The following is a 72,089-nucleotide window of genomic DNA, read 5'->3' as shown; positions in this document are numbered from 1 at the left end:
CCATCTATTGAGATAATCATGATTTTCACCCTTCATCTTGTTAATGTGTTATATCACATTAAGTTGCAACCATCCTTGCCTCCTTGGAATAAATACCACTTGATAATAGTATATGGTCCCTTTAATATATTATGAAATGGGATTGCTAACATTTTGTTAAGGATTTTTGCATCTACGTTCATCAGAGATGTTGGCCTATGATTTTTTTTCTTTTCTTTTCTTTCTTTTTCCTTCCTTCCCTTCTTCTTTCTTTTATAGTGTTTTGTCTGGTTTTGATTATTAGGGTCATGCTGGCCTTGTGAAATGAATTTGGGAATGTTCCTTCCTCTTTTTTCTTCTTTCTTTCTTTTTTCTTTTTTTTTTTTTTTGGTAACAGCCAAGAAGGATAAGTATTGACTCTTCTTTAAATGTTTGGTAGAATTTACGTGTGAAGCCATCTACTCCTGAACTCTTGTTGGAAGTTTTTTGGATTTCTGATTAAATTTCATCACCAGTAATTGGTCTGTTCAGACTTTGTTTCTTCCTAGTTCAGTCCTGGAAGAATTGTACGTTTTTAAGAATCCATCCATTTCTTCTAAGTTGTCCAATTTGTTGGCATTGTTTGTTCCAGTAGTCTCTTATGATCCCTGTATTTTTCTGGTGTCAGTTCTAACTTCTTTTTCATTTCTGATTTTATTTATTTGGGCCTACTTTTTTTTCTTGATGAGTCTGGCTAACAGTTTACAAACTTTATCTTTGCAGAGAATAGCTCTTATTTTCACTGATCTTTTCTTTGTGTGGGTGTATGTATGTATCATGTAACAATTTCATTTACATCCTTTCTGATCTTACTACTTTCTTCCTTCTACTAACTGGGTTTTGTTTGTTCTTCTTTTTCTAGTTCCATTAGGTGTAAGTTTTGATTGTTTACTTGAACTTTTTCCTGTTTCTTGTGTGGGTCTGTATTGTTACCAACTTCCTTCTTAGAGCTGCTTTTGCTGCATTCTATAAATTTTGGAGCATAGTGTCTTCATTCTTATTTGTTTCAATATGTTTTTTATTTCATTTTTTATTTTTTCAATGACCCAGTGGTTGTTGAGCAAGCACATGGTACAGCCTCCCCATCTGTGTTTTTTTCCAGTTTTCTTCTTAAAATTTATTTCTAATTTCGTATCATTATGGTTGGGAAAAATGCTGGATACAATTTCAATCTTCTTAAGTTTATTTAGATTATCTTGTAGCCTAACATTATCTATCCTGGAAAATGATCCATGCGCCCTTGAGAAGAAAGTATATTCTGCTTTTTTTAGTTGGAATGTTCTGTATATATCTGGTTAAATCCATCTGGTCTAATGTGCCATTTAAGGCCAATGTTTCTTTATTACTCTTCTGGCTTATATATCCATTGATACGGATAGTGGGGTGTTAAGGTACCCTACTATTATCGTTTTACTGTGAATTCCCCATGTCTGTTAATACTTGCTTTACATATTTAGGTGCCTCTGTGTTGTGTGCATAAATATGTACTAGTGTTATATCTTCTTGTTCAATTGATTCTCTTATCATTATGTAATGCTTTTGTCTCTTTACAGCCTTTGTTTTGGAGTTCTATTTTGTATGATGTATTGCTACCCCAGCTTTCTTTTCACTTCCATTTACATGGAATATCTTTTTCTATTCCTTCACTCTTAGTCTGTGTGTCTTTAGAGCTGAAATGAGTCTCTTTTAGACAGCATATAGATGGGTCTAGCTATTTTATCCATTCAGCCATCCTATATCTTTTGATTGGAGATTTTAGTCCATTTATATTTAAAGTAATTGCTGATGCGTATGTTTTTATTGCCATTTTGTTCATTTCTTTTTTCCTGGTTGCTTTTGTAGTTCTTCTCTGTTCTCTTGCTCACTTCCCTTGTGATTTGAGATATTCTTTAGTATTATGTTTCAATTCCTTTCTATTTTTTTGTATATCTATTATAGGGTTTTGTTTGTTTACCATGAGGTTCATCTATATCTAGCTAGGTATGCAGTCTGTTTTAAGTTGGTGGTTGCTGAAGTTGAATGCTTTCTAAAAACACTACCTTTTTACTCAACTCCTGTTTTATGTTTTGGATGTCATATTTTACATCTTTTGTGCATCCCTTAACTAATTATTGCAAATATAGTTGATCTTACTTTTTATCTTTTAACTTTCATACCAGATTAATAAGTGATTGACCCACTACTTTTACTACATTACTTTACCAGTGAGATTTCTTTCTTTCTTTCTTTTTCTTCCTCCTAGTATTGGTCTTTTCTTTATGTTTAAAGGAATTCGTTTAATATTCTTAGTAAGCTGGTTTAGTGGTATTGAACACTTATCTTTTGCTTATCTGGCAAATTCTTTATCTCCCCTTCAATACTGAATGATAACCTTATCAGGTATTCTTGGTTGCCATTTTTTCCTTTTAGCACCTTGCATGTATCATGCCACTCCCTTCCGGTCTATAAAGTTTATGCTGAACAATCATAATCTTATGGGAGCTTCCATTACAAATAGCTAATTGCTTGTGGCTTGTCGCTTTTAAGATGTTCTCTTTAGTTTTTGACATTTTAATTACGATGTACCTTAGTTTGGATACTTTTGGGTTCATCTTCTTTAGGAGTGTCTATACTTCCTCAGCCTGGATGTGTCTGTTTTCTTCCCCAGGTAGAAAAGTTTTCAGCTATTATTTCTTCAAATAAGTTTTCTTCCCCATTCGCTCTCTTTTTTCCTTCTGGAACCCCTGCAATGCCAATGTTGGTATGCTGGATGTTGTCCTGGAGATCTTTTAAACTAGCTATTTTTTCTTTTACATTTATAACTATTTCATTCCATGCTGAAATATATATGACATAAGCTTGATGAAAAACAAATTTCACTATAAGCATTTTTATGTGGAGATGAGTATGTATACTTACTTTAAGTTCCACCTTCTATTTCCTGAAATTCCAATATATAACACTCATGCAAGCACAGTGAGATAAAGAATAAATATCTGAAGACTGAAGTTTTTTACTTACAGAAATATGATGAATCAGATTCATACTTCCATTTGCCACTAGAATATTTAGAGATTTACTAACCAACTATCCTCATTTTCTTTTCTTTTTTTTTTTTTTTTTTTTTTAAATATTTTTTATTTATTTGACAGAAATCACAACTAGGCAGAGAGGCAGGAGGAAGCAGGCTCCCTGCGGAGCAGAGAGCCCGATGTGGGGCTCGATCCCAGGACCCTGGGATCATGACCTGAGCCGAAGGCAGAGGCTTTAACCCACTGAGCCACCCAGGCGTCCCTCTTTTCTTTTTTTAAAGGACTTTATTTGAGAGAGAGAGTGAGTGAGAGTGAAAGCATGAGCTGGGGGAGGGGCAGAAGGAGAGAGAGAAGCAGACTCCCCACTGAGCAGAGAGCCCGACCTGGGTCTCAATTCCAGGATTATGGGATCATGACCTGAGCAGAAGGTAGATACTTAACCAACTAAGCCACCCAAGCACCCTCATCCTCATTTTCTTAAACTCTTTTTTTTTTTTCTATTTAGTGTGGGTAATTTCCACTATTTTCACATATGGTCTGTATCCTCTAATCTACTGTTTATTCTCTCATGTATTTTTCATTTCTGTTATTGTATGCTTCAGTTCTGATTGGTACTTTTTTATACTTTCTCTTTATTGAAGTTTCTTAGTGTGTTTATATATTCTTCTCTTGAATTTGGTAAGCATATTTATGACCATTACTTTAAAGATTTTATTGGGTAGACTGCTTATTTCCCTTTCATTCAGCTCTTTTTCTGTGGGTTTTGTTCTTCTGTTATTCCTCTATTTCTTCATTTTGCCTGGCTCTCTGTGTTTCTTTGTATGTATTAGATAGTTACATCTTTGGTACATCTTCCAGTCTTAATGGAGTGACCTTATGTAGGAGATGTCCACTGGTACTCAGAAGCACGATTCCCTCTGGCAACCAGAGCCAGGTGTTCAGAGATGTCCCCTCTGGGGGCTGCATGCTCCCTCCTATTGGGTCAGGGATGTGACTACTGCTATCATGCTGCTGTATGGGCTGGTTTGCAGCCCAGCCGGCCGCAAGGCCTGACCATTAGAGCTGTTGGCCCATTGGTAGGTGGGTTTATCATCATGATGCCTATGATGCCCAGTCAAGGTGCAGGGCTGTACAGGGCTCTTGGTGGGGAATGCATCCTGGCACAGGCAGTTTAGAGGGAGCATTCCAAAAGAGCACCAACAAACACCAGGATCAGCTACTGAATGAGATAGTAGAAATGGCTACTATGAATGTCTCAGTCCCTGTGGAGAGGCCTGGATGACTTTTGCCTTTTTTGCAGGTGTTCCAAGATTAGCAAGTGGGTTCCTTTACTAGGTGCTTTTTGATCTGGTGTTTTTGTTATGGTTACCAAATTAAGTGAGTCTGTGCCTGAGACCTTTAAAAGAAGATTTACCTTTCCCTACAGTTCCGTAGTTTTTCTGGATGTATTCCCTGTTACTTTTCAAAGTCAGGTGTTTTGAGGGCTCATCGTTCCTGTGCAGAATCTAAGGGTTCAGATCCTGAAGTTTGAACCTCTTGCTCTTCAGAAAAAAGTTCTGTACCATTGTGATTCCTTCTGACCATAAAAGGCCACCCTTGTGTTGTGGTTTTTTCCTTATCGAGAATATATCTGCTTCTTCTACCCATCTCAGTGCTATTCTTGGTTATAGAGGCTCTGTTCATCCAGTTTTTAGGTCCCCTGCTGAGGGAATTATTCCATATACATTTGTAGATTTGGTGTGTCTGTGAGAAGTGAGCTCAGGATCTTCTTTTTTTCTTTTTTCTTTTAAAGATGTTATTTATTTGACAGAAAGTGACACAGCAAGAGAGGGAACACAAGACGGGTAAGTGGGAGAGGGAGAAGCAGGCTTCCCACTGAGCAGGGAGAGCCAAGTGGGGCTTGATCCCAGAACCCTGGGATCATCACCTGAGCCAAAGGCAGACACTTAATGACTGAGCCATCCAGGCACCCTGAGCTCAGGATCTTCTTATACCACCATCTCACACTGGTGTTTGGCTTATTTCATTTATTTTGCTCAGGAAAAGTTTTGTGAATTATAAACAGCCAGTTCATATGTGACATTGCCATATTAAAAATATTAACTCTAATTTTAAACTTGAGTCAGTTTACATGTTTTAGTACACATATTGAGGTAGGTAAATAATTCACAAAAAATTCTGAAGCAAAAATTTTCGTGACATAAACACAGCTCATGAACAAGATGCTTTTCATAGGCTTCTTCAGCTTTCCTTCCTGAGAAACTGAACCAAGGGGAGATCATGTTTATGAAAGGAAGTGTTGGAATCTCTGCCATCCTCCTATCGTCCAACAGACCTGCTGGACCAAAAAGAAAACACATCTGCCCCTTTCTGGCTGGCAAGTGGTATTGTATAGTTCCAGAGGAAATAAGGTGGGGCAGTAATGGATACAGCCTGCTGTTGCTAAAAGAACTTTGTGAGAGAACAGGGAGAGAATTAGCAGTGGCAAAAGTGAGTTTAAGTAAGTTCACAAGAGTAAACATTTTTGTAAAGTCAAGAGTCTTAAAAAATGATTACATTTTGGTATAAGCACATATCTTACTCTACTTGGGCTAATCTAAAAAAATACCATAGACTGGGTAGCTTATAAACAACAGAAATTTATTTCTCAAAATCTGGAATCTGGGAAATGCCAGATCAAGTTTTCTGTCTGGTGAAAGCCTACCTCCTGGTTCATAGATAACTCTTTTCACCGCATCCTCAAATGGTGGAGGAGGTAAGGGATTTCTTTGCATTTATATAAGTAATTATGACCTAGGGAAATGATCCCAAGAACCCAATACATGATCAAGTTTACAAATTACTTTGTGCAAAACTTGTAACTTTTTGAAAAACTTACAACTATATAGACCTTTGACATTAAAATAATACAAAAATATTTGAGAATAAAATTGAAATACAAATTACAGACTTCTACAGCAAAATTTAAAAGGGGAATTTGGTTGTGATTTTTATATTAGATCAAGCTGCTGAAATTTTTTTTAGTAAGTATATATTCTTAAATTATAACATTATTTTTAAAACTTTAGTTAAAATACTCTTCTGGGGTATCTGAAATAGTAGATATTTTAAAAATGGATGATTAATAGGATATACAATGTTCCTACAAACGACTGGCTTTCTCCCAAACTTTTTATCAATTTAGTGAAAATATCTCAAAAGTGTTTGTTTTCCTACCTTTTCAAGCATTTAAATATTACCCAAAATGTTTCAGAAAAAAGAATTAGCTAAACATATTTGCAAGTAGTTATAGTTGAATCCTGTGACACTATAAACACTGTGTAGTTTTCATCATATTGAAACAAGAAAAATAATGCAAATATTTCACATGGTTCAGTAAAAACATAATAACAAAACTTCCTGACAATCTTACTGACACCTTTAAGAGGTATGGTTACAAGTACTTTTGTAAAAAATAATAAAATGTTTATAATATGAATAAGTATAATGTGGATAACTTTGTTTTTAAGAAGTCTGAAAAACCGGGGCGCCTGAGTGGCTCAGTGGGTTAAGCCGCTGCCTTCAGCTCAGGTCATGATCTCAGAGTCCTGGGATCGAGTCCCACATCGGGAATCTCTGCTCAGCAGGGAGCCTGCTTCCCTCTCTCTCTCTCTCTCTCTCTCTCACTGCCTACTTGTGATCTCTCTCTCGCTGTCAAATAAATAAATAAAATCTTTAAAAAAAAAAAAGTCTGAAAAACCTAGAGGAAATACTGAAATGTAAGCAGTATTTCCTCTTCAACTTTTCTATAATAAATATAAAATAGACTTTAATAACCTGAATAAGTTGAAAAAAATAATAAAAATAGAACTGCCACTGCACTATACACTTAAAAATGGTTAAAATGATGAATTTTACATTATATTTTATAACAGAAAAGAAAAAAAAGAAGCCAAGAATCACTATAACTTGAAGGTATCTATAGTAACAACAAATTTCCCTATTTACACTTAAAACTCCCAATACCACTAAATCAAAAACATAAAATAGTGTGTATTTGTTATGATGACCTTGCAAAATTGAATGAAAATTAATCTATGGAAAAAAAAACCCAGAACTAATAGTACTCTTGTAGTGAATCTGTAAGTAAAAAGACCTTCTGAGTTCATCTGATGGATAGTTTATGCACACTCTTCCAAGTTCAGTTCTCTTAATAGGTTTTAATTACTGGCTCTTGTGGTATATTGTATTGACTAGTTCCATGAGTTTCTTGGTTACTTAGGATCTGGAGAGTTGTGTGGGCACAATACAAACTCAAATCCAATGACTATGAAGGAATCAGTCATTCCTATTCAGCACCTTGACATCTTTATAATTTGCTATCACATGTGCTGAGATTAGAAAAACTATCCTCAAAGTCAATATACAGGTTTTCCACTAACAAGATAAACAAAGATCTATTACAATGGGATAACATAAATATACAGATATCTATAGTTTCACAGTATCTTTTATTATTAGAACTGTATATGTAATGTATACATTTTAAAAAATATTTTATTTATTTTAGAGAGAGAGAAAGAGACAGAGCATGAGCAGTGGGGGAGGAGGCAGAGAGAGAGGGAGAAGCAGACTCCCTGCTGAGTGGGGAGCCCGACTTGAGGCTTGATTCCAAGACCCTGGGATCATAACATGAACCAAAGGCAGATGCTTAATTAACTGAGCCCTATAATGTATACATTAGGTGCCCTATAATGTATACATTTAATTATATATTAACATGGAATCAAGGTGCCCTATAATGTATACATTTAATTATATATTAACATGCAATCAATCATACAAAAAATTGAGAAGTGAAGGCTTTTCACCATGAGCAAATGATATTTTGGCAAAATCTATCTGATTTTATATTATCCTTTCTGTAATCTACATGAATATATTTCTTATTTTATGCATGCTAGAACCTTCCAAATGATATACGAAGGAATCTTTTATTCCTTTCAACAAATGCTAGGGACTGTAAAGGTCAGCTTTTGGTTTTATTTTAAAATAAAAGCATGAGACCGAAAGGAAGCAAGCTGATAACTACAGTCTATAGATAAATTTTATTAAATACATTTAAGTTAGGTTAAGTGGTTTAGAGAGATTATCAGGTCTCTCTCAATTTTAGCTTTCAGGAAAGTTGTTTCTGTCATTTTGGAGTATAAAAGTATTGGAAGAATAATTATTCTCATGAGGTTTATAAAATTCATTAGGGTAAACATTACCATGTAAATTTTATCTGGACTGTTAACAGAAAATGTCTTATCTTACTGTATCATTATCTGCCTAGTTTTCTGGTATTGAAAATTATAATAAAGCAGGAGATCATGTGGCCTACATTTTGACAATAAATCTTACATTTTGACAAGTATCATTTTGACAAGAAATCTTTTATTTACAAAGACAGACTTCCTTTGACTTGGTGTTACCTGCAAACACACACAGTAACAAAAAATTCAAGTAGTCAGGGAATACTCATATCATGAAAAGTAAGGATTCCTTCTGCCCCAAACCCCATTTTTTCATCTCTAAAGGTACCACTGATAACAGATTTTTTTGTCTTCCAGGAGACATTCTAAGAACGAAACTAATACGTACACCTTGTGTCTTAGTCCATCTGTGCTGCTATAACAAAAATACCATAAACTGGATGACTTAAAAACAACAAGCATTTATTTTTCACAGTTCTGGAGGGTGGAAGTCCAAGATCAAGGTGCCAGCTTGATGTGGCGAGTGCTCTCTTCCCCGATGCAGACTTACTGTAACCTCACATAGTGGAAGGGGCAAGGGATCATTCTCTGCCCTCTGCTGTAAGGGCAGTAATCCCATTCATGAGGGTACCATCCTCATGAACTCAGCACCTCCCAAAGGTCACATCACCCAACACTATCACTCTGGGCATTAGGACTCAATATACCAATTCTGAAAGGACACAAACATTATCTATAGCATCTTATAATACAAGTGACAGTCTTCCATGAGTTTGTGTACCTATTTTCTTTTTTAAAGATTTTATTTATTTATTTGACAGAGAGAGACACAGAGAGGGAATATAACAGGGGGTGTGGGAGAGGGAAATGCAGGCTTCTCTCTGAGTAGGAAGCCTGATGCCTGGCTCCACCCCAGGACCCTGGGATCATGACTTGAGCCCAGGGCAGACACTTAACAACTGAGCCACCCAGGCGCCCCTGATGTATCTGTTTTTAAACTTACTAAAGTCTTCTTATATCATTTCAATTGATATAAACCTTTTTTTCTTTTTATGACTGCAACACATTTTCTTTTCTTTAACGGGCCAGTTAATGGAAATTTAAATTCTTTCAAAATTTCAGCTATTTCAAAAAAATGTGCAAATAAATACATATCTATTTATTTTTGTGGGATATACTCCTAGAAGTAGAAGAGCTGCATGGAAGTCTCATGCTATTTGTTTTGATAGCTATAGTTGAATTACATAACAAAAAAGAAAAATCAGTTTTGATAGCTACAGTCGAGTTTGCACTCCTGGCAATAATGTATACACTTTCCAACAGAGTTTCTATCAAAATTTTGTCACTATTAAGTCTCATAGTCAAAGAATAATAATTTCTCGTTGAGGAGGTTGAGTAATTTTTTGTTTGAAGATCATTTGAATCTCCTTTGTTACAAACTTCCATATGTCCACTCTTATCTATTAGTTTTTCTTCTTTTCGACTTGAGTTCTTTATTGAAGTTTAGTAGAACCTTATTATATTTGAAGTATTTTTGAAATGTGTCATTGGCCCTTACTTATTGGAATTCGCCATGCAATATTTTATTTCGTGTAGTCAAATTTTAGCTACTTTTGTTTCTGTCACCTCTCCTTAATCCTGAAGAATAAGAACTATGAAGTTAAACGTTCATTATGACATGCAAGAGGAGTCTGGCCTGGTAGAAATCCTCCTTCGGGACAGAGACTAGGAGGTGGCTCAGAGCAGCCCCCAAGCTCCTTCTTCCCACAGGAGGCGCTAGAAAGCCGGGCAGGGAGGGTCGGGAAGCACAGCCAGTTCTCCCAGAACGCACACCTCCCTCCAGGTCCTACTGAGTCTCCCGGCCAACGTGCGCCTGGAGCCCCGAAACTCCCGCACTACCTGAGGACGCAGCGCACAGGGGCGGGCGAGTGCCAGCCCAGCACGCCGCGCGCCCCTGCGTCCGCCAGCTCCGGTCTCCCCCCCACCACGCAGGCGGCGCTCGAGCCTCCCGGACCCCGTTCCTCGCCCGCCCCCGGCTCCACTCACCGTGGGCCCGATGTCCTCTCCGCACCCGCGACGCCAGGCCCGGGGTCTAACTTTCCCGGTGGAGTGGAGTAGAGAGGAGGGGCGGGGGAAGAGAGAAGGAAGAGGAGGACTTTTCAAATGAAAAACAAACGAGAGCCCCGAGGGGAGGGGGCGGTGCGGGGCTCAGGGGCGTGGTCCCGGCTCGCCCGGACCCACCCCCGGGGCGAGACGCCGCGCGGGCCTCGGACCCCGCCCCCCGCGCTTGGCCCTCGGCCGTCCGGGCTCGGTAGTCCGGGAGGTGCGGGGAGCTACCGCTGTGGGCGTCCAAATGAGAAAGGATGGAGAGCGGGACACGGAGAGAAAAGTTGTCAGAGCTCTAGTGTGTGGTGCAGACAGAGGTAAGGGCCTATCGACGGTCGCCTCTAATTGGAGACGCAGGTTTTTGAGGAGTTTTGCTGACAGGATTACTGTGCGCGGAAAGGAAGCGCAAAAGCCACTGTTTCACAAGAGCCTGGTTAATTTGCATCTGCTCCCACCCCTCAGACCCTGGGCTTGGAGAATTGGCCTTGGCGATGCAATGTTCCTGAAACACTCAGGCGCGGGCCCAGGCATTTTGGTTTTTTTTTTTCCCCCTCACAGGATTGGAAGAGGCCAGTTTGATTTTGGAGGCAGGAAGGCGGGGACTCCGGAGCGGGGGAGGGGAGCCTGAGTTTTCGGACACTGGGGGAGAAATGCCTTTTGTTAATTACCATTGCTGAGAACAAATGCTCCCCCCCAGCCCCCCCCCCCCCCCGCAACCCCAGACTCCAGGGATTCAGCTCTTGGGTGGCCCATGGGGAGAAGCACAATTTATTGACTTGAGCTGGGGGAGTCTAAAAAAGTCCCTGACGTTATTAAAAAACAAACAAAAAAAATCCCCCGAAAACCCAGAGCTGAGTAGAGATAGATTAAGCTCTAAAGAGTACTTGGCGGTGCTCCACTGTGGGAGGAGTTTGGATGGGGAAGGCATATAGGAGTGGAGTTCTGGAATTTTCCATTTTTCTTTGCATGCCAGTTTTAGTATGTATGTGAAAATACATTTTAAAAATCGTATTGTATATATCATTAGCACAAGACATTTCTCAACTGTAGAAATAACATGTTAAAGCATAAAACTAAGAAATAACCACCAAAGCTATGGTGATCGACATTCAAGTCTTAAAGACACGATGCAATGATGTTCCAACTTGAATAAGTTATGTGATAACACCTGCAGTGCTTTAAAAAAAGAAATTTACTTGATGCTTTTTAGCTACATCTTTTCCTATTTATTATTATTTTTAACTGATTGCTTTTATGTTGCCACAAAGCACTTGAAATTAATATTATATCAGTACAAAATTAAGAAATTTGCAACAGTACACTGCAGTTTTTCAGTCCTTCGTGTCAGTATTCACAAGTTTGTAAGATATAATCTCCTTATACATTGTTAAAAATTTGTCTTACACATTTGACAAAACACAGCATCCTCTTTTGATTAAAACGCTCCACAGTGTAGGGAAAGAGGGAACATACCTCAGTATCATAAAAGTCCAGTGAACTTCATTCTCAATGGGAGAAAAACTGATAACTTTTTTCCCTAAGGTAAGGAACATGACAGGGATGCCCACTCTCACCACTTTTGTTCAACATTGTGCTAGAACTCCTAGCCTCAGCAATCAGACAACAAAAAGAAATAAAAGGCATTCAAATTGGCCAAGAAGAAGTCAAAGTCTCCCTCTTTGCTGAAGGCATGATACTTTATATGGGAAACTCAAAAGACTACACCCCAAAATTACTAGAACTGGTACAGGAAATAAGGAATGTGGCAGAATACAAAATCAATGCACAGAAATCAGTTGCATTTCTATACATTAACAATGTAACTGAAGAAAGAGAAATTAAGGAATTGATTCCATTCACAATTGCACCAAAACCCATTAAAATACCTAGGAATAAACCTAACCAAAGAGGTAAAGGATGAGTACTCTAAAAACTAAGGAACACTTCTGAAAGAAATGGCAGAAGACACAAAAAAATGGAAAAACATTCCATGCTCATTGATTGGCAGAACATGTATTGTTAAAATGTCTATGCTGCCCGGAGCAATCAACACATTCAATGCAACCCCTATTAAAATACCTATTAAATTATTGACATTTTTCACAGAGCTGGAACAAATAATTTTGAAATTTGTAGGAAACTGGAGAAGACTGAATAGCCAAAGGAATGTTGAAAAAGAAAACCAAAGCTGGTGGCATCACAATCCCAGACTTAAGCTCTATTACAAAGCTGTGATTATCAACACAATATGGTGCTGGCACAAAAACAGACACATAGATCAATGGAACAGAATAGAGAACCCAGAAATGGACCCTCAATTCTATGGTCAACTAATCTTTAACAAAGCAGGAAAAGAATATCCAATGGAAGAAGAACAGTCTCTTCAATAAGTGGTGCTAGGAATATTGGACAACCACATGCAGAAGACTGAAACTGGGCCATTCTTTTATACCATACACAAAATGACTCAAAATGAATGAATGATCTAAATGTGAGACAAGAATCCATCAAAATCCTAGAGGAGAATATAGGCAGCAACCTTTTTGATCTTGGCCACAGCAACTTCCTGATATACACATCTCCAAAGGTGAGAGAAATAAAAGCAATAATGAACTATTGGGATTTCATCAAGATAAAAACTTCTGCACTTCAAAGGAAACAGTTGACAAAACCAAAAGACAACCTACAGAATGGGAGAAGATATTTGCTAGTGACATATCAGATAAAGGGCCAGTATCCAAAATCTCTAAAGAACTTATCAAACTTGGGATCCCTGGGTGGCTCAGTCGGCTAAGCTGCTGCCCAGCTTCGGCTCAGGTCATGATCCCAAGGTCCTGGGATTGAGTCCTGCATCGGGCTCCTTGCTCAGCAGGGAGCCTGTTTCTCTCTCCGCCTCTGCCTGCCTCTCTGCCTGCTTGTGCGCATGCTCTCTGTCTCTCTGACAATAAATAAATAAAATCTTTAAAAAAAGAGAGAGAGAGAGAGAGAACTTATCAAACTCAACACCCAAAGAACAAATAATCCAATCAAGAAATGGGCAGAAGTCGGGGCGCCTGGGTGGCTCAGTGGGTTAAGCCTCTGCTTCGGCTCAGGTCATGATCCTGGGATCGAACCCGGTGTCGGGCTCTCTGCTCAGCCTTCCTCTCTCTGCCTGCCTCTCTGCCTACTTGTCATCTCTGTCTGTCTGTCAAATAAGTAAAATCTTTAAAAAAGAAATAGGCAGAAGACATGAATGGACATTTCTGCAATGATACAACTGGCCAAAAGACACATTGAAAATGCTCATCATTACTTGTCATCAGGGAGCTACAAATCAAAACCACAGTGAGCTAGCACTTTACACCAATCAGAATGGCTAAAATTAACAAGTCGGGAAAAGATAGGTATTGGCAAAGATTTGAAGAAAGGGTAACTCTCTTACACTGTTGGTGGGAATAGAGACTGGTACATCCACTCCGGAAACAGTATGGAGGTTTCTCAAAAAGTTGAAAATAGAGCTACCCTATGACCTAGCAATTGCACTACTGGGTATTTAGCCTAAATACACAGATGTGAAATGAAGGGGCATGTGCACCCCAATGTTCATAGCAGCAATGTCCATAATAACCAGACTGGAAGCAGCCGAGATGTCCTTTGACAGATGAATGGATAAAGAAGATGTGGTATGTATATATATATATACACACATACATACACACACACACAGAAAGGATGAATATTTACCATTTACATACATGTGGATGGAACTGGAGGGTATTATGCTAAGTGAAATAAGTCAATCAGAGAAAGACAATTATATGGTTTCACTCATAAGTGGAGTATAAGAAACTGTAGAGGATCATAATGGGAGGGAAAAGTCATGAATGGGAAGTAATCAGAGAGGGAGAGAAACCATGAAATACTCTTAACTATGGGGAAAAAAATGAGGGTTGGTGAAGGGAAAGTGGGTAGGGTGATGGGGTAACTGGGTGATGGGCATTAAGGAGGACACGTGGTATTATGAGCACTGGGTGTTATTGGCAACTGATGGATTGTTTAACACTACATCTGAAACTAATGATGTATTATTTTTTGGCTAATTGAATTTAAGTAAAATAAAAGTTTGGCTTACAGAGTTAGTTGTCTTTTACAGATATTAAGACAAAGGGAAAAAAGATAACTTTTATATTTACCCCTATGTTCACGATTCCATGTGACTTCATTCTTTCTTGGACATTTGAGTTTTATATAGTGTCACCTCCCATCAGGGTGAAGAGTTTCCTTTTGGATTTCTTAAAGTGCAGATTTGCTGGCAATAAATTCTTTCAGCTTCTATTAATCTGAAAATATTTATTTTGCCTTCATTTTTAAAGGTCATCTTACTGAATATAGAATTGTGGGTTGGCAATATTTTGTTTCAATTCCTAAAACGTTAAAGACATCATACCTTTTATCTCCCTTTTTGTCTGATGATAGTAAGCTATGATGATACCTTTTTATCTTTGGTTTTCTGCTCTTAGTCTATTCTACTCGGTTTTCTTTGTATTTTTCTATCTTGAGGTTCTCTGAGTTTCATGGATATGTCAGTCCACATTTCCCCCAAAATTTGGTTATATTTCAGCCACTTTTCTTTAAAATTTCTTCCCTTCTCTGTTTCCCTCCCTAATATCTAGGAATCCAACTGAATATATGCTGGAACTCTATCTAGTATTACCCAACAGATCACTGAGCTTTGTTTGTGTTTCCATTCTTTTACTCTTTTCTTAGAATTGGATAAATTCTATGGATCTCTCTTCAAGTTGTTGACTTTTAAGTTAATCTGCTATTAAGTCTGTCCAGTGATTTTTTCCATTTTTAGGTATTACATTTTCAGTTCTAATATTTCTATTTGGTCCTCCCCTTGTTCACCCTCCCCCCCAAATTTATAATTCAATATGATAGACTATAGTTACCATGCTTTATATTACATATGCAGGACTTATTTTATAACTAGGAGTTTGTACTTCTTGATCCCTTTCACCCATTTGTCCCACTTTCCAAACCCTCACCTCTGGCAAACACCAGTCTGTTTTTTATATCTATGTTTTTCTTTTTTGTTTGTTCATTTGTTTTCTACTTTTAGATTCCACATATAAATTATATGATATGGTGTTTGCCTTTCTCTGACTTATTTCACTTAACAATACCCACTAGATCTATCCATGTTTTCACAAATGGAAGAATTCATTTTTTATATGGCTGAATAATTTTCCATTGTATATATATACTGCATCTTCTTTATCCATTCATCTATCAATGGACACAGGTTGTTTCTGTATATTGCATATTGTAAGTAATGGTGCAATGAACATGGGGTGCATATATATTTTCAAAGTACTGTTTTGGTTTTCTTCAGATAGGTGCTCAGAAGTGGAATTGTTGGATTCTATGGTAGTTCTACTTTTAATTTTTTGAGGAACCTCCTCACTGTTTTTCATTGTGGCTGTACCAATGTACATTCCCATCAACAGTACACAAGGGTTCGCTTTTCTCCACATCCTTGCCAACACTTGTTATTTCTTTTTTTTTTTTTTTTTTTGATAATGGCCACTCTGACAGGTGTGAGGTGATATCACAGTGTGGTGTTGAATTGCATTTCTGTCATGATTAGTGATGAGCATCTTTCCATGTACCTGTTGGCTATTTGTATGTCTTTGGTGGGAAAATGTCAATATAGATCCTCTGTTCATTTTGTAATTGGAGTTGTTATTGTTATTGAGTAGTATAAGTTCTTCATATATTTTGGATATTAACCCCTTAACAGTTATATGATTTATAAATATCTTCTCTCATTCAGTAAGTTGCCTTTTTAATTCATTAATCATTTCCTTTTTGTGCAGAAGCTTTTTAGTTTGTTGTAGTCCCATTTGTTTATTTTGCTTCTGTTGCCATTGCCTTTGGTGTCAGATCCTACACACACACACACACACACATTCCACCAAGAGAGATGTTAAGAGATGTTTTCTTCCAGGAATTTTATGGTTTCTGCTTTTATATCCTTCTATCCATTCTGAGTTAATTTTTGTGTATGGTATGAGATAGTGATCTAGTTTCATCCTTTCCATGTGAATGTCCGGTTTTCCCTACACCATTTGTTGAAGAGACTGTCTCTTCCCCATAGTATATTCTTGCCTCTTTGTCATAAATTAATTGACCATATATGTTTGGGTTAGTTTCTGGACTTTCTATTCTGTTTTATTGATCAGTATGTCTGTTTTTATGCTAATACCACACTGTTTTGAATACTATATCTTTGTAATGTAGTTTAAATCAGGGAACGTGATGCTTCCAGCTTTGTTCTTCTTTCTCAATATTGTTTTGGTTATTTGAAAATTTTTGGTTCCAAACACATTTTAGAATGCTTGTTCTATTTCTGTGAAAAATGCCACTGGCATTCTGATAGGATTTGCATTGAATTTGTATATTACTTAGGGTGGTATGGACATTTTAATGATATTAAAAGTTTCTATCCACGAGCACAATATATGCTTTCATTTATTTGAGTCTTCAATTTCTTTCACCAATGTCTTATAGTTTTCAGAATATATGCCTCTGACAGTCTTGGTTAAATTTATAACAACTATAATTTTTTCATGCTACTATAATTGGGATTGTTTTCTTAACTTCTTTCTTATAGTTTGTTGTTAATCTATAAAAATGCAATGGATTTTTGCATATTGATTTTGTACCCTGAAACTTTTCTAAATCTGTTTTTTTTTTTTTTAAGCTCTACCAGGTTTTATTTGGTGAGGTTTTAAGCATTCTCTTTCTATATGATCATGTCATCCATAAATAGTAATAATTTGCTTCTTCCTTCCAATATGGAGACATTGATTTCTTTTTCTGTTTAATTGCTCTGGCAAGGATTCCACTACTCTTTTAATAAAAGTGACAAGAGTGGACATCCTTGTCTTGTTCCTGATTGTAAGGGAAAAGCTTTTAGGTTTTTGCCATTGAGTTTGATGTTAGCTGTGGATTAGTCATATATGACCTTTCTTATGTTGGGGTATGTTCCATCTATACCCACTTTTTTGAAGAATTTTTATCATAAATGTATGTCAGATTTCATTAAATGCTTTCTATGCATCTATTGAGATGATCATACGATTTTTATTCTCCATTTTGCTAATGTGACATTGATATGCAGATGTTGAGCCATCCAGGCATCCCTGGAATAAATCCCACTTGATCATGGTGTATAATCCTTTAAATGTATTATTGAATTTGGTTTGCTAATATTTTGTTGAAGACTTTTACATTTATGTTCATCAGGGATATTGGCCGGTAATTTTTGTGTATATGTGTGTTGTCCTTGACTGGTTTTGTATCAAGTTAATGCTGACTTCAGAAGATGAGTTTGGGAGTGTTCCCTTACCTTCAATTTTTGGACGAGTTGAAAAAGATTGACATTAATTCTTAGATGTTTGGTAGAGTTTACCAGTGACCTATTTGGTCCTGGGCTTTTCTGTGTTGGAAGGGTTTGATTACTAATTCAGTCTCTTTATTCTTTACTGATTAATTTAGATTTTTTGTTTCTTCATGATTCAGTGTTGGTAGGTTGGATGTTTTAAGAAATGTAACCATTTCTTCCAGGTTATATAATTTGTTGGCTTATAACTGTTCATAGCTGTCTCTTATGATTCTTTGTATTTCTATGACATTGGTTCTAACTTCTCAGTTTTCATTTTGACTTTATTCACTTAGGCTCTTTATTTTTCTCTTGATCTATCTAGCTAAATATTTACCAATTTTGTCTATCTTTTCAAATAAATAGTCTTATTTTATTGATCTTCTCTATTGTCTTTTAAATGAATTTCATTTATTTCTTCTCTAATATTTATTATTTCCTTCCTTCTACTGACTTTGGGCTTTGCCTTTTTTATTCCTTTTCTAGTTCCTTTAGGTATAAATATAGATTTTTTGAGATTTGTCTTGTTTCTTGAGAGAGACCTTTGTTGCTATAAACGTCACTCTTGGTACTGACTTGCTGCACCCCATACATTTTGGTATGTTCTCTCTGTCTCAGGGTATTTTTTGGTTTCTTTTTTGACCCATTGGTTTGCAGTAGTATGTTGTTTTATCTCCTCACATTTGTGATTTTTCATTTTCTTCTTATAATTGATTTGTAAATGTATACTATTGTGGTTGAAATGATTCTTGATTGATTTCAGTCTTCTCAGGCTTACTGAGGCTTGTTTTGTGGCCTAATGTATGATCTATCCTAGAGAATGTTCCATGTATTCTTGAGAAATATATGTAGTCTGCTACTTTTGGATGGAATAGTCTGTATACATCTATTATGTCTATCTGGTCTAACGTGTCATTTAAGACCCATAACTCATATCTTTTTAAAAAATATTTATTTGAGAGAAAGAGAATGAGAGAGGGAGAACATAAGAGGAGGGAGGGTCAGAGGGAGAAGCAGACTAACTGTTGAGCAGGGAGCCTGATGCCGGACTCAATCCAGAGACTCTGGGATCATGACCCAAGCCCAAGGCAGTCACCTAACCAACTGAGCCACCCAGGCACCCTAAGACCCGTAACTCTTAATTGATTTTCTGTGTGGATGAACTATCCATTGAAGTAAATGTTGTATTGAAGACCCCTAATATTATTGTATTGCCATCAGTTTATTTCTTTTATTTCTATTAATATCTGCTTTTATATTTAGGTGTCTATGTTGGGTACATAAATATTTACAAATGTTATGTTTTCTTATTGGATTGACTCCTATATGATTCTATAATGCCCATCTTTGTCTTTTATTACAGTCTTTGCTTTAAAGTCTATTTTTTTCTAAGTTTCTCTACCCCAGCTTTCTTTTCATTTCCATTTGCATGAATTGTTTTTTTTTTCTTTCCGTCTCTTTCAATAAGTATTGTCCTTACATCTGAAGTGACTCTTGTAGGCAACATATTGATGGGTCTTGTTTTTATAAATTTAGCCACACTGCATCTTTTGGTTGTAAAGTTTTATCTGTTCACACGTAATTATTTTTAGGTAGATACTTATTGACATTTTGTTGTTTTCTGGATGTTTTGTACTTTCTCCCTGTTCTTTTATTCTTCTCTTGCTTTTTACCCTTGTGGTTTGATATCTCTAGTATTATGCTTAGATTCTTTTTCTCACTGTCCTTTTGGTATTTTTTTTTTCTTTTTGTACTTTTTATAGGTGTTTGTTTTATGGCTACATATGGTTTTGATGTCACATTTTACCTCTTTATTATGTGTATCCCTTAGAAAATTATTGTAGGTATAGTTATTTCCACTATTTTTGTCTTTTTAGCCTTCCTACTAGCTTTAAAAATGATTAATCTACTTCCTTTATTATATATTTACCTTTACCAGTGAATTTTTTGCTTACATTATATTTTCTTGTTGCTAATTATTACCTTGTCTTTTCAGCTTAAAGTAGTCCCTTTAACATGTTTTTGTAGGGCTGTTTTTTTTATGGTGAACTCCTTTAGTTTGTATTTTTCTGAAAAACTATTTTTTCCCCAGCTATGTAATGATAATCTTGCTAGGCAGAGTATTCTTGTTTGGAAAGGTGTTTTTTTTTTTTTCTTTTTCTTTCTTTTTTTTTTTTTTTTTCCTTTTAGTATTTTGAATATCATGCCACTTTCTCTAACCTGCAAAATTTCTACTTAGAAATCAGCTGATAGTCTTATGGGGGTTCCCTTATATGTAACAAGTAATTTTTTTTTCTTATTGCTTTTAAGATTCTCTTTTTATCTTTAACTTTTTTAAAACCGCATTTTATTTAAGTTGAAATAAACTGTACAAAATTGATTTTTTCACCAAAAATAACAATAATATTTTCTATGTTATTCCTAGATAAATCACAAAATACTTATTTTTGTAAGCTTTCCAGATTGTGTTTATAAATCAAGATGAGGCAGTAGATATAGTCATGGAAAAAGACAGAGGAAAACAGACAAATCAGTTGTTAGTATCCAGATATGTTAGTATCTGATCCTGTCTTGACCATGAACAGAGGTGTTCAATATATACTGGCTAAAACGCTTATGAAGGTGTAGGTATTCAGTGTATATTTGCTAAAGAACTTATGAAGATGTAGACTCAACAAAGGAATATAAACAGCAACAACCCAATGTGGAGCAACAATGGCAGGCTCTCCATTCAAACTTTAACTGTAGCTTGTTATTTTAAGTTCATTTGACAAAGACAAAAATCTACATGCAATCCTTGCTTTGCAGGCTCACACATTTCTCCTCCCTCTGTCTGGGGACTCCCTTAACTGTCCATTATAGATTTTTAACATACTAGCACTCCTACTATTCAAAGGTCATTCGTGAGCTTCATTGTAACATTTTATAAAATGTATTCTTTCCTCCCACACTCTTCAAAATCTATATCTTCAAGAACTGATCAAGAACTGATAATTCAACACCTGACAATCGGATTCAGTGATAATAAATGTTGTGTCTAAAATGACTTAACAATAACAATTCCCAAGTGCCATTAGCAGAGATCTCATAGAAGTGTAATGTGGCACTTCCAATGCTATCTTCTGGAAGAACAGATGTCTCCAAAGCATGAGAGTTTAAACAAGGGCCATTTATCAAAGGCTAATGTGCTCAACGAGAGGTCAATAGGTCAAGATAGTGATTAAGTGGCCTACATAAACATGATGGCTTTTCTGTAAGATGTTTTCAAATTTCTTGCAGATTTTTCCTTATATCAAACACATGAGAAAGACTACTTTAAAAGTCTCTTAGGTACTTTCAGTGTTTTCTGAGTTATCTGTAAGAAGCTCGGACTTAGTTGTATAGAGTTTGACATATATTCTACCATTAAATGCAGATCATGTTTTATATCAAATGTTAAGCAAATGTTAAGCAAAGCCAAGTTACTTGACCTTTGGTGTGTCAAAGTGTTCCTCAGGTATGCTTTGAAATGCTTTTGCCCATTTTCATAGCATTCATTCTCAAACCTTCATTACAGGAAGAATACATAGAACTTTCAAGCAATGCATAAACATCAGGGAAAAACTTGATGTTTGGTGGATCCAGGGTTTCATAAATGGTGGATGGAAGCTCTTTATCTTTCCCTCCATTTTCCGCCTTGATTCTCTAGCAATGCAGCTCAGGTGAGAGTGTGTTGGGATGGGGCAAGTCACTTCTGTACATGTCAGTATGGTGCTCCTCTGATGTGTTAAATTTGAGCTGTCCCATGACAGAGGGTACAGGAGATAGGCATTTAAGAGCTTTGAGGTGCTGTTCTGATATTATATCTTTGAGTTCCTGAATAATGTGTTTCACTGTTGGAACTCTTAGTTTCTTTATAGTAACTCCCAGAGGTGAGCTGAGATTCCAGATTACCTTGCTGAGCTCTGTGGAATTTCCCAGGGAGTTTCATCTGAATATCAAGTTTACTTGCCAATTTTGTGGCTTGTTCAAACCAAAATTCACGAGAAACTTCAGTATTTCCTACCACTTCATTTAGTGAATGCAGCACTGCAGTCAAGCTCCTGGCTGCTAAGAAGACATTTGAGGTTTTCCCTTGGAGATTTTTCCAAAAGGCTCGTGTGAAAGGTAGAACATTTTCAAGATCAGCAATGGTAATGATGAAATCAAAATCTGTTACTGCACTACAGAGCATAAAAGTTCAACCATCTGTATAGTCATTCCATCTAATATTTGTGTCACTGTTTATACCATCCAAACATAAAACAAAATGCTTGTTGGTGCACTAAAATTTCAAAAGCATCATGCTTGCCTGTCCACTGAAAATGGCATATTTCCTTCAGTTCTTTACCCTTTTCCTCATTGTTCTGAAAGAGACAGCAATTACACTGTCAAGCTCCAAAAGCAGTTGTGGAGATGGACGGAAGAAAGAAGAAGCTTCCTCAATCATTCCTAATGCAACAGGTACTCCCACAACAGGCACTGATTTTGCCAACCTCATATTTAAGGCACAGGAAGAGCAAAATGTATAGACAGCTTGGGCTCATTTCATTCATAATAGATTCATTTTTTAAAATTCTCTTTTTCTTTTGCTGCTTTGTTTGGGTAAGTTCTACCGTCCTGTGTTCCAGACCACTGATTTGTTCTTCTGCTTCAGCTAGTCTGCTGTTGGATCCCCTTAGTGTATTTTTCAGTTTAGTTATTAATCTTCAGCTCTGTTATTCCTGTTTGGTACTTTCTTATATTTTTGTTCTCTTTGTTGAAGTTCTTGCTGTGTTCATACAATCTCTCCCTGAGTTTGGTGAGCATTCTTAGGACAATTACTTTGAACTCATTTCATTTTTTTTCCCTCCCTAGGCTTTTATCTTGTACTGTCATTTTCGACATAGTTCTGTTTCTTTATTTTGCTTGTCCCTCTACCTTTGTTTCTATGTGTTAAGCAAAACAGCTATTTCTTCCAGTTTTAAAGGGGTGACCCTATATGGGATGTGAACCTTACTATTTAACAATGCCTTAGCTCTTGGTTATCTCTCAAATTGTCTCTCTGATTGTTTCAGGCCCCTGAAGGGCAGAAATGCATTCCTTCCGTTCACCAAAGCATGGCACTCAGGGTAATCCCCTGTGTGGGCTGCATGTGTCCTCTGGCTTTGGGGTGGTTTGTTGGTGTAAGGGGCAGGGTGTTTACCTGCTGTTTCTGGTGTGGCCATAGCAGTGGTGTGGGTAGACTCACCTGCTACCTCTGGTGGGGCTGCAGCTATGGCACAGGGAAGCGGGGCACTTGCCCACTGTCTCTGACATGACAGCATCAGTGGTGTGGGGGGTATGTTTGAGCCAAGGAAGCTGCTAGGTGGGGTGGGTGTTTCCCTGCCACACCTGACAGCAGTGCAGTGGGGGCAGCACTAGCTGGTTAGAGTTAGAGTACAAAAGTAGTTTCCTCCAGCCTTGGTGCTAAAAAGGTAGTGGGAGCATGGAAAAAAAGATGCCCACCATAATTTTTGTCCCTGGGGAGACTCCCTATAGGATTTTGCCCTCTCGTAGATGTTTTTAAGATTAACAACTAAATTTCCTTCACATGTGGCCAGACTTTTCAAACTATTGCTTTTGCACTAGATCCCAGGATGAGTGATGCTGAATATGAGCCCTTTAAGAGTGGACTTTCTATTCTGTTCAACTCTGATTCTCTAGGATACAATCCTGTTAATTTTCAAAACCAGACATTTTGGAAGCTCGTCCCTCCAGTGCAGATCCCAAGGGTTGGTTGGGGTGCCTGAAGTGGAGCAGAAATCCCTCACTCCTCATGGAGAAGTTCTGTGTTTGTAAGATCCCTCATGCTTGTGGTTCACCATGACCAGTGTGGGTTTTGAGGAGATTGCATGTGTGCCTCTCCTATCTGTTTTGATATGGCCCTTTTATCTTTTGTTGTGGAGGAGCTGTTCAACTAGTTCTTGGGGTTTTTTCCCCTCCATTTATTTATTTTTCTTAAATTAACATATAATGTATTATTTGTTTCAGGGGTACAGGTCTGTGATTCATCAGTCTTATGCAACACCCAGCACACACCGCAACACATACCCTCCCCAATGTCCATTACCCACCACACCATCCCTCCTACCTGCCTCCACTCCAGCGACCCTCAGTTTGTTTTCCGAGATTAAGTGTCTTTTATGGTTTGTCTCCCTCTCTGGTTTTATCTTGTTTCATTTTTCCTCTCTTCCTCTATGATCCTCTGCCTTGTTTCTCAAATTCCACATAAAGTGAGATCATATGATAATTGTCTTTCTCTGATAGGCTTATTTTGCTCAGCATAATAACCTCTAGTTCCATCCACGTCATTGTACATGGCAAGATTTCACTTAAAATAATTTTTTAAAATATCTTATTTATTTGATAGAGAGAGAGACAGCGAGAGAGGGAACACAAGCAGGGGGAGAGGGAAAGAGAGAAGCAGGCTTCCTGTGGAGCAGGTAGCCCAAAGTGGGGCTCGAAAACAACGCTTAATGACTGAGCCACCCAGGGGCCCCAAGATTTCACCTTTTTATGACTGAGTAGTATTCCATTGGGTGTCTTCTTTATCTATTCATCTGTTGAATGACATCTGGGCTCTTTCCACAGTTTGGCTGTTGTGGACATTGCTGCTATAAATACTGGAGTGTATGTGCTCCTTTGGATTACTACATTTGTATCTTTGGGGTAAATATCCAGTAGTGCAATTGGTGGGCTATAGCATAGTTAGCTCTATTTCTAACTTTTTGAGGAACTTCCATACTGTTTTCCAGAGTGGCTGCACCAGCTTACATTCCCACCAACAGTGTAGGAGGGTTCCCCTTTCTCCGCATCTTCGCCAACATCTGTCATTTCCTGACTTGTTAATTTTAGCCATTCTGATTGGTGTAAGGCGGTATCTCATTGTGGGTTTGATCTGTATTTCCCTGAAGCTAAGTGATTTTGAACATTTTTCATGTGTCTGTTGGGCATCTGATGTCTTCTTTGCAGAAATGTCTGTTCATATCTTCTGCTCAATCATTTCTTGATTGGATTATTTGTTGCTTGGGGGTTGAGTTTGATAAGTTCTTTAGAGATTTTGGATACTAACCCTTTATCTGGTATGTCATTTGCAAATATCTTCTCCCATTCTGTGGGTTGTCTTTTGGTTTTGTTGACTGTTTCCTCTGCTGTGCAAAAGCTTTTGATCTTGATGAAGTCCCAATAGTTCATTTTTTCTCTTGCTTTCCTTGCCTTTGGCGATGTGTCTTGGAGGAAGATGCTGCAGCTGAGGTTGAAGAGGTTGTTGTCTGTGTTCTCCTCAAGGATTTTGATGGATTCCTGTCTCACATTTAGATCTTTCATCCATTTTGAGTTTATCTTTGTGTGTGGTGTTAAGAGAATGGTCCAGTTTCATTCTGCATGTGGCTGTCCAATTTTCCCAGCACCATTTGTTGAAGAGACTGTTCTTTTTCCATTGGCTATTATTTCCTGTTTTGTCAAAGATTAATTGACCATAGAGGTGAGGATCCATTTCTGGGTTCTTTGTTCTGTTCCATCAATCTATGTGTCTGTTTTTGTGCCAGCACCATATTGTGTTGATGGTCAAAGCTTTGTAATAGAGCTTGAGTTCAGACATTGTGATGCCTCCAGCTTTGGTTTTGTTTTTCAACATTCCTCTGGCTATTCGGGGTCCTTTCTGGTTCCATACAAATTTTAGGATTATTTGTTCCAGCTCTGCAAAAAAAGTGGATGGTATTTTGATAGAGATTACACTGAATGTATAGATCGCTCTAGGTAGCACAGACATTTTAACAATATTTGTTCTTCCAATCCATTTTTTAGTTTATTCTTAATATCTTGATAGCATTGCTTTTTAAAAACAACCAAAAAAATCACATTTTTGTATATGAAAAAGTGCCAAAAGGAATATGAATGTTTGAGCTTCCATTTTGCCATGGATAAGACACTGAGTCTTTATTCTTATGTATTGTTGGCATAATAATGCCAAATTTCATATTTCAAGGAATCTATGTGAAGATTAAAAGAGAAAGGCCTGCAAACCCCATATGGACAGCTTCCTCCAATCTGTGTCTAGGGAATTGTACAGTTCTGGCACAGTAGATGATTAATAAGCACTTGATGAATATTTCACAGTGAAATAAAGTCCTTTTAAAAGTATTATTGGAAAGAACACTTTTGCATTTTTCTAGCTTGCTTAGTTTGATTACTTCTGTGTTCTGTTTAGATTACTTTGTGATCATTTCTGAGCTAATAGAATAAACAATTTCTGCAATTTTAACACAATATTTTTCCTCTAGTAGAAGAGTACATAAAAATCTTCATTGTCTACAAATTTTGGACAAGTTTTAGGCAGTTTGAAAACAGTAAGTCTGGGGTATGCCTGTGTGGCTCAGTCATTAAGTGTCTGCCTTTGGCTCAGATGATGATCCTAGGGTCCTGGGATTGAGCCTGGCATGGAGCTCCCTGCTTGGCGGGAAGCCTGCTTCTCCCTCTCCCACTCCCCCTGCTTTTATTCCCTCTCTCACTGTACTTCTCTCTCTCTGTCAAATAAATAAAATTTAAACAAAAACAAAAAACAGTGAATCTGTCTATAAGATGAAAGAATTCCCCACCTGTCAATGTTTATTTCTCTAGGTCTTGAAAAATAAACAAATAAAGATTAGCAGAAAACCACAAAGCTACAGACACATTAAAATTTCATCAAAAGAGAAATTTTAACTCTTGGAAAAAACAGGACAGAAACTAGTGGTATTTATTTGGGGTATAAACCATTAGAATGAGGCAATGAAACAAAATAATAGAAAAAACCAAAAACCTTAGGTGGTCTATGCTAAAGAGTTTTTCACAAGAAAAGTAAAGTGGTGCATGAACCCACTCACTATAGAGTTCTAAACAACCTTGAGAACTGAGAGAAAAAATTTCCTTTGTTGTTTTTCATGGCAGATTCAAGAGAATTGAAATGGACTATAAAAAAATAACAATGACCAACTAAACAAAATGTGTAACAACCATGTAACAACCATAGGAAAGAACTACTAACTGGTGATTCTGATTTCAAGGTAAAACATGTCTGTTGTGAAAGATGTTAAGTTATGCAGATGAACCGATAAACAGAGAGGACCTTAAAGGAGAAAGTAACTGGTTTCTCTGTTAACATGAGAAAAATTAGTAAACTCATTAAAGAATGGAGGTATGGTGATACTCTTTATTGTTTATATTAAAGAAATGTTAGATTGACTGTAGCCAGTATGATTATCTTCCTGACCAATCTAATTGGGGGACATCGGCACAGTATGAACCATGTGAAGATATTCTTTGCAGGTATAACTATAATTCTTCCTCAGTTGGGAAAAAAGAGTAGTGATTTATAACAAACCTGAGTGATGCAATACTGTGCCTTCCTACCTGGGATTTAGAGAATTCTGGAACAAGTTAAATAGAAGGAGTTTATAAAAATAAGGTAAAAAGAAATTGTGTCAAAACTGGTTAAATCCTCTAGTGTATTAAAAAACTACAGCAAATGCCAGAAGAAATATAAGAAGCTCATCAAAGAAAGAAAAAGATAAAAATTTGGCCTAAGGTTTGAAAGGGAAAAAAGAAGCCAAAAGAAATTTTCAAATAAATCTAACAAAATCAACACTTGGAAGATAATTCTTGTGAGAAAAAAAGGTACATTTAAAAATAAATTTCTGATGTTCAATTTCCCATAAAGTGAACCCTGTGAGAGTGCACATGGTTCCCGTATATAGGGTAGGTAGATTTGATGAAAACATGAGTTTCATTAACATCTGGGAAACCTAAATCACACTTAGGAAGCAACAGTTGGCATTGGTCTCCAGAGGACAAATTCTGGGAAATATATTATCTTACACTCATGGAGAAAGCAGAAATAAATTGTTGGGGGAAGAGTCTCAAATTCTGTTATCTATGTTGAAGTCCCCTGGCAAAATAAGATAAGAGATAAGAGAAATTATTTGAAACTGCAACTAGACAAGGATGACACAAAGGGTGGGAATGAATGGAAAAATAGATTTAGAATCCCATATATTGCAAATATGTTTAAATGAAGAAGTATACAAACAGTTTGTTATTAAAGCATTTGGATCAGATGAAAAAGTATATGTGAATGTATTTTGAAAATCTACTGAGCCAAGACAAATTTGGACTTCTCGTAGTATAATCTGAAGCTGAATTCTCTGTTGCACTAATAAGGACCAAAGAAAATGTTTATTTCTCCTTTATTACCCTGTTAGTTCTTTCTCTCCTCATTTAACATTATCTCTAAGATAATGTGGCTAGTGAATAAAAATGTAGATAAAAATGTAGGTGAAAAATAATGTGACAATTTCCCCAACTATTTACATGCTACAGCAGCCCAGTATGGTAAAAGGGTTTCTGTTTGGACTCTGCCATTAACTTATGTTCTGTAAACAAGGTTTTGTTTTGTTTTGTTTATAAAAATGAAGTATAGCCTCCATTGGGTCTGAAACTTAGACTCCTCCACAAATTCAGTTATATGTATTTTATATATTCATATAGGACTACAATGTCTTTTCCCTTGTTCCTTAAAAGTTCTGGTCAAAAGAATCACAGTTTAAGTATATGACAAATTTCTTTTTGAACTAGCTTATTAAAATATAATGTTGCATTAAAGTGGTATATATTTGCTGTTTGCTTTGCTATCTCTCTCATGATGTATTCTAAAATTTTGGCAAAGAAACTGTATTAGTTAAGAGTAATTATTGGATGGATACTGGGGTATCTTCCAAGCTCCACATGGAAATGCATTTGAGGTTCAAATTCTATCTAGAATCATGATTTTCTAACCTAGCTGTCCCTTACCTTTAGTCTGATTTTTTTTTCATTGTGTACTTTTTAAAAAATTTATTTATTTATTTATTTATTTATTTATAAACATATAATGTATTTTTATCCCCAGGGGTACAGGTCTGTGAATCGCCAGGTTTGCACACTTCACAGCACTCACCATAGCACATACCCTCCCCAATGTCCATAACCCCCCTCCCCATCTCCCAACCCCACCCAGCAACCCCCAGCAACCCTCAGTTTGTTTTGTGAGATGAAGAGTCACTTATGGTTTGTCTCCCCCCCAATCCCATCTTGTTTCATTTATTCTTCTCCTATCCCCCTAACCTCCCATGTTGCATATCCACATCCTCATATCAGGGAGATCATATGATAGTTGTCTTTCTCCGATTGACTTATTTCACTAAGCATTGATTTTTTTTTTTTTTTTTTAAATCTAGGCTCTAACCAAAGGGACTCTGATCTGATTATTCTGGTGTAGGGGCTAGAAATTAAGTACTGCTTCTAGCTATAGTATTTTTGTTTTTAAGATTTTGTTTATTCACTTGACAGAGATCACAAGTAGGCAGAGAGGCAGGCAGAGAGAGAGAGGGGAGGAAGCAGGCTCCCCGCTGAGCAGAGAGCCCGACTTGGGGCTCGATCCCAGGACTCTGAGATCATGACCTGAGCCGAAGGCAGCAGCTTTAACCCACTGAGCCACCCAGGCACCCCTAGCTATAGTATTTTGATGGAATCAGGATCTCTCTGCTCTTCATCTCTTTCCTGTTTCTCTGTATGGTGTTTGTTTTCTAATTACAGGCTGGCTTTTTCTGCCCGAGTTCACATGACAGAAAATAGTCCCTGAACCAAATGACTGTGGAGTGAGGAGTGATCATCTTGTAAAAGCCTGGTTCCCTCTGTAGTAATGTCTAGATGAACTGTGGTCCATATCCATGAGTAGATATGCAGTTTCTAGAAAAAGGGCAATCCTTGCAATCACTTGGAATTCTCTTGATTTTTCAGCAATTTAATCTCCAATGCAGACCTGTGTAGAGAATGCTACTACAGTTTTGAGTGTATATGTGTGTGGGTATGGATAATTTTTGTATTTTCTTTTGGGGTGGAAAAGGAAAACAACTTAGGCTGAGGAAATTCTTCAATATTCATTTTTATAAATTTTATAAAAGAATTTTGTTAAACCATAAAAATAATAGTATAATAATATAGCAGATAATAGTATAGCATCCAGTTATAGAGGGATTACCTAAGGCTTTTACCTCTCTTTTCCATGCTGATACATGAAATAATTGGACATTTCAACAAAACTTCTCTAACTATATTTTTAGTAATATTTTTGAATGAATTTTTAACTTTGATAATGAAATATGTTTCTTTTAAACTTACTCAATTCTGTGTTTATCATTTTTCATGAAGACTTTTTTCTTCTTTTGTGCAGATGTATGTATCTGCCACTTGGTGGCACCCATCATGTTTTTGAACCTTAGTTTATCCGAGAGAAGGGGCTGAGAGGGGGATGGAAGGATAAGGAAGAAAAGGTGTGGGAGTGTTAATTAAGATGTATGTGATAGAACCATGATTTTCTTTTCTAACTACCTAGCAGAGAACTACAAGAACTACAAGAGTGATAGAGCATCTCTAAAACTAGATTCACTGATCATTAAGCAAGAATTTCATCACCTTTGATGTTGATGCTTCTGAGACTTAAGGTTTTATCACCTGTTTCCTTCTGTTCTTGAAACTAGTCATTTATGACTCCCCCCCAATCATTAAAAATATATTCATGTTTAGCTTTTCAAAGCTTCTGAAGCTACCAATTGTCCAGTCAGGAAGAAACAGACAAATATAATGTCCTGGTGGAAGTTCTGTGTTGCTTGCTTGCTAGAGGTGTGTTTTATCCCCTATATCTCTGCCTTTATCATTCAGATAATGGGGCTTTGCCGAAGAAGAGGAGGGTTTTGTCAGGGTTTTGTCACTTTAAAAAAACATTGGCAAATAGCTCATTTTGACTTTAGTTTGGTCTATGCCAATTCATAGTAAAAATCATCATATCACAGGAGATTAGCACTCCCTACAATGTCGCTACTTCTCAAAACCACTAGATTTTTGTTTTGATAAACAGTCCATGCTGGTTAGAATTGCAGCCTTTTGTAGACAACTTCAATGCACTGAAACCTTTTGGGAATCTGACACATCTTGACTAATAGGTCTAATTATCATAATTTGGGGCAACTGTTAAACTAAGAGAATTACCACCACTGTTAGGAGCCCATTCACACACACACACACACACACACACACACACACACACACACACACACACACCTCTATTTAAGAAACATTAACAGGATTTGAAGCATTTATATAAAAGGCACACATATTTTCCACAGTCTTAGTCTACTAAAATTAAAATTAATTAAGAAAATAACATGAGAATAGTAAACAGTGTCTGTCCCTATGAAATACAGAGTGATGTTAATGCTGGTTGTATAAGGATGCAGTATTGTGTAGTTAGATAACTTAGACTTTGTGTTTAGATGGTTCCAGGTTCAGATTTCAACTCTATCCCCAGGCAACATTGGGAAAGGTACATAATGTTTCTGAAACTCAATTCTTGCATCTAAGAATGGTGTTAGGGTTTTTCATAAGATTGTTGTATAGTTTAGATGGGCTACAGAATGTGTCTAGGAAGTAGCACTGGACTGGGAAACTTTTTATATCATATTTCTCTAGCAGCAGTCTGATGCCTAATCTGACCTCAAAGTTCCTCTGTGTAGTCTCTAGGAGAGATATTTACAGGAATCATTTTTAAATGAATTTTGTTGAGATAATAGTAGATACACATGCAGTTGTAAAAAAAAAATAATTTAGATAAATCCTCAAAAAGGAGTACAACACCACATCCAGGATATTGACATTGATACAATTTATCTATCTTATCTTATCTTATCTTATCATCTTAAATTTCTCCAGCTTTACTTACAGGTAAGTGTGTGTTGTGTGGGGGATTAGTTATATAATTTTATCACCATTGTAGGTGTGTATATCCAGTAACACAGTCTTTTTTTTTTTTAAAGGTTTTATTTATTTATTCGACAGACAGAGACCACAGGTAGGCAGAGAGGCAGGCAGAGAGAGGAAGGGAAGCAGGCCCCCTGCCGAGCAGAGAGCCTGACGCAGGGCTCGATCCCAGGACCCTGGGATCAGGACCCGAGCTGAAGGCAGAGGCCTTAACCCACCGAGCCACCCAGGTGCCCCCAGTAACACAGTCTTGATACAGAACATTCCATTATCACAAGTATCCTCATATTGCCCCCTGTATAACCATGCCCACCACCTTCCAGTTGCACCATATACCTTTTCCTCCTCACAAACACTAGAAGCCAGGAATCTAATGTCAATTTCTAAAGCTTCATTATTTTAAAAGTGTTGTAAAAAGGGAATCATGCAATGTGTGATCTTTGGGGATATTGACTTTTGGGGACCTTTATTTACTCAATCTAATTCCCTGGAAATCCATCAAAGGCACATGCATCCATGGTTCTTTTTATTGCTGAGTAATATTAATGTTCTGCATGCACCACACCATTTACTCTTAACTACTCATCTGTTCTTTCAGTCTTTTTTTTCCTTAAAGATTTTATTGATTTATTTGAGAACATGTGCATGGGCACTGAGAGAGAGAGAAAGAGAGAGAGCAAGAACACACAGAGCGAGAGGGAGAAGAAGGCTCCCTGCTGAGCAAGGAGCCCCATGTGGGACTCAATCCCAGGATCCTGGGATCATGCCCTAAACCTAAGGCAGACATTTAATTGACTGAGCCACCCAGGCGCCCCAACTATTCATCTGTTGAAGGACATCTGAGCTAGTTTCAGTTTTTGGCTGTTACAAATAAAGCTTCTACAATTTTGTGTGAACATACATCTGTTTCTTCGCCATAAATGTCCTAGATGCTGTGGTAGTTGTATGTTTTGTTCTGAGAAACTACCAAGTTTTTCCATAGTGTCTATATCATTTTATATACAATGTAAATTTATCAGTGATACAGTTTCTCCTGATCTCTGCCAACATTTTTTTTTCTTTTCTTTCTTTCTTTTTTTTTTTTTTTAAGATTTTATATATTTATTTGAGAGAGAGGAAGCCAGAGACAGAGCATGAGCAAAGGGAGAGGGGGAAGAAGGAGAGGAAGTAGCTAGCAGATTACCTGTTGAGTAGGGAGCTGGACATGGGACTTTATCCCAGAACCCTGGGATCATGATCTGAGCTGAAGGTGGATGCTTAATTGACTGAGCCACCCAGGTGCTATTTTGCCAACATTTCATGTGATAACCATTTTTATTTTGGGCATTCTAATAGGTATATAATAGTATCTTATGGTAGTTTTAATTTGCATTTCCTAGTGCTAATGATGTTGAACATCTATCTTTTTGTAAGTTTACTTGCCATCTGTATATCTTCAGTGAAGTATCTGCTCATGTCTTTTATCATTTTCAGATTATATTCTTTTTCTACTGTTGAGTTTTGAGACTTCTTTATATATTCTGTGGTTCTTTGTTGAATATGTGGTTCCCAAATATTTTCTGTCAGTACTTGTCTTTTTAAACCTCTTCCTTCTGCTTACCATTGGGCTAATTTTGCTCCTTTTTAATCTAATTGCTTATCAGATATATGATTTTTAAATATTTTCTCCCCTTCAGTAGGTTACCTTTTCATTTTGTTAATGGTTTCCTTTGCTGTGCAGAAGCTCTGTAGTTTGATGTAGTCCAACCTGTTTATTTTTATTTATTTATTTTCAAAGAGAGAAAGAATGACAGTGAGAGAGGGAAACAAGCAGGAGGAGTGGGAGAGAGAGAAGCAGGCTTCCCGCTGAGCAGGAAGCCCTAAGCGGCTCCATCCCAGGACCCTGGGATCATGACCAGAGCAGAGGCAGCCAGCCACTTAACAACTGAGCCACTCAGGCGGCCCCACCCCCACCACTTGTTTGTTTGTTTATTTATTTTCTTTTGGTGTCAAATCCAAAGGATAGCCAAGACGAATGTCAAACGCTTGCCACTACTGTTTTCTTCTAGGAGTTTTACAGTTTCAGGTCTTACATTCAAGACATTAATCTATATTCAGTCAATTTTCATATATGGTGTAAGACTGTGGTTCAATTTTATTCTTTTTTTATGTAGCTGTCCAGTTTTCCTAGCATCATTTATTGCAGAAACTGTCCATTTTATTCTTGGCTTCCTTGCCATAAATTAATTGACCTTATTTGTGTGAGTGTATTTCTTGGCTCTATATTTTGTACCATTGATCTATGTGTCTCTTTTTTATGACAATACCATAGTTTTTTAGCAAGTGATTTTTTAAATTATTGAATGCAATGTAAATTAAATTAATCTATGAGTATCTAAAATAATGGTGAGATGTTATAATAAAGAATATAATATGCAGAATATATAGAATTCACATGCTATTATGTTCTTAATCCTAATTCTATAACTTTAATTTAAATATTTAAAAACCTGATCTTTTTTTTTTTATTCGTTTATTTGTTTATTTACAGCATAACAGTGTTCATTGTTTTGGCATCACACCCAGTGCTCCATGCAGTACGTGCCCTCCCTATTACCCACCACCTGGTTCCTCAACCTCCCACCCCCCCACCCCCCCCACCCCCGCCCCTTCAAAACCCTCTGGTTGTTTTTCAGAGTCCATAGTCTCTCATGGTTCATCTCCCTTTCCAGTTTCCCTCAACTCCCTCTCCTCTCCATCTCCCCATGTCCTCCATGTTATTTGTTATGCTCCACAAATAAGTGAGACCATATGATACTTGACTCTCTCTGCTTGACTTATTTCGCTCAGCACAATCACCTCCAGTCCCGTCCATGTTGCTACAAAAGTTGGGTATTTATCCTTTCTGATGGAGGCATAATACTCCATTGTGTATATGTACCACATCTTCCTTATCCATTCATCCGTTGAAGGGCATCTTGGTTCTTTCCACAGTTTGGCGACCGTGGCCATTGCTGCAATAAACATTGGGGTACAGATGGCCCTTCTTTTCACTACATCTGTATCTTTGGCGTAAATACCCAGCAGTGCAATTGCAGGGTCATAGGGAAGCTCTATTCTTAATTTCTTCAGGAATCTCCACACTGTTCTCCAAAGTGGCTGCACTAACTTGCATTCCCACCAACAGTGTAAGAGGGTTCCCCTTTCTCCACATCCTCTCCAACACACGTTGTTTCCTGTCTTGCTAATTTTGGCCATCCTAACTGGTGTCAGGTGGTATCTCAATGTGGTTTTAATTTGAATCTCCCTGATGGCTAGTGATGATGAACATTTTTTCATGTGTCTGATAGCCATTTGTATGTCTTCGTTGGAGAAGTGTCTGTTCATATCTTCTGCCCATTTTTCGATATGATTATCTGTTTTGTGTGTGTTGAGTTTGAGAAGTTCTTTATAGATCCTGGATATCAACCTTTTGTCTGTACTGTCATTTGCAAATATCTTCTCCCATTCCGTGGGTTGCCTCTTTGTTTTGTTGACTGTTTCCTTTGCTGTGCAGAAACTTTTGATCTTGATGAAGTCCCAAAAGTTCATTTTTGCTTTTGTTTCCTTCGCCTTTGGAGACATATCTTGAAAGAAGTTGCTGTGGCTGATATCGAAGAGGTTACTGCCTATGTTCTCCTCTAGGATTCTGATAGATTCCTGTCTCATGTTGAGGTCTTTTATCCATTTCGAGTTTATCTTTGTGTACGGTGTAAGAGAATGGTCAAGTTTCATTCTTCTACATATCGCTGTCCAGTTTTCCCAGCACCATTTATTGAAGAGACTGTCTTTTTTCCATTGAATATTTTTCCCTGTTTTGTCGAAGATTATTTCACCATAGAGTTGAGGGTCCATATCTGGGCTCTCCACTCTATTCCACTGGTCTATGTGTCTGTTTTTATGCCAGTACCACGCTGTCTTGGTGATCACAGCTTTGTAGTAAAGCTTGAAATCGGGTAACGTGATGCCGCCAGTTTTGTTTTTGTTTTTCAACATTTCCTTAGCAATTCGGGGTCTCTTCTGATTCCATACAAATTTTAGGATTATTTGCTCCAGCTCTTTGAAAAATACTGGTGGAATTTTGATCAGAATGGCATTAAAAGTATAGATTGCTCTAGGCAGTATAGACATTTTAACAATGTTTATTCTTCCAATCCAAGAGCATGGAATGGTCTTCCATCTTTTTGTGTCTTCTTCAATTTCTTTCATGAGTGTTCTGTAGTTCCTCGAGTACAGGTCCTTTACCTCTTTGGTTAGGTTTATTCCCAGGTATCTTATGGTTCTTGGTGCTATAGTAAATGGAATTGATTCTCTAATTTCCCTTTCTGTATTTTCATTGTTAGTGTATAAGAAGGCTACTGATTTCTGTACATTGACTTTGTATCCTGCCACTAAAAACCTGATCTTTAAATGATTTTTCTAATGATCTAACTTGTGATTGGTAGCTCACAACTAAAATGAAGGATGTCATCAATGGACAAGGAAATTAAAAAAAAGAATGGATTGTTTTAATTTAACATAATTATTTTTCTAAAACTAACAGCAATATTGTGAAGCCACTAATTTGCACAAACTATTTTTTATAATACTCTTAATTATTTGTAAACTCACTAGAGAAAAATGCACATATGTATTCAAGTATATTATTGGAACTTGCAATGGAAGTTTTAATTTGTATGGGCACATTTTAGTGAGGAACATGGAAAACTTCATAACTTACCCAACATCCAGTACGTAACATGTGATCGAAGTGGTATTCAGACTTGCATTTGCTACATTTCAAAGCTTAAGGTTTCCCATTCTAGACCAAATGACAAAGATTTAGCTTGCTCCAATGTGTAAAGTGATATTGACCTGTGTTCAGGACTGGCTTCATGGGCCTGGGAACCATGCAGTAATAAAAGGCCCTGTGCTTTGTTTAATTACTGCTACTGCCACCTTGAAATTTTACTGGCATTCGAATAGGTGACACTGCATTTTGGTTTGCATTGGGCCCAGCTAATTATGCAGCTGGTCCTGCTCCTGGAAAATATCTCAACTTTTAACACTCTTCATGTTTGAAGACACAATAAAATCAATCCTAATAAATAAACAAGATCATTTTGGACAATTTTGAGACTGATTTCTTCTCATGATTGGTAAAATAGCTTCATCTCTCAGATATCAGTTCTCTCTTTCCTATGAGAATGGTAGTCATTGACCTTGAATGTGCAGTACTCACTTGTGGCTGAGGTGCTCTTCACCAATGGTGATTCTTCTGGAGTTCTCCAAAGAAAGATATCCTGCTGGGAATGAATGCCCCTTCATTTGGGTTAGGCAAACTTCTTAGCAAACTGTAGGTCTTGGAGCAAAAGTAACTTCCTCTGGTTTACTGAAGGGATACTTTGACCCTTCTTTAAATTGATCTTCAAAATACTAAATCTGTGGATGTGGGTGGGGAGTAGGGAGAGAAAGAGAGTGAGATAGACAATAACACTGTGGATAGACTTTGTCTTCCACCTAGAAAGAAAATATTCTCTCATTGTGTTCCTATAGAACTTTATGTAAATCTTATTAATTTCTCTTAGCACCTTTTAGGAGTTGTTGTTTGTTTAAATGTGTTTGTCCCTTACTAGGCTCCTTCAGTAGTGAAATACAGTCTTGTTCATCTTTTTTTATTTTTGGATGCCTAAAATTTAGTAAAATTTTAATGAAATGTTTGAAGAAATGAAATGCCAAATTTCCCTTGTAGTCATATTTTGGCAATTGTATATCTCAATCGTAATTATGCAATTTTCAAGTGAGGGAAAACGTCCCCAAACTAAAACTTAATGAATCCCCCAAATGGATACATATGTGCTTCATTACCTAAAAGCAGTATTTCCAATTAGTTTCTACCTCTGGGTTTTATTTTCCCAATGTGTTTTAGCTAAAGAGAAAGTGAGCCGCTGATTAAACTAGTGTCCTAGCATAAGACAAAGTGAACCACTATTAACATAAATCTTTCTCCAATAGCATTTGACAAAATTCACTGCTAATTATTTAGCCAACTACAGATGTACTTGTCAAGTAGTGGGATCATAAAGATTCTTTTTGTCTTTTTCTTCATTTGATTATCTTTTTCCTGAAATATGGCAATATGGCATTTACATACTAACTATGAGCTTCTATTGATACTGTGCAACTCAGGATATGCTTTTTGTAGAAAAGAGCAGTTTCTTTTGCATTAAAAAATTATATATATATTTCAGGAATCATAAGGTCATACTAATTACTCAAAACCTAGTAACTGCTAATAAAGATTTAAAGCAGGTATAGAAATGCCAATATTACACCAATTACTTCAGAGTATAAAGTATGATAGAACAAGTCCCAACTTATTTATTTATTTATTTTTTAAGGTCATAACAGACACATGCTGAAGCCAGCTTACAAAGGCTAAGAAGAGCCAGTTGCGAACATCTCTTTTCAACTCTGCATTCTGTGAATCACATTGATAGACTGAAATCAGCTCTTGTGGGAATATGTTCACCAAGGTAATCATCAATCACTATAAAAAAAGGTCTTTTATTTTCCTGGAAAGCCAATGATTGGACATTTATCAGCAGACTGCTGATTTTAGTCCCGATTCCATAATAGGACTATTGTAAGAAGAGAAAATTACAGACTAAAATCACTCATGAACACAGGTGTAAATATCTTTAACAGAACTAATATAACTAAGCAAAAACAAACAAAACATGATTGTCATCCGAAGTCAATCAATGTGGCTCACTACCCTATCATAATAAGAAGGAAATCACATTACTTTATCACCAGATGCATAAAAGTCATACATAATTAAATTTAAGTTGGTAAAAATCTCAGCAATTTAGAAATAGAGTTAAACTTTTCAGTCTCACTAAGAGTAGCTGCCAAGAACCTAGAGCTAACTATATATGAATGAAATATCAAAAAATTTTCCCTTAAAGAAAGTTGGGAACAAAGCAAAGAAATATACTGCCAATACTTTTATTCGCCATAATATGGGAGGCCCTATCCAATTCAAAAAAGCAAGAAAAAAAAACCAAATCCATAGATTGGGAACTGTAAAGTATAATTATTTTTATGGACCAATGACAATTATATGTATAAAAAACTCAAAAGACTCTACAAAGAAACTATTAAAACTAATAAGTAAATTTATCAAGGTGATAGTATACAAATTAATATACACAAAATGATTTGTATTTCCATATACTAGAAACAAAAATTAGAAAATCTAATTTAAAAGATGCCATGTACAACAGCACCAAAACAATTATCACCAAAAATCAAATATCTAATAAAACAAGGTAATGAAAAATACCTAAAATCTCTGTTCTGGTAAATATGAAACCTACGTGACAGTAATAAAGACCTACATAGAAGACAGATAGACCATGTTCCCAGATTGGATGTTTTAATATTGTTAAAGTATAATTTCTCCTCAAATTGATCTGTGGGTTCAATGAAATTCCAAACAAAAATCCCAACTGTTGGGGTCCGTTATCAAAGGAATGAGACTGAGACAAAGTGAAAGTTATGCGAAGCTTTATTCTATGCCAAGCATTAGAAGTCAGACTGACCGATCAGGGCTGCCTCCGAAGAGAGCAGCCCCATCCCGATCTCACAGGCTGGTTTTATAGAGCATAACTGCAGACCTCAAGATACGTGGCTTCTATTGTTAGGGTGTTTACTCCCAGAATCGATACCCGGAACTGATACCAGGAACTACTGGGGCGCATTTATTCCTGGAATGAAGTCCTTGGGTGTAAACAACAATATGCCTACCTAGGCAATATGGAGTCACTCTGGCTAAGCAGGCCCTAATAGTTAAACAGGTTTTAACATTAAATTGGCCCTAACACCAACGAGTTATTTTTGTTTGTTTTTGTGGAAAATGCAGCATAGCCCGAAACCTCTAAGTCTTTATCTGTGTTTGACTTTTTACACTATTCACATGCTATTCATTAATACATTAAAGGTTAATTTTAAAAAATTCTCTATATAACCCCAATTTTCTTGCCATGTGGCAACTAGATAGTCCAGAAGAGAGCCTGCGATGTAAACTTGAGGAACATTGGCATTTAAGGGATAGACACAGGAGGAAGTCTAAGAGACTGAGAATAAATGAGAGGTGGGGAATCAACTCCAGATATTGGGTTATCTGGAAACCAATGAAAGGGAAGTGTTCAGGAATCAGCACCAAATGCCCAGAGCAGTCAAGTAAGGTAAGGTCTAAAAGTATCTTTTGCTTTTTCCACCATAAGAAAATGGTGGAAATGAAGGAGAATCACAGTGAACTGGGTTGTAAATAGGAGGTAAGGAAGTGGAGAAAGAGAATATTCAAGTTTATATATGAAAGAACAACAAAAGTTTTAGAGGTAGATATATGATTGAAGGGAATTTGAGGAAAATAAGAAATCCTATTTAAATACTGATAAAAAGTATCTTTGAGAGTAATTCCTAAACTTGACTATACATGAAAATCACCTGGAGAACTTTGAAAAATTCCTGTGTGTATGTGGGGGCAGAAGGCAGATGGGAAATTTCTATGCTATGAGCTTAAAATTGCTCTTAAGAAAAATCTATTAAAAAAAAAATCCAGAACCCAGGCTGTATCTTTGATGAATGAAATAAATTTCTGGAGATAGGTCCAAGCATCAATAGCTTCTTAAGCTCCCAAGTGATTCCAATGTGTAGATAAGTCTGAGAGCCACTGCACTATTCTAGTACTTCTCATACTTGAGTGACAAAATTACCTGAGAATTTTTTAAAACAGATAAGTCTAGAGTAGAACCTATGAATTTGTCTTGTTAAGAAACTCCCAGATTATACTGATGTTGCTGATTCAAAGACCACACTTTGAGTAACATTCTGCTCTAGAGAGGGAGATTGAAGATAAAGGAGAGAAAGGAGTAATTGAGTGGGTTGGATGATTTGAGAGGGTGAAAGCATTCAGAACACCAGTTGTTTGGTTGCCTTTTTGATGGGAAAAAAAAAGTAGGTGCCTCTTCTTTTGTGACCAGACCAAAACAAGAAAGTATGAATGTGAATTCAAATAAATTTGTTGATGGGAAAGTAGGGAGTTAAGGAAGATCTGCTTTGATAACTTCAAGCATTTTACGTTAGTACTAGTGGTGTAGGATGGTCACATGTACCTGATACATATATAGTCATGAAGTGACCATCTACAACAATTTCTGATGTTGTGTCCAAATTAAATTCCAGACAGTGACATCCAGGTTATATTGGTGTACGTAACTAGGACGTATTAACCCAAGAAGTGTGTGCAGTTATAACCATATTGATTCTAGCATTTGTTTTTCTCACATAAAAACCAAGAAAGCAGTGGTATACTACCAGTGTGTCCCATATCTGCACAAAAACAAAGGTGACACTTTTGCTTAGACAAAGGATAGTCATTCAGTAGACTCTTGGCTATAAATGTATGGAATCCACACTAGGCCAAACTAATCCAAAACCCAACTTCTCTAGTCATTTAGGAGTTTCAGTACTGATAATTGTCCCAAATTATCCTGAAAAATTTGCTCGTGGAACAGATGCCAACTGATCCAATTGCATAGCTAGGAATGATGATTCCTACACGATGGTTGTGGAACAGTTCTGAGCACACAGTCATTCAAAGATAGAAATGACCAGCAAAGTTGACATCTCAGATGCACATTCAAAGGCAATAAATATTGAAGTTCTTGGTAGAGATGGAAAGGTTCCCAGTGATGATTCCTGTGAGCTGACATAATTATTATGGTTTTATTAAGTCAATGATGCATTCTATAGGATATACCTGAAGACCTCCAGCCATGATGCTTGAAGATAGGGCCATTTGGATGATTCCAGTGATCCTCTAAAATGCTCAGTAGGCCTTCATAATCTTCTCAATTTGGTCCCTTCAGCAGGTCAGAGAAATCTAGCTGAAATTTATTCTAGTGCAAAAGTTTTTGAAGTCCCCCTCAGCAGTAGCAGTAGCTTCACCTGGGAACTTCTTAGAAATGCAAATTATTACCAAGACTTATGGAATCAGATACTTTGGGGTTGGGTGCAGCACTCTGAGTTTTAATAATCCCTCCAGATGATTCTGATGCATGCTAAAGTTTGAGGACCACTATTGTAATGAATGGCCAGAGGTTAACAACCAGGAGCACTGGGGTTTCCCAAAAATGGTAGCATTCACCTCTCCATGAATTATTATGGTAGATGACTTAGAAGATATTTTCTAGCATCATCTACTTTTCTCAGAAAGTGATAGGCTGTCATATCTACATACATAGTTGGTGAGACTAACAGGTAATATATTTTTATGCACAATAACATCTCATTTTGAAGTACATTTTTAAATTCCTGTCAGCTTGTTCTCACTCTATTGGACTGGTTCTGTAAGGCAATTAAATTTCTCATTTGCTCCCTACCAAATGTATTCACTGGTTGATAATTTTGTGAGTATATGCGAGTCCCACATATTTACATGTTCAACAATTGAGAAAAATGAGGCACCCAGTTAATGCTGCTTCTCAGCATTCAAAAAACAAATACAACAACAAACCCACTCTAGTTCACATAGCTGTCACTTTCAATAACTGATAGAAGTCAAATACTCTTTAAAGTATTAATAACAGGGGCGCCTGGGTGGCTCAGTGGGTTAAAGCCTCTGCCTTCGGCTCAGGTCATGATCCCAGGGTCCTGGGATCGAGCCCCGCATCGGGCTCTCTGCTCCGCAGGGGGCCTGCTTCCTCCTCTCTCTCTGCCTGCCTCTCTGCCTAGTTGTGATTTCTCTCTGTCAAATAAATAAAAATATAAAAAAAAATAAAGTATCAATAACAGTAACAACAATACTTAACTCAAATACCTCCTGGCTCAATAGCTTCCTACCAGGTATTAGCAGAATGTCCCTATTTTCCCAGCCACTCCTCATAATGTTATCGGGCCATGCCAGACAATACTCCATGTGTTTTTAGAAGCAGTCTTTCCCTGTTAGTTCCCGCAGTGTATGCTGTTCTCTGATTCTTGTGCTCTTGCTTCCATTTCTATCTCTAAAATCATCTGAGGAAATTTCAGCTATGCCATAACCTGTTATGGGAATGTCGATGTTCATACCAAGGACACTCACTGGGTGTAGGTGCTGTCAGAACTCCTAGTCCTCCCGGTGCTAGAAGAGCATCACATCATCTATAAAAGTAGAGCTAAACTTTGTCCCTCAAACAATTTCACCTGTGTCAGAATGCCCACATGGTATCTTCTTGAACAATTTTACCAGCTTCTGACCCCTAATGCCCAAATCATAAAGGATGAGACTGGAAAGAGACACTGTAGCTTATACTTATCTTCTTCTTTCTCCTATAACTATTTAATTGCATGAGATGCATTTGATAAATTGTGAGCTGAAGACAAGTTTATTTTTTCCAACATATCCTATCTAAATAGTTTAGAAACTTGTACTGGAGTGTGAGCATTGCAATCTTAATATTTTGTGCTTATACTTTGGAAGCCTGGCCAAAACAAAAAGCAGAAATATTCAGTTTTAACATCCTTTCAACAACTTCAGATAAAATTCTAAAAAAGTGCTTATATCTCTATAAATGGGGGAAACAAGCAAGATACCAGTTTGTAAACCGTGTATTAGTATTTCTTCATATACTAATGTTCCATTGTGGATATATCAATATCTGAACAATCAACATTCAGTTAAATGTGGCTGTAATAGTGCTATCTAATATATACTAAGTATTCTGTGTGTACCATGCATTATACTAAAGTGTTTAATTTTATGTTCCAAACTGTGCTTTAACTAGGTATTTTCACCACATATAAAATTTAGAGGGGCTGAGTACTTTGCCTGGGTGATGGCAAAGCATGATCCATCCAATCAGACCGACCTGGATGGAGAGGGAAAAGTAGACGTGTCTTCCACGGGTTGCAGGCAGATAAGTTTCCCAGATGGAACTGTGAATGAGACAAATAACTTGGAAGTGAAATTGCTCCATAAAATTTGGGAGTAAAAAATGTGAATTTTCTTCTTTAAATTGACTTGGTTCCAATTCTTTTCTCACCAGTGTAGTAAGAGATTCAGCCCTATGTATTTTTTTTTCCCCCTGAGGGTCTGTGGGTCATCCCACCACTAAAAGTTTGTGAAGACGCCCCGGGAATGTTACAAAGTATAGAAAATGGGAGGAGGGCAGGTGCCTGGGTGGCTCAGTCCATTAAATGGCTATCTTCAGCTCAGGTTATGATCCCAGGGTCCTGGGATAGAGCCCTGCATTGGGCTCCCTGCCCAGAGGGGAGTCTACTTCTCCCTCTCCCATTCCCTCTCCCCCTGCTCATCCTCTCTCTCTCTCTCTCTCTCTCTCAAATAAATAAATAAAATCCTAAAACAACAATAATAACAACAAAAAACTTGGGGAGAAGTTTGTAGACCAAGGTCCTTTGGTCCTCTGGAAGGCAGAGGAATATGGTGTTCTATATGTGACTCTCACAGGCCACAGCTGTTATCACAGATGTTACCCAATTAAACATCTTTTGGAGTACACGTGGGTCCATTTACCTCTGCATTACTGAGGGGGAGTACATGGCTCTTAAGATGAGCAACTTCTGACTCGTTCAAATTTTTGATTCCATCTTTCTAGAATGATCTGGGTAACATCTATTCTAAGCATGAGAGTTTGCAGACAAAAACCTGCTATTTTCTTCTTCAGACAGAGGTCCTTATCAAGAGGATAGAATTTATGTAGAACATGAAATAGCAAGCCCTTCTGACAAAGGCTGCTCTATCCAGACACTTTTGCAGAAGGAAAAATAACCTCTGAGTGGAAATAGGCCTCATTTTATTACATTTAACTGAGTCTTTATCTCTTTTGCTTCCCTTAAGACAGTATCTGTCTAGTTCTGGTGTTGGATGACCTGTTCTTTGGAACTTGTCTCCCATTGAAACCAACCATATCTAAGAGGCATCATAAATAGTTATTAGTTAATTATACAGTGAAATAGAATTGGAAAATAAAATCACATGTTAAAAGCTGTTTCATAGATAACACTGCCCTAGTCAATATGGGGTGTTAGAATACTATGGACTATAGAATACTATAAACAACAGAGATGTATTTCTCACAGTTTTGAGGCTGGAAAGTCAAACATAAAGATACTGCCAGATTAAGTATCTGGTGAGGGTTCACTTCCTGATTCAGAGTTGGCTGTTTTCTTGCAATAATTTTACATGTTGGAAGGACAGAGGAGCTCTCTGGGGCCTCTTGAGAAAGGGCACCAATGCCATTTGTGAGGATTCCACTCTCACGATCTAATCATATCCCAAAAGCCACCTCCAAATACTATCACACTGGGGATTAGGTTTCAACATATGAATTTGGGGGAACACAAACATTCAGTCTATAGCAAACATATCTCAAGAAAAATAATCTGTTAAATAATGTAATAGATTGTAAAAAATGTCCACAGCACTTTCCATTAAGGAGTGGGATTTCTTTCCACATCCCTTGAATGTGGATTTAGCCATGTGTTTTAATTTGGCGAATGGATGGGGTGCCTGGGTGGCTCAGTGGGTTAAAGCCTCTGCCTTTGGCTTGGGCCATGATCTCAGGGTCCTGGGATCGAGCCCCACATTGGGCTCTCTGCTCAGCAGGGAGCCTGCTTCCCCCTCTCTCTGCCTGCCTCTCTGTCTACTTGTGATCTCTGTCTGTCAAATAAATAAATAAAATCTTAAAAAAAATTGACCAATGGGATACTAGAAAACTTGTTGCAAGGAGAGTCTTGAAAAATGTGTGTGCATAAGAATGTGTTCTCTGGCTGTGTTCAAAACTCATCCATCATGTAAAGAAGCTAGATTAGCTATGAGTAAGTCTAGACACAGAAGCCTATCTTAAAAAGAAAAGTAGATGTGGCTTTTTCCAGTGGAATGGACTAAATCTTATACATGGAAAGCCACACATTTTTTAAGAGAGTAGGACAAGTACAGACTAAGAGATTGAGACAGTTTGAAATGAAAGGACACTTTTGTTTCCAAGTTTCTTGTAGGTGGACAACAGGCTGCAAATTCTACTCTGTTAAAAGCATGGCCATTTCATTTACAAAAAGAAAAGTGTCTCAGAAGACAGAGCCAAAATCTCAGAGGGCACAGCCATGGAGAATAATGAACTAGAAAATGAGAGCCATTGCCCAGAGGGCAGCATAGTCTGTCTCTGCCATAAGGGAACTGGTAACTCATACACACCTGAATGCTAAAATTGCTATTGACTGGTGAATGCTATGAGGATTACATTTGTTTATTGTGGCTATTTTGATCTTGGCTCACTACTGAATAGTAGGAGTATTTAGTTTTGAAATCTTTGAATCAAGACAAACTGAATCTGTGTATCCTCACCTAGATTTACAAAAGATGCAGAGCTTGTGATACTGGACTTGAGACTGATGCTACAATTGAAAGAGACCTTTGGGAGTCCTGAGAGAATTGAGAATATTTGGCATGTGGAGAGGATGAAATAATTGAAACCATTATTATTAATAGCCAAATTAATTGTGACATTATACAACATTCAATTGTAGGGGGGGGTGGAAATTAAAAAAAGACTATAGTATTTTGCAGTGACTCCCATAAAGAAGTTGAGTCTATTTTTCTATTCCTTGAATTTGGACTTGGCTATGTGACTAGCTTTGGCTAATGGGATGTTAGTAAGTATAACTGAAGCATAAGCTTGAAATGAGCTTGAACATTTAAGTTTGTTTTCTTGATGCTTTTGTAACATGGTTATGTGTAGAAGGTTTGGCTAGCCTTCTAGACAAAGAAAAATACGTAACTTGTTTCTCCTATTGCCTCTGACAACAGCTAGGCATATGAATGAGGCCATCTGGGATGATGCAGTCCCCAGCCAATCTGTTAACTGACTGCATATGCAAGAGTGTGAGCCAGGTCTTGACCTGGAGAACTGTACAGCAGAATCCTAGGGTAAATAAGATACCACTTTAAGTTCCTAAATTTTGGTGTGGTTTATTATGCAGAAAAAAATCATACAAATAATTTTAGTGAAATAAAACTTTATTTGAATATTCTCAGTGAAAGTTGTTTAATTTTGCTGAAAGCTTGCAAAATTTATGACCAGAGTTCAAAGTACATGTAATCCTAGAATGAAAATGAAAAATAAATGTGCTCCATGCAACATGTGCCCTCCCTATTACCTGTATCCCTATTACCTGTATTACCTATTACCTATAACCACCACCTGGTTCCCCCAACCTCCCACCCCGCCCCTTCAAAACCCTCAGGTTGTTTCTCAGAGTCCATAGTCTCTCATGGTTCACCTCCCCTTCCAATTTCCCTCAACTTCCTTCTCCTCTCCATCTCCCAATGTCCTCCATGTCATTTGTTATGCTCCACAAATAAGTGAAACCATATGATACATGACTCTCTCTGCTTGACTTATTTCACTCAGCACAATCACCTCCAGTCCCGTCCATGTTGCTACAAAAGTTGGGTATTCATCCTTTTTTTTTTTTTTTTTAATAAACATATAATGTATTTTTATCCCCAGGGGTACAGGTCTGTGAATCACCAGGTTTACACACTTCACAGCACTCACGATAGCACATACCCTCCCCAATGTCCATAACTCACTCCCCCTCTCCCAACCCCTCAATTTCTAATTTAATGTTATTTGCTCTGACACCAAGGTCCAAGTGATACCAATTCCTGAAATTTGTTGAGACTTGTTTCTTGGATCCATAATGAAAATAATTCTTTTAAAAACATTTGTTTGAGAACAACTTATATTATCTACTTGTTTATTGCAAAGTTCTACATGCATCCATTAAATCAATCTTGTTAATTTTTTTGTTCAAATTTTAAATAATTTTACTGAAGGTTCTGTCTCTTATACCAAGTAAAAATTGAAAGGGATGCATAAATTTCCCACTATGATAATGAATTTACCATTCTCTAACTATATAACATTTTTCTCTATATTTTGAGGTTGATCTTAAGTGCATGAAAATCAAGAATTATTATTTTCTTTTGAATAGAACTTTTATTGTTATTTACTTATCTTCTCCCTACTAAGTTTTTTGACTTAAAATAAAAAATTTTTTGGTATTAACTTAGTGTTAACTAGCTCTTGTGGTTAGTATTTTTCTGTTATACTTTAAGCCATCTTTTCTTACTTCTAATTTTTTGTCATTATTTTAGATTAATTTCCTATTAAGAGCTTATGGATAGTTTAAAAATCTAATTTTACCATTTTTTTAACTTGCAAGTTTCCCCCATTTACATTTATTGTGGTTATTGTAAAAAATCATATAGAATATATTTAATTGACATCTTGATATAACTGAATAGATGTTTTCTACCATTTTATTTTTTAAGGTTTATTTATTTGAGAGAGAGAGAGAAAAGACTAGTGGGGGGAGGGGCAGAGGGAAGGAATCTCAAGCAGACTTCCTGCCAAGCCCAGAGCCTGATGTGGGGCTCAGTCTCAGGACCCATGAAATGATGACCTGAGCTGAAACCAAGAATTGGGTGTTCAACTGACTGAGCCACTGAAGTACCCTTTTCTAACATTTTAATTTTCTATTTCTGTTCACCCAACTTTCTCTATGATTTTTTCTCCTTCCCCCGCCAATGACTTTTTAATTTGCTTACATTTTCTGTAATTTCATACTGTTTATAGAATGAAGGTAATTTCTTATGTTCATCTTTCCTCTAAGACCCAATTATAATCAAGAGCAATATTTTTCTTTTCAAAATGTCTACATATCTATAGTTTCCAAATTAAGAATGATTACTTTTTAAATGAAATGTACAAAAAGATATTTATGAAATTTTAAATTATAAGAAATAACTAAGTTACAATGAACAAGCCATTTTGTTCTAATTTTCAGCAATTTAGTACTGTTTTTCATCAACTCAAAGGATTTCAACTTCAGTGATCACATTTATAGGACACTCTAGTTTTTACATCCTTTGCAATGTGAACACTGAATCCGTGATATGATTTGGGGGGCTTAGAACTAGACCCAGAAAGGACAATTTGCAATTGATCTAGATGATTCTAGGAAAAATATTAGCAAAGGTGCAGTGGTAATCTCAGAAAATTCCCCTTTAAGCTAAATAGAATAAAAATAGACTCACAATGAGGAAACTTGCTCCAGGCATCAGTGCTTTTATCTTAACATCAAGATCAAACGGAAACTGGATTCCAAGTTTAATAGCACTGGTAGATAATTCCCTAATAAATCCAGCCCATCCTTTTGAAATCTTACCAATAACTACTTCTTCATCCAGAGACAATAACTGAAAGAAAAAAAATATACAATCTTAGATAAAATCTCTAAAATAAAAAAATGGGTATTCCTATATCAATTTTAGTATTAAATATGACCCATATAAGTTATAATCATGCTGATTGTATCCTGTAATAAATAGAATGTGCAATATAGACACATAATAGCTTGGAAAAACACCATAGACAATATCTACCTAAAAGGAGATTTTCAAAATGATTGTATACAACTGATGATATACCTTATCCCTGAATAACACAGGGGTTAGGAGTGCTGACACCCCTGAGCAGTTAAAAACCTGTGTATAGCTGTTGATTCCTCCAAAACTTAACTAAGAGCCTACTGTTGACCAGAATGTCTTACTGATAACATAAAGTCTGTTAATAGATATCTTATATGTTATATATATTATATACTGTATTTTTATAATAAAGCAAGCTAGAGAAAAAATGTTATTAAGAAAATCATAAGGAAAAGAAAATATCTTTATGGTGCTGCATATATATTTATTGGAAAAAATCTGTGTGCAAATGGACCTATGCAGTTCAAACCTGTGGTGTTCAAAGGCCAACTATATATGATATATATGGTATTTTATATATGATATCATATATAAATTATATTAATATATATGCTTAATAAATGTAATTTGCTTAAATTTGATCTGAAAATCAACTTTACAAATGAAAACCACTAGCTTTTCAGCTCTTTTATACAGTTAACTCTTAAGAGATTTTGAGACAGGTGCAGTCCCTCACCTGCGAAGTGGACGCCCTCAAAGGGACTAATGAGTCTCTGGAACGCCAGATGCGTGAAATGGAGGATAACTTTGCCGTCGAAGCTGCTAACTACCAAGACACTATTGGCCGCCTGCAGGATGAGATTCAGAACATGAAGGAAGAAATGGCCCGTCACCTTCGGGAATACCAGGACCTGCTGAATGTCAAGATGGCTCTCGACCTTGAGATTGCCACCTACAGGAAGCTGCTGGAAGGCGAGGAGAGCAGGATTGCTCTGCCTCTTCCAAACTTTTCTTCCCTGAACCTGAGGGAAACCAATCTGGATTCCCTCCCTCTGGTCGATACTCACTCAAAAAGGGCACTTCTGATCAAGACGGTTGAGACTAGAGATGGACAGGTTATCAATGAAACTTCTCAGCATCACGATGACCTTGAGTAAAGATGGCACAGAGTCGGTGCAGCGGTCACTACCAGCAAGAATAAAAACAGAAATCCGTATCTTAAAGAAACAGCTTTCAAGTGCCTTTCTGCAGTTTTTCAGGAGCGCAAGATAGATTTGGAATAGGAATAACCTCTAGTTCTTAAGAACCAACACTCTTAAAAGATTTAGGAAAAAGTTTACAACATAATCTAGTTTACCAAGAAAACTTGTGCTAGAATACTTTTTAAAAAGTATTTTTGAATACCATTAAAATAACTGCTTTTTTTCCAACAAGTATCTGACCAACTTGTTTCTGCTTCAATAAATCTTTGGAAAACTCAAAAAAAAAAAAAAAAAGATTTTAATTTTCTCTCTACTCATCTAAATTCCCTAGAGCATCTCATCTCATACCAACTATATTTATTTCTCAACATAAGGGATCCTCGTGTAAGTAGAAGACAGTAAATATATGATAATTCTACTGCTTATCTGGTAATGAATGCCATGAAGGAAAAGGTAGGGTGATGTAATGGAATACAGTAGGGAGATAATAGGCAGACTAAAAATATTAGGGGAGGTGATTTTAGAGGAACTCTCTTAGGCAAAGCACCATTTAAACTGAGATGTAGAGGATCAGTAGGAATTAATGGACACAGGAGTAGGCAGAGTGACAGCATCCTAGAGTCAGCAACAGGTCCTGGAAAAGGCCCTGAGTTGGGAGGAGCATAGCCGGAGCAAATGGAGGGTGGGAGCGAGTGGCAGAAGATGAGTGCAAAAAGAGAGGTGTGCAGAGATGGATCATACATAGCCTTGTAAGTAATGTTAAGGAATTTGGGTAAAGAAAAACATGGAAGAGCTTGGTGTAACTTTGTCAAAATTTCCTCTGTGTTTTCATACCTGAAAATACCATTCTCCTTCATCCATAGGAAAATATCTTTTATTTTACATTGCAGAGAAAATAGAAGCTACTGGACAGGAACTTGCTAAGCTTCCAGAAGCTAACCCTAGAAAGTTATCATATCTAGTAACATAAACAGTCAATTAACACTGTATTTTTTTATGTTATATGTACCATACAGTATATTTTTATAATAAAGTGAGAGAAAAGAAAATGTTAAGAAAGCATAAGAGAAAATACATTTACATTAGTGTATGCATATTTAGTGACAAAAATATACATATAAGTGGACCTGTGTGGTATTGTATTTTGTCAACACTCCCTACTTCTTTCCTCTTATGATGAATGGACTATTTCGGTGCCCATATGAGGCTTATTTCCTACATGTGCGTTAGGTCCTATACCAAGCAAGAGAGAGGATTCATCAAATATTTAACTTCTGCTGTTTCTCCACACTTTCCCTCCTGTTTGGTTCCTTTTCTTTAAAATCAAAACATGCTAAGGACATATCTTTCATAAAAATACCTTCCCATACCTGTGCCCCCTGCGGCCAGGGAAAGGAGTAGGGTAAAACAGTGAGGCAAGTCATATAAGTGTATAGTCAGTTTCTGGGGATTTTTTTTCTATTTTTAAAGATTTTATTTATTTATTTGGCAGAGAGAGATCACAAGCAGGCAGAGAGTCAGGCAGAGAGGGAGAAACAGGTTACCTGCTAAGCAGAGAGCCACATGTGGTACTTGATCCCAGGACCCTTACATCATGACCTGAGTTGAAGGTGGAGGCTTAACCCACTGAGCCACCCAGGCGCCCCGTCACTTTGTTTTAACTTAAATTTTTATTTATAAATTTTGTTCATAAAGGATTTGCATTAATTTTGATTTAAAAGGATTATATTCAAGTATCATTTACCTTAATTACTAAGTTTTTTGGTGCTTTCTTAAATTTTGTATTTGAGATGATGGGCTTATTTCCTCTACCATAGTTTACCTGTAACTAGCTACTCCTTTATGTCTTTCCTCTTCTTCATAACCAGAAGTATTGAAAGTATTGTCCACTTCCTGCCCAGGATGAATTTTTCACAGAATTGTGACCTTCCCTTCTTATTCTTAGAGCTTACCCAAGAATGCCCACTATAACATAACCTTGCTTCAAACTTAGAAGAAATAGGAAGTATTTCATGCACCTCAGAGAAAGTTCTGAAGATACTTGAATAAAGTTAAATTTATTATAATGTGAGATATGAAACAATGCACTGAAAGCATTTTATTTTTTGATGTCATTAATAATGAGCCAAGGTAGCTTTGGCTCCTAGAGTTTTATGCATAGACCACTCTGTTACATTGGTTTTCAACTTCAAATAAAGGCTAGAGTCCTGTGTGCTTTATTCAAGTTTTTCAACTAACCATATTATTGTTGTAATTCCTTTGCTTAAATATGTTTGCTTAATCACATATGCAGGTGCCAATCAGAATCAGTTTCACTAAACTGAATTAACATAATTTTAGAGAAGTAAAACATCAGGTAGACATCATTTCAGATATTAAAAAAACAAGCAAACTTGTCTTTAATAAAAGACTGAGAAACAGAACTTTTTTTCAAACCAAATGTCTTACCAAACCAAGACAATATTTTTTGCTGTTTAAGAATCCAGATTTAACTAAGTGTAGTGGGTTTTTTATTTTATTAACTGTATTTCGTATTTTTAGTAGTTAACTTCCCAAATTATTATCTGAATGTTGGCCATAATCTGAGAAATATATCAGTAAGCACATAAAAATCTAAGAAAATTGGGGGCACTTAGGTGGCTCAGTCAGTTAAGCATTTGTCTTTGGCTCAACTCATGATGGAGGATTGAGCTTCCCTCATCAGGCTCCCTGCTCACGGGGAGTCTGCTTCTCCCTCTCCTTCTGCCCCTTCCTCCTTTTGTGCTCTTTCCCTTTCTCTCAAATAAGTAAATAAAATATTTTTTAAAAAATTGAACAAAATTGTATCATAACAGTTTCAGAATTTTACAAAAATTAACATTAATATATTATTTATAATTAATGCCCAATTATGTCATTGTTCATTGCAATAAAGTTTATTTTTCTCTTCCAATGCTCCTTGAAGTATTAAATATGAAATTTGTTGTTTGATAATTATATACCTGAAATATAGCTTAAAAAGATGTTTTAAAAGCTGCATAAATATGTAGGGCTTAATGATGCAAGGAAACCATGTATTAGAAATTCAATTTAAAAAATAGTCAAATAGTTATAACATCATGATAGCATGTTTTTATATTATCTTAATTAAATTTGATAATGTATTGCAAAATAACCAAATAACTAATTTGAACATGATTATCTTAAAACATAACTACTCAGTAAAATTTAGATCCTGGAGACAGTTGGAAACTACAAATGGCCCTCTTATTTTCATTATATCCTTCTTATTCTCATTTTTTATTTTAAACATTGGCAAAAATGGGTGAAAGTATAGATATACATATCCAATTTTTCACCAGGAGGAGCCTCAGCTTGTAGCTACAAAAGATTGAGAAATGTAGTATTGATCAAAGGAGGTTTGTTTGATTTGTGAGCAATGAATTAGTTATGTGCTACCTCTTACCATATTTTACATAGATGAAGAGAACTTCCTGTGTTTAAAGCATGTCCTATATTTGGGCATGGATGTGGAAGTGAAAAATCCTCAGGATTTAGATACTGAGACCCTTGAGGTGAGACTTGATGCTACAGGTCACTCACTACATGAAATGTGGACAGGATACCGTCCATAAGACATGACTTAAAATACAGTCACACCCACAATTATTTTTATTACCAGTATGCCAAGAACTTTTGTCCCTCTATGCAATGTAAATATGATTTCACTGAAATACTTTGTTTATTGTGATTCAAAGCCCAGCTCAGAGATTGATTGCTTAAGTTATAGTATACCATACACATGATGGGTTACTATCCAGCCATTTGTAAGAATGGAAGAAGCCCTATACATACTGATATAATCTTCAAGTTATAGTGTATGTGTTAGAGAATTGTAGAAGTGGAGCACCTGAGGGTGTCTGGGTGGCTCAGTAGGTTAAGCTCTGTCTTTGACTCAGATCATAATCCCTAGGTCTGGGGATTGAGCCCCACATCATTGAGCCCCTGCTCAGCAAGGAGCCTCTTCTCCTCTTTCTCTGCCACTCCCCCAGCCTGTGCTTTCTGTGTGTGTGTGTGTGTGTGTGTGTGTATGTGTGTGTCAAATAAATAAAATCTTAAAAGAAAAAAAAAAAAGGAAAAGAAGAAGTAGTGGGGTACCTGGATGGCTCAGTTGGCTAAGATTCAAGGCTTGGTTTCAGCTCAGGACAAGATCTCCGAACTGTAAGATCAAGCCCAGAGTCAGGCTCCATGCCCAGCTTAAGATTCTCTCTCTCGCTCTTCCTCTGCCCGCCCCTCAAATTGTAGAAAAATATCTGCCACTTATGTTAAAAAGATACATGTATGCATTGCGAAAATACTCATAGAATAATTCTGGGAGAATATTTAAACTCATAAAAGTAGTTTCCTCTGAGGAGGAATAGAAGAGGAATATAGGAGGTCTAAGAAACAAGAGGTTGAGAGGCATTGTTTCCCTAGAATATTTTTCTTTTTTTCTCGCTCTTCTTTCTTTTCCCTTCTTTTCTTCCCTTTTCCCTTCCTTCCTTCTTTCCTTTCTTCCTTCCACCATATATAAGCATTATTCATTTAAAATATAAATGAAGATGCTAAGTCAAGAAGGTGGCAGTGGTGATGTAGTTCATGAATCTTCTCAAACCTCTCTGAAAAGAACAGAACAAGTATGATAGCTGAACAAAACCAAACCACTATCAAACTGTACCAAAAGTAGATGGAAGGGGCGCCTGGGTGGCTCAGTGGGTTAAGCCTCTGCCTTCGGCTCAGGTCATGATGTCAGGGTCCTGGAATCGAGCCCCGTATCAGGCTCTCTGCTCAGCGGGGAGCCTGCTTCCCCCCCTCTCTCTGCCTGCCTCTCTCCCTACTTGTGATCTCTCTCTCTCTGTCAAATAAATAAATAAAATCTTAAAAAAAAAAAGAATCACTACATTGGTTATTTACACAGATCAATATCACAGTGAGAAAATATAATGACTAATCCAAATGTTGCTCTAAGGAACAATCTAGATTTTTTCAAAGCTAGTTTTATAAATGTTTTTGAGAAACCTTATTGATAAAAGTACATTTTTAGTTCGTAGTTGTCAAAGACAAACATGATTACCCCAAAGAAAGATGAGCTTGAAACAATGGATGTAGAAGTAGGTATTATGTGCACATAAACAGTTTAAATACTTTGTGAAATGAATACAATGATTACAGAGTCAAGGTCATCTTCTAAGTTGAGACTGTTAGCCTTAAAGTTTAGAGTTCCTTTCTATCTTTTACTATTGCATTTTCTAGCTTCTTCTTGAATATCGGGAGGATGTGGGAGTGTGGGAGTGATACCTCACTAGGAGAGTTTAACTGCATGTCTGTAAACACTCTGAATCAACAAAGGGCTTTCAGGGCTGCCTACAGATATGTGTGGACAGAGAAAAGATAACAAACAATCTGAATTCTGGAGCATGAGAAATCTGAAAAGATGGGTGGCATAGAGATGTGAAACTGTAAATCAGAAAAGAAAACATGAACCGAGGGTCAGAATGCAATCATATGAGCAGTGTTAATGTTACTTCAAAGGAGGCAGGACCCTCTGGTGGATGTACAAAATTGGCCACACAATCAGGGGATTTGGTCTTATAAAGTGTGTAAAAGCTTTAGCTTCTGACTGCTTTTCACTTTATTACCATGGCTTATATCTTAAAATAATTAAAAAATAGCTTGGGCAACATTCAGATCCTACATGGTGTCATTATGAGTTGTTGCTCTGTCCCTGCATACATAACACTTAAGTAGGTTTTGAAATCATACCAGCATTTCTTTAAACCAAAAGATCTGGTAGCTAAGGAATTTCAGACAAAGAGAAATTGGGGTGGATTGATTAGATCTCCTCCTTTGCATGTAAGGGAGCAATAATTATGAAATATACACCCACTAAATAAGCTTAATAAGTGCGAAATACATGAAGACATACCCAACTCACTGGTACCTGCCAAACACTAGGGAATGGAATTACAGCTTTTTATTTATTAAGATAGAAAATATTAAAAAGTTTCTGCCATAGTTAAGGCTTCCTTAAGAAGAAGCATTTCACTGTCTATTAATTTAAATGTGAAGTTTTAACTTTTTTTTTTTTTTTTTTTTTTTACCATAAGAGAAGGCAGTGAAGGGGGTATACGTGATGGGGATTAAGGAATACACTTGTTCTGATGAGCACAGGGGATGTATGGAAGTGTTGAATCACGAATATTGTACACTTGAAACTAATACAACACTGTTAACTAAGTGGAAATAAAATGGAAAAAAAAGTAAGTGAAAAAATATTACCAGATAGTCTGCAAGGTGTATTTTTTGTTCTATTGTTAATATACTCAATATTTGGTTCATAAAAATTTTTAAAGACTTATTAATAAAATAATGTTTTAATTCATAGAGAAATATCTGTACTGTATTTTGAAGTAAAAAATTTAATGCAATTTTTATCCACATTCAAAATCGTATCTTCTTAGATTGGTATCATTATCTGTGACAAGTTTATAATTAAGCAATGAAAATGTAGATAAATTTTTAAAGAAGGAACATATATACTCCTTAGTTTTTTTTTTTTTCAAATATTTTATTTATTTGTTTGAGAAAGAGAGAGTGTGAGACAGAGAGAGCATGAACAGAGGAAGGGCAGAGGGAGAGGGAGAGGCAGGAGCAGGAGCCTGACTCTGAGGGTTCCATCCCAGGGCCCTGGGATCACTACCAAAACTCAAGGCAGATAGACGCTTAATAGAATAAGGCACCCAGGGGCCTCCTCCTTAGTTTTAAAGATTTGAAAAATGAGATGTGGCTAATGATTAATCATGTAAAAATGCCAAAGATAATTATTCAGAAACAGCATTATAGGAAATTAAGTCAGAATTGATTGAATAAACAAAATAGTAATTCAGTGCCATTAAGTTTGCAGGAGAACTGGAGACATCCTCCTAGTATTAGTGTGCACATGTCACATTTGCACACCAGGCTTCTAATACCTAAGCAGTTAGATGAACTGAAGATTCCTAAAGCCAATTTTTATTTAGATTCTGCAAAATCCAATTTCCTATTTATTTTTAATGGACTCACAGGAAATACATTTGTAAATCACAATGTTGTATTATTTACAATGTAAATTTAAAATCTCCATCAAAAGTTAAAATTAAATGTAAAAATCTTAATGTTAATGAATGTATAGTATTTTAATCTACAGTTGATATTTTTCCTATAACACAAATTATATTTTGAGATGATCAAATTCATATTATTTATATTCATATGAATATGTTCATATTCATATTATTACTGCTCAAATAAGTAAAGAAACACATTACTATACCTGAGTCAAATATTCCAGTCCAGGTGGACAGTTGGTTATTGTCCCTAGTGCTTGCATACATTGCATCATGGGTGGAAGATTACAAAAAGCCATAACCAAGATTATATAAATACTCAAGAGTGTGACAGATTGAAGAGATCTCTCTTTGTATCTATAAAATCTAACATGAAAGAAACAACCCGATTAGAGACAGGAATCAACTTCAATTTCAGGTTTATTTTTCTTTATTTTATTATTTTCAACTGAAATATTTAGAATTTTATTTATGGAGACTGCCTCTCAACTAAAACCAAAGAGGAACCTCAGGAATAAAGAAGCCCCAGCTAATACCAGTATCATAAACTGTGTTATACACTGTGTTATACACAGTGGCCCTTGATCTATTTAAATATGCTTGTCTTTAGGTTCAGAATCTTTTGACAATGACTAGATGGACACTTTCCCTCCAGTGTTGAGAACAATGTTATGGTGGACATAACATTTTGTTCTGGATAGAGATCAGATAAAAATTTTTATACTGGGGTGCCTGGGTGGCTCAGTGGGTTAAAGCCTCTGCCTTCAGCTCAGGTAATGATCCCAGGGTCCTGGGATCGAGCCTCACATTGGGCTCTGCTCAGCATGGAGCCTGCTTCCTCCTCTCTCTGCCTGCCTTCCTGTCTACTTGTGATCTCTGTTTGTCAAATAAATAAATAAAATCTTAAAAAAAAATTTTTTTATACTGAGGTTTGGGGAAATACCTATTTCTAGTGCCATGATTCTAACAAACTTAGAACAAATATATATGAGATCCAAGTTTTCTTTTCGGCCCTGATTAAAGTCTCATTATTCTCTGTATTTTCCTCAGTTTGTGTCAGAATTAAACTTATGAAATAAATGCACAAATCCATGCTTCCAACTCAAAGTTTAGGAGGATAATTCTAAGTGCTTATAAATATATTTAAGGTATTACAGAATTTATTACATTGTTTTGAGGCAAATATTGTAAGATTTACTCTCATTTAGGTACATTAAAATAAAAAAAAGAAACAAAAAAGTGATAGCAATATAAATGCAAGAGATAAGCATCAATTATGATGAGAGAAAGATGTGTTTTGGAAAAATACTTACCACAGAATGCAAGAGTGAGTTTTAAATAGATTGCATTCCAAATAATCAGAAGTGAGAGCTGAGATAAGAGAAATGAAAAAAGGATGGTGGCAAAAGAGAGGAAAATGCAAACTGAAGAGATTTTTTTCTCTTTAGTTTTGCTATTTACTTAAAATTTTGTGATTAAATTTTCAAGGAACTGCAAAATATTTTCCAAAGTGGACAGTACATTTTACATTACCTCTGGCAATGTATGAGCATTCTAATTTCTCAACATTCTTGCCAACACTTGTTATTATCTGTCTTTTTAATTATAGATACGCTAGTGGGTGTAAAGACATATCTCATTGTGGTTTTGGTTTACATTTCCCTAATGGCTAATTTTGAATAACAGTTTTTCATGTGTTATTGGCTACTTGTATATATTCTTTGGAGAACACTGTCTTCAAATCCTTTGCCCATTTTTACCTATGTTATTTGTTTTTTTGCTGGTGAATTATGAGAGATTTTATACATTTTGGGTTAAGTCCTATTTTAAGACTTGCAAATATTTTTCTCCTATTGTGTGGGTTGTCTTTCCACTTTCTTGATGTTCACTAAAACACAAAATTTAAAATTTTTGATGTAGTCCAATTATCTATTTTTGTTATTTTTGTTTGTGCTGTGTCATGTCTAAGAAACTATTCCTTAGTCCAAAGTCACAATGATTTTATTTCTCTGATTTTCCTAATGGTGTTAGTGTTTTAGTTCTTAAATTTAGATATTTGATTCCTTTCGAATTAATTTTTGAATATACTGTGAGTTAAGGTCCAGCTTTACTCTTGTGCATGTGGATATACAGTTGTTCCAGCACCATTTGTTGAAGAGATTGTGTTTTTTTCATTGACTTATTTTGGCACCCTTGTTGAAAATCAATTGTGCTTAAATGTAAGGGTATATTTCTGGACTTTCATTCTATTCATTGATGTATATGTCTTTCTTTCCTAAGTGCCGCAGTGTTTTTACTTTGTAAAAGTTTAAAAAGGGAGAAGAGAGAATCCTCCAACTTTATTTTTTTCAAAGATCATTTTGGATTATTTTTGTCCCTTGAGTTTCCACATAAATTTTGGAGTGACTTCATCAGTTTCTACAAAAAAAGCTGCTTGTGATTCTGTTAGAGATTAATTGAATCTGTAGATTACATTACGTTAGGAAATATTGCCATCTTAACAGTATTGAGACTTCTAATTCACAAAGATCTATGAAATTTCATTTATTTAGATTTCCTTACATTCTTTCAACAATATTTGCTAATTTTCAGAATTATATGCATCTTGTAAAATTTATTTCTAAGCATTTTTTCTTTTTGACACTATTATAAAATAATTATTTTCTTTTTATTATTTTGGAACAGTTCACTGCAAGTTTATAGAAATATAATTGATTTCATTTCATTTATTGTAAATATTGCAACTCTACTGAACTCATTTTTTAAAATTCTGATGTTTTAGTGGAGCCCTTTGGGTTTTCTATATAAGACTATGCCATCTCCAAATAGAAAAAAATTATTTTCCTTTTCCAATTTAGATTATTTTACCTAATTTTCTTGCTTAATTGATCTGGCAAGAGATTTTAATACAATGTTGAGTATATTTCATTTTATTGTGCTTTGTAGATAACACATTTTTTACAAATTGAATGTTTGTGGCAACCTTGCATCCAGCAAGTCTATCAATACCATTTTTCTAAGAACATTTGCTCACTTCATGTCTCTGTCACATTTTGGTAATTCTCACAATATTTCAAACTTTTTAAAACTATTATTACACTTATTATGGTGAAATGTGATTGGTGATCTTTAATGTGAGTGTTGTAATTGTTTTAGGGTGCTATAAACATTCATTGAGTAATGCTTTTTTGTGTTCTGATTGCTCCACCAACAAGCCATTCCCCCCTTTGTCTCCCTCTCTCTTGGTCTCCCTATTCTCTGATCCATAACAATATTGAAATTAGGACAATTAATAACCCTACACTGACCTCTAAGTGTTCAAGAGAAAGGAAATGTTGCATGTCTCTCACTTCAAATCAAAAGCCAGGAATGATTAAGTTTGGTGAAGAAGACATGTTGAAAACTAAGGCCAGAAGGTAGTCCTCTTGCACCAAATAGCCAAGTTGTGAATGCAAAAGAAAAGTTCTTGAAGGAAATTAAAAGTGCTATTCCAGTGAAAACATGAATAAAAAAATCAAAACAGCTTTTTTTCTGAAATGGAGAAAGCTTTAGTGGTCTAGATTGAAGATCAAACTAGCCACAAATATTCCCTTAAGCCAGAGCCTAATCCAGAGCAAGGTTCTAACTCTCCTTCATTCTAGGAAGGCTGAAAGAGGTAAGGAAGCCGCAGAAGGAAAACTTGAAGCTAAAGGGAAGAAGCTGTCTCCATAACTTAAGGTGAAATAAGTGCTGATGTAGACGCTGCAGCAAGTTATCCAGAAGATCTAGCTAAGATAATGAAAGTGACTGCACCAAACAAGAGGTTTTCAATGTAGATGAAACAACCTTGTATTGGAAGAGGTGCCGTCTAGAACGGATAGCTAGAGAGGAGAACCAATGCCTGGCTTCAAAGCTTCAAAAGATAGGATGATTCTCTTGTTAGGGGCTAATGCAGTTGGTGACTTTAAGTTGAAGCCAGTACTCATAAAGCATTCTGAAAATCTTAGGGCTCTTAAGAATTATGATAAATCTACTCTGTGCTCTATAAATAGAACAGTCAAGCCTGGATGACAGCATATCTGTTTACAACATAATTTACTGAATATTTTAAGCCAACTGTTGAGATATATAGTTCAGAAATATAGATTCCTTTCAAAATATTACTGCTATTGACAAGGCACCTGGTCACCCAAGAGCTCTGATGAAAGTGTACAGTAAAATTAATGTCATTTTCATGCTTCCTAACATAACATTCGTTCGGCAGCCCATGGATCAAGGAGTAATTTTCACTTTCAAGTCTTATTATTTAAGAACTAAACATTTTGTTGAGTTATAGCTCTTGTAGGCAGTGATACCTCTGATGGCTGTGGGAAAAGTAAACTGAAGACCTTCTGAGAAGGAATCACCATTTTAGATGCCATTAAGAACATTTGGGATTCATGGGAAGAAGTAAAAATATAAGCATAAACAAGAGTTTGGGAGAAGTTGATTCTATCCCTGATGAATGATTTTGAAGGGGTTCACAACTTCAGTGGAGGAAGTAATTGTGCTGTGAAAATAACACAAGAATAGAATTAGAAGTGGACCCTGAAGATGGGACTGAGTTGCTGCAATCTCATGATAAAACTTTTAACAGATGAGGAGGTGCCTCTTATGGATGAACAAAGGAAGTGATTTCTTGAAATGGGATCTTCTCGTGGTGAAGATGCTATGAAGATTGTTGAAATGAATAGAAAGGATTTAGAATCTTATATAAACTTATTTGATATAGCAACAATAGGGTTTGAATAGATTGAGTCTAATTTTGAAAAGTTCTACTGTGGGTAAAAAGCTGTAAATAGCATCACATACCATAGAGAAATTCACCTTTCATGAAAGAAAGAGTTGGTTGATGCAGCAAACTATTGTCTTATTTTAAGAAATCGCCACATCTAGTCATCCCAACCTTCAGCAAGCACCACTCCAATTACTGAGCAATTGTTAACATTGAGGCAAGACCATCCACCAGCAAAAAGATCATGACTCACTAGAAAGCTCAGAAAATTAGAACTTTTTGGCAATAAGTATTTTTAAATTTAGATACATCCATTGTTTTTTTAGATACAGTACGATTATACACTTAATAGACTATAGCATAGTGTAAAGAAAACTTTTATATGTACTGAGAAACAAACTTATTTGTCTTACTTTATTGTGACATTAGCTTTATTGTGGTCTTCTGAAACTAAACCTGCAATATCTCCAAGGTATGGAGAGTATACAGACTCTCCTTTCACCATTGAGTATTCTTGGCTCCCTTATCAAAAATTAGTTGATCTTATCTGGATTTATTTCTGGGATCACAATTATTTGTCTATGTGTCTTTTTTATGCCAGTACCAAACTGTTTTTTTTTTTTTTGAGGTATAATTGGCAAATTAACATGTAAGCCATTTAAAGTATACAATGTGATTATATATATGTGTGTGTGTGTGTGTGTGTGTGTGTGTGTGTGTGTGTATATATATATATATATATATATATATAAAGGATTTCCCCCTTTGAGTTAGTTAACAAATCCATCAGCCATATATTTACTTGCTTTTTAAAATGAAAACCCTTAAGTTCTATTCTTTTATAAAATTAAAATTATATAATGTTATCAACTATAGTCACACATTATACATTAGGTTCTCAAATTATTCATCTTTTAACAGAAAGTTGATACCCTTTTACCAAACTCTCTTTATTTTTCCTGACAATCACTATTTTGCTACCCTCTATGAGTTCAATTTTTTTTTTTTTTAAGATTCCACACACAAGAATACCATGCAATATTTGTATTTCTTTGTCTGGCTTATTTCACTTAGCATAACACCCTCTCTGTTTATGCGTGTTGTCACAAATGGAAGGATTTTCTTCATATTTAAGACTGAACAGTCTTTTGTATATATACATCATATTTTCTCGACCCATTCATTCATTGACAGATAATTATATTGCTTCTAAACCTTGACTGTTATGTATAATGCTGGAATTAATCTGGGAGTCTTCAAGATCATGGTTTCATTTCCTTTGCATATATACCCAAAAGGAAGATTGTTGGATCATATGGTAGTCCTATTTTTAATTTCTTGAGGAACTTCCATTCTGTTTTTTATACTGCTCGTACAAATTTACCTTCCCACCAAGAGCATTATCTGTTATTTCATAATACCTATTCTAACAGGTGTGAGGTAGTATCTCATTTTGGTTTTGATTTGTGTTTCCCTGATGATTAGTAATGTTGACCACATTTTCATGTATCTGTTGGCCATTTGTATTTCTTTGGAAAGAAAAATATCTAGTCAATTCCTCTGGCCTTCTTAAAATGGGATTTTCTTTCCTGCTATGGAGTTTTATGAGTTTGTTATATATTTTCATTTTTACCCTTTATCAAATGTGTGATTTTCAAATATTTTCTAGTTTCTATCATTCAGTAGGTTGCTTTTCATTTTGTTGATGGTTTCCTGTGCTGAGCAGAAGCTTTTTAGTTTCCCGTAGTCCCACTTGTTGATTTTTTCTTTTATTGCTTTTGCTTTTGTTGTCAAAGCCAAAAAATCATTTCCAAGACCAATGTCAAGAAGTTTAACCCTTTGTTTTCTTTTAGGATTTTATAGTTTCAGGTTTTACATTCAAGTCTTCCATCTGTTTTGAGTTGATTCTGTGAATGGTGTAGGGTAATGATTCAGTTTCATTCCTTTGCATGTGGCTACCAGTTTTTCTGGCACCATTTATTAAAAAACTATCGTTTCCCATTATACATTCTTGACTTATTTGTTGAAAATTAATTGACCAAATATGCATATATGGATTTATTTCTGAGCTCTCTATTCTGTTCCATCTATGTGTCTGTTTTTATTCCAATACCATATGGTTTTGTTTAGTATGGTTTTGTATATAGTTTGAAATCAGGATGCCTCCATTTTTGTTTTTCTCTCTTAGGATTGCTTTGGTTATTGGGGGTCTTTTATGGTTCAGTTTGGATTTTAGGATTTTGAAAAATTTGTTTTTGAAATTTGATAAGTGTTGCATTGAATATGTAGATGGTTTTTTGCATTATGGACATTTAACAATATTAATTCATCTGACCCAAGAACATGGGATATTTCAATTTATTTTGTCTTCCATCTCTTTCATCAATATCTTACAGTGTTCAGTGTAAAGGTTTTTCACCTCCTCAGTTAAATTTGTTCCTAAGTATTTTATTGTTCTTGCTGCCATTGTAAGTGAGATTGCTCTCTTAATTTCTCTTTCAGATAGTTCCTTGTTAGTCTATAGAAACAGAACTGATTTCTGTATGTTGATTTTATATTCTGCAACTTTACTGAATTTGTTGATTAGTTCTAACAGTTTTTTTATGGCAGTCTATAAAGTTTTCAATATTTAAGATTATGTCATCTACAGAGACAGTTTTACTTGTTTTTTTTTTTTCAGTATGAATGTCTTTTATTCCTTTTTCTTGCCTAACTACTGTATTATTAGTTCAAATATTATGTTGAATAGGACTGATGAAACTGGGCTCCCTTGTCTTAGTCCTGATCTTGAGGAAAAACTTTTAACTGTTCACTGTTGAGTACGATGTTAGCTGTGGGCTTGTCATATGTGGGTTTTAAAATGTTGAAAAATATTCCTTCTATACCCAATTAGTTGAGAGTTTTTATCATGAAAGTACATCAGATTTTGTCAGATGCTGTTTCTGCATCTATTGACATGATCATATGATTTTTCATTTTTATTTTACTAATGTGGTATATCACATTTATTGATTTGCACATGTTGAAACAACCTTGCATCTCTGGGATGATTTCCATTTGATTATATTAATATGTTGTTTCATTTGGTTTGCTATATCTTGTTGAAGATTTTTGCATCTATATTCATCTGGGATATTGACCCATAATTTTCTTCTTTTTGTAGTGTCCTTGGCCCGGTTTTGGTATCAAGATAATGTTGGCCCTATAAAATGATTTTTTCCTGCTTTTCAAATTTTTGGAAGTTTGAAGAGGATTGCCATTAAGTTTTTAAATGTTTGGCAGAGTTTACCAGTGAAACCATCTGATTCTGAATTTCTTTGTTGGAATTTGTTTGATTACTGATTCAGTCTCCTTACTAGAAATTGGCTAATTCAGATTTTCTATTTCATCATCATTCAGTGTCAGTAGGTGGCGTGTTTCTAGGAATTAATTCATTTTAGGTTCTCTGATAGTGTGTCATTGTTCCTGGTAGTCTCTTATGAGTCTCTGTATTTATGTGGTATCAATTATAATGTTTCCTTCATTTCTGATTTGATGTATTTGTCTTCACTCTTTTTTCTTCTTCTTCTTAATCTAGCTAAAGTTTTGTTGATTTGTTTATCCTTTCAAAAAATCAGCCCAGTTTTGTTGATATTTTCTATTGTTTTTCTGGTTTCTATTTTAGCCCTTATTTCTTTCTAATATTTGTTATTTCTTTTCTTCTTTTAACTTTGGGCTTGGTTTTGGTTTGTTCTATTTTTTTTTTTAAGTTAATTCCTTTATGTATACAGTGAAGATGTTTATTTGAGGTTTTTCTTTTTTTCTAATGTAGCTGTTTATTGCTATAAACTTCCTCGTAGGACGCTTTTGCTGTATCTCATGAATTTTAGTATGCTGTATTTAAAATTTCATTTATTTTAAGATTTTTTAAACTCTCTTATTTTTTTGACCTTTGGTTATAAAGGAGTGTTTTGTTTAATTTTCACGTATTTGTAAAACTTCTAGTTTTCCTCTTACTGATTTCTATTTTCATACTATTGTCATCAGAAAAGATATTTGATATAGTCTCAGTCTCCCTAAATTTGCTAAGAATTGTTTGTACCTGACATATAATCCATCTTGGAGGATGTTCCATGTGTACTTGCCAAGAATATGTATTCTGCTGCTGTTGGATGGAATGTTCTGTGTATGTTTGTTAGATCCATTTGATTATAGTTTTATTTATTTATTTATTTATTTATTTATTTATTAACAACCTAGATTTGAATTTTGGTTTTGGCCTTTACTAGGTGCACAGCCTTTACTAGGTGCACAACTTCATTTTTTAAATTTAATTTTCTTTTTTTAGTGTTCCAAGTTTCATTGTTTATGCACCCACCCAGTGCTCCATGCAATACATGCATGGCATCTTATTTTTTTCTATTTTATACTTCTCTCGCTATTTCCTTTGTGAATTGATGATGTTCCATAGCACTATGCTTTGATTCCCTTTCTTTATCTTTTGTATTTCTACTGTAGGTTTTTGCTTTGTTGTTACCAAGAGGCTTACATAAAACATCTTATAGCTATACCAGTCCATTTAGAACAGATAACTTAACTTCAATTGCATACAAACACTCCACACATCTCTCCCTCACATTTTATGTTTTTATATTGTGTATTCGTTAGCAAATTATAGTTATTTTTCATCCTATTGTCTTAACTTTTATACTTGAGTTAAATGATTAACATACTGTTACAGTATGAGAATATTGTGAATTTGATTATGTACTTATCTTTTCCAGTATGTTTTATATTTTCATAAGTTTTCATATTACTAATTAGTGTTCCTTCATTTCAGTTTGAAGAACTCCTTTCAACATTTCTTGTAAGGCAGGTCTACTGGTGATGAACTCCCTTAGCTTGTATTTTTTGAGAAAGTCTTTATTTATCCTTCCTTTTTGAAGGATGACTTTTCCAGATAAAATATTCCAGGTTGGCAGTTATTTTCCCCTGCATTTTGAATAGATCATCCCATTCTCTACTGGCTTGCAAAATTTCTGCTGAAAAAGATGCTGATGGCCTTATGAGGGATTCCTTTGTATGTGAGGGTTCTCTCTCTCTCTCTCTCTCTTTTTTTAAATAATTATCTTTAAAAAATTTAGACAGTTTTATTGTGGTGTGTCTTGGTGAAAATATTTGGAATTGAAATTTTGGTAGAACCTATGAACTTTATGAACCTTATGTCCTACTCTATCCTCAGATTTGGAAAGTTTTTGACCATTCTTACATTAAGCAAACACTGTGCACTCTTCTTCCTTTCTTATACTTCTGTCAGCCCAGTTAGGGATTCTGAGACTTTCTCAGACTTTCCTATGGATGTGCTTGCTTCACATTCCTTGTTCCTTCTTTGTGGTAATCCTTAAGGTTATGTGCTTTCTCTTGATGCTAGAGGCTATATACTGATAGCTTCCTATTTGCTTTCCCTAGGTCAGTGCTGAATGCTCAAGTTTGTGTGATTTTTTTGTGGTTCCACATAGGTGGGCCTGTTTTCTTTGTGCTCACTAGCTAACTGGAAAAGTTTGCTCTTGCCACTTTTGGGAGTATACACAGGGAGATATTCATGAGGAGGGGATGTGTGTGTGTGAGGCAGACAGAGTGTTGTGGGTGCCTGTGGGCCAGTTAGGAGGATCTGCCGGGGAGGCATCCCCAGTGGCTTGTGGATGGGTTATAGTTGGAATTTGTGACAGAGTTGGTAGGATCCACGTCCTTTAATGCCCTCACATAGCCCTAGGTGCAGTTGTCCAAGCTGCCTCCTCATTGTTCTACTCGGTATCAGGATTGAGAGAGAAGTGCATCTCTTTTGCACATATGGGGAAGCTGGGCACCCATCTATTCAACTTTCCCCTATGCAGAAATCATGAACCAAAATGGTATTTCTTGGCAGTGAGCTCTGCTGCCTTGGGGGAAGTGTAATATGGGTAAAGTGAAGCTATTTCTCTTAACCTCTTCAGTGTGTATAATCTCAGAGATTTGTCCTAAACCCAGGAACCCAGGCATCCTCTCCAAAAGGCAGCCAGCTTTTCACATATATCAGAAGAGCAGTAATAAAGCCTCTGCAAATTTTTAGATCCTTTTGCCTAAAGATGATAGTTTCCTAATGTAAGTTATAAAATCTCCATTAGCTAGGCCACAAAGAGGGCCAGAGGCCTAAAAAAGGGCAGAAGTCATTTATGGTGACTGAGAGTTGGAACACATCATTCTCTGGAAGCTCCATGTGACATGGCTACCTGGTAGGTGAATTAGAAGAGGCTTGATCCTCTATCTGGCCCACATCCACAGCCTCTCAAAGTTGTGAGGAAGAGATAAGATGCCCAAGCAGCCGTGGCAAAGAAACATTCCATTTAGAACTTTTTTTTTTTTTTTTAATATTTTTTATTTATTTGACAGAGAGAAATCACAACTAGGCAGAGAGGCAGGCAGAGAGAGAGGAGGAAGCAGGCTCCCTGCGGAGCAGAGAGCCCGATGCGGGGCTCGATCCCAGGACCCTGGGATCATGACCTGAGCCGAAGGCAGAGGCTTTAACCCACTGAGCCACCCAGGCGCCCCTCCATTTAGAACTTTGAAGTTAATTCATTCTATGAATACTTCCATGTGTATTTGGATATAAAGTTAATGATTCTCTGGCAGTCCTGGTCCCTACACTTCCAATATTGGTTTACTTTTTTGCACCTTGTGCAAGGGAATGTTCTTGAGAAGTCCCCCTTCATAAGACTTCATCCAAATTAATATATTGAGAACTTCCCCATTTTCTGAACCAGGAAGCTGCAAATGAGCAATCCCAGGACTATACTCTGTTGGCCCTAGTAAACTTGCATCATGGGTTGCAGAAAACAGATATAAATAAGTGATTAAAAGAAATATAGAGATATTATGTCTAACTTAAATTCTAGTATTTCCAGAATTTTGAGAGAGACGTGTTACCTCTTCACAAACTTCTTTATTCAAACGTGCCCTCTTAATTTCCTTTTCTTTTAGTCATTGAAAACAATAAGCTATGTTTCCTACTTATACAAAATTATAAGATATATAAAAACCTCAAAAATCAGAATTATTTAAGGGTTATATTCATACCATGAGTTGTATCTTAACTATCTTAAAAACATTAGAGTCTCAATTTTCTTACCTATAAACATATACTTTCATGTTTCATCTAATTATATAATTTTCCAGTTGTGCATATACTCTCAAATACTCCTTTTTGAACACTAAAGGAAATTCAAGTATTTCTCTTTTGGTATGTAGAAATCAATCTGAATTAAAATTATGAATTCACAATTTAAGATAGAACTTTAAGAAAACTAAAATTGGAAAACAAACTATAGAGTGTGTAAGTTGTTTAGTAAATAAGTACACACACATATGTAATTAGTATTGGAATCATATATCAAAACCTAAATTTAGGATGTCACAAATATGCATAGTAGTCTAGGAGAGGACTTCTTTCCTCAGTGCAGAAAACACCAGCTATATCCAGTGCAGGAATGGATAAAATTATTCTTAAAAAAAATTGTCTCTCAGAACATTTTTGGCAACATCTGAAAGTCATTAAAAAAAATTCTTACAGTGTAACATCATTTGAGTTGAGAATTGATAGTGCATTAACAATAAACATAATAGTGGGCACTTGGGTGGCTCAGTTGGTTAAGCAACTGCCTTCGGCTCAGGTCATGGTCCCAGAGCCCTGCGATCGAGTCCCACATCGGGCTCCCAGCTCCATGGGGAGTCTGCTTCTCCCTCTGACCTACCCTCTCATGCTCTCTCTCACTGTCTGTCTCTGTCTCTGTCTCAAAATAAATAAATAAAAATCTTTTAAAAAAACAATAAACATAATAGTAATGGTAGTAAACAATGTTTATCTAATCCTAATAAAAACCTTAAACCTTAAAATAAAAACCAATGTTTATCTAATCCTAACAAAAACCTTAAACCTTAAAATAAAAATCAATGTTTATCTAATCCTAATAAAAACCTTAAAAACCTTAATAAATTATTAACTTAATTATAGAAATAAGTCAAAGCTTAGAGTGGTTCCATTAAGATTTTCATCCAGGGCGCCTGGGTGGCTCAGTGGGTTAAGCCTCTGCCTTCAGCTCAGGTCATGATCTCAGGGTCCTGGGATCGAGCCCCATATCGGGCTCTCTGCTTGGCAGGGAGCCTGCTTCCTCCCCTCTCTGGCTGCTGCTCTGCCTACTTGTAATCTCTCTCTCTCTCTCTCTCTCTCTCTGTAAAAAAAAAAAAAAAAAGAAAAAAAAAAATAAAAGCCTTGCAAATTTAAAAAAAAAAAAAAAAAAAAAAAAAAAAGATTTTCATCCAAAATCACACAGTTAGAAAATTCAGGAACTGAAATCAAATCCTGATCATATTTTTATTTGATAAGGAAAATGCTATAGTTTTACCTATTTCTTACCTGCTCATTTCGTTGAATTTAATTATCTACCAGTTACTCTTAATTCCTTAAGGCTACATGAAGCCAGTTACTTAAAAGACTTAAATGAATAGAGTATGTCAACTAATCCTCTAAATATCAACTCCCATAAAACTGAAGAGGCATGGAGATGAACCTGGCACAATTTCTTCAATTGCAAATTTTATCAGTTCCATCCTTCACAGATGGAGACTTGTGACATATCCAATAATACAGAAGAGTGCTAGAAACCAAGCATAAAAAAGAGAGAGAGAGAAATACCGACTACTCCTTAAAATGGGTTTTACAGATCTTTGTCACTTTAAGACGTAGCCTTGAGTCTTGAATGGTGTCACCTGAGCTGGGAGCAGGCTCTGATCTTTTGGCAAAATTCCAGAAGATTTTGTTCCATAATTTGACCACGGGAGAAGACCTATGTCATTTTTTGTCTTTAGACACTATATACATTAACAAAGAGTGATAAGACTCAATTCTTTCTCTTAAGTATGTGGTTGTAATAATGTACATCAACTTTTCAGCAAGATAAGAAAATGTAATAAAATCAGTTATCAGTTTAAATCTGATCCTGTGGCTGGAAACATCCAGTTTTTCCTACTTCAAATCTAATTGCCTCCTACATTCATGAGAAACTTCATAAATATGCCAAGTAAGGTGAAACTAGAGTCAATACCCTGCATATGAGTACCTACTGCCACTCTTTTTTTTTTTTTTTTTAAGATTTTTATTTATTTATTTCACAGACAGAGATCACAAGTAGGCAGAGAAGCAGGCAGAGAGAGGAAGGAAAGCAGGCTCCCTGCTGAGCAGAGAGCCGGATGTGGGGCTCTATCCCAGGACCCTGAGACCATGACCCCAGCCGAAGGCAGAGGCTTTAACCCACTGGTGAGCCACCCAGGTGCCCCCCTACTGCCACTCTTAACAAGAGTGGCAGAGCAAGGTTTTTCAGTGTTATCCTGAGAACATTGGCACAAACTTATATAAACAAGACTCATTTACAAAATACAAGCTAACTCTGGTTTCGATTGGCGTTCTTCTTCCTTAAATTATTACTACAATGCAATTAATACTTATTAAAAATTCAACATCACATGGGGCGCCTGGGTGGCTCAGTGGGTTAAAGCCTCTGCCTTCGGCTCGGGTCATGATCCCAGGGTCCTGGGATCGAGCCCCGAATCGGGCTCTCTGCTCCGCAGGGAGCCTGCCTGCTTCCTCCTCTCTCTCTGCCTGCTTCTCTGCCTAGCTGTGATTTCTCTCTGTCAAATAAATAAAAATATTAAAAAAAAATTCAACATCACATAACCTAAAACACTTCATAATTATATTTTTTTCAAAAGGAGTAACACTTTTCGAGAAATAATCCCAGAAAGTCTCATACATACAAACACAAATCACATGTGAAAACAAGAAAAAGTGTTTTTTTTTCAGATTTATTTATTTATTTATTTATTTATTTATTTATTTGATAGACAGAGATCACAGAGAAGCAGGCAGAGAGAGAGGAGGAAGCAGGCTCCCCGCTGAGCAGAGAGCCTGATGCGGGGCTTGATCCCAGGACTCCGGGA

The 72,089-nt window shown here is 36.2% G+C and overlaps 1 protein-coding gene and 1 pseudogene across 1 annotated transcript; one reads left to right on the top strand and one right to left on the bottom strand.

Annotated features, from left to right (window-relative positions):
- Nucleotides 1-21,121: 21,121 nt before the first annotated feature.
- LOC123940727 lies at nt 21,122-23,119 on the bottom strand (annotated as a pseudogene).
- Nucleotides 23,120-23,431: 312 nt separating this feature from the next.
- LOC123940726 (vimentin-like) lies at nt 23,432-50,435 on the top strand. The gene is made up of 3 exons (XM_046003669.1): nt 23,432-23,566; nt 48,368-48,374; nt 49,711-50,435. Exons 1-3 carry the CDS (start codon nt 23,432-23,434, stop codon nt 50,157-50,159), a joined length of 591 nt encoding a protein of 196 aa, XP_045859625.1. The 3' UTR covers nt 50,160-50,435.
- Nucleotides 50,436-72,089: the final 21,654 nt, after the last annotated feature.

Source organism: Meles meles, chromosome 4 (assembly GCF_922984935.1).
Source record: "Meles meles chromosome 4, mMelMel3.1 paternal haplotype, whole genome shotgun sequence".
Taxonomy (NCBI): domain Eukaryota; kingdom Metazoa; phylum Chordata; class Mammalia; order Carnivora; family Mustelidae; genus Meles; species Meles meles.
Note: the sequence above shows the minus strand (reverse complement) of the source record. Positions and strands in the feature narration are given on the sequence as shown.

Coding starts and splice junctions, on each gene's coding strand:
- LOC123940726 (XM_046003669.1), top strand. CDS start 23,432: ATGAGTGATGCTGAATATGAGCCCTTTAAGAGTGGACTTTCTATTCTG.